Source organism: Euprymna scolopes, chromosome 45 (assembly GCF_053919585.1).
Source record: "Euprymna scolopes isolate OS-2025 chromosome 45, ASM5391958v1, whole genome shotgun sequence".
NCBI classification, from domain to species: Eukaryota; Metazoa; Mollusca; class Cephalopoda; order Sepiida; family Sepiolidae; genus Euprymna; species Euprymna scolopes.
This window is the reverse complement of record NC_136526.1, coordinates 57,800,645-57,872,733: the sequence shown is the minus strand read 5'-3', so window position 1 is coordinate 57,872,733 and position 72,089 is coordinate 57,800,645. Positions and strand designations below refer to the sequence as shown.

General features: G+C 34.4%; 1 protein-coding gene and 1 long non-coding RNA gene across 2 annotated transcripts; both read right to left on the bottom strand.

Annotated features, from left to right (window-relative positions):
• Positions 1-27,647: 27,647 nt before the first annotated feature.
• Positions 27,648-33,687, bottom strand: LOC145269736 (uncharacterized). The gene is made up of 2 exons (XR_013865221.1): positions 33,583-33,687; positions 27,648-28,640 (listed from the first exon to the last, which is right to left on the bottom strand). It is a non-coding gene; the product is annotated as an uncharacterized LOC145269736 (long non-coding RNA).
• A 17,114-nt stretch (positions 33,688-50,801) lies between these two features.
• Positions 50,802-60,276, bottom strand: LOC145269735 (uncharacterized). The gene has a single exon (XM_080125458.1). It carries the CDS (start codon positions 59,092-59,094, stop codon positions 58,066-58,068), a length of 1,029 nt encoding a protein of 342 aa, XP_079981584.1. The 5' UTR covers positions 59,095-60,276; the 3' UTR covers positions 50,802-58,065.
• Between the last annotated feature and the right edge of the window lie 11,813 nt (positions 60,277-72,089).

Sequence of the window (72,089 nt, the reverse complement as noted above, 5' to 3'; positions counted from 1 at the left end):
TTATATCCAAACATCACGAAAATTGATAAGGAAGAAAATTATTTATTAAAGAAAATTAAAAAATAGAATTTGATGAAAACAATCGTAAAACACAGGAGAGTTCAACAGAGAGGTAATTTTCCGTTTGAATTAAACAAAGATGGCGGTAATGTTTCGCCTGCTAACACGATTAAAGTTGTTTTTGTTTTGTTTAATAATTCAGTAATATTCAGGTAATTTCGACTGCATACGAGGGGCGTGCAATAAGTAATGCCCCTGACCGACTTCCAGTCTGATCTAGCTGAAATTTTTCATGTGCAATGATTTATATCACTACGGGTTATGTGGCAAATTACAGCTCTGAACTAATTGTGGTTTCTGTTTTACAGGTGTTTGAACTGAGTCAGGTGTGAAATGGAGCCTGTTGAATGTCGAGCAGTGATCCGGTTTTTGTATTTGAAAGGACGCACAGCACACGAGACTTTTGATGAAATGAAAGAAACTTATGGTGATAATGCCCCATCATATTGTTAGAGAATGGATCGAGAGAGAGAGAGAGAGAGAGAAGGGAGGTGTGTAAATTATATTGAGACACGTTGACCGGAAGTCATAATCAGCTGATCGGATTGCTTGTGAGTCACGTGACCAAGTTAGCTGAATCGTGAAGATTTGGTTTGGGCTTAGAAGGCGACGGACGCCATCAGAGACGTCTCCCCCCCTTCACTGGGGAGGGGCGTTGACGTGTATAGAAACGAGACCAAGAGAAACTACACGAGCCAGAGATTCATTTTCCATCTTCTGCAAGACATCTGGAAAGTGAAATTAAAACTATAAAACAAATTCGTCATGTTGGAGTGAATGAACCTTCGTCCAAAACAGGTACCGTTTCCCCTCCAAGACACGAGATGTTTTCAGATGGATCAACATCCAAGATGCAGAAGGTATGTTGAAAAATACATGTAACACACACACACACACAACGGCATATGAACATATCATTTAATAGAAAAAACAGCTAGACGATCACACGACATTAATTCTGATTAGACGATCACACACGATCCCCTTTATGATACAACAATATGACCTTGTAAAACGCTGGCATCATGAATTCAAACATAGCCAGAAGTCTGTGGAAACAGCTCCCAGACCTGGTCGCCCCCTTCTGAGTACCGATGAGGCATCTGTCCGTCAAGTTGAGGCTGCCATTTTGGAAGATCGGCGCATTACTATTCGCCAAATAGCCCAAGATGTCAAGATTAGTACAGGGTCTGTGGAAACTATCATTCATGACCATTTGCATATGCATAAGGTGTCTGCCAGATGGATTCCCAGGTTGCTTACATCATTCCAGAAGTGAGAATGCATCGAGTGCTCAAGGATGAATTTGGAGATGTGCCAAGAAGATGAATCAAAGTTTTTCGAAAGACTGATTACACAGGATGAAACATGGGTCCATCACTATGATCCAGAGACCAAAACCCAGTCAATGCAGTGGAAGCACTTGGACTCACCACCTCCAAAGAAGGCAAAGGTGCAGCCCTCTGCTGGCAAGGTCATACTCACAGTCTTCTGGAACCAGGACGGATTAATGATGACAGATTTACTGGCAAAGGGTACCACAATTACAGGAGCCTATTATGCTTCACTTTTGAGGAAATTAAGGGAAGCTATCCAAATCAAGAGGCGGAGCAAGATCAGCAAAGGTACTCTCCTCCTGCAGGACAACGCTCTGGTCCACAACTCGCATGTCGCCAGATCAGAAGCACGGGCGTGTGGTTATGAAATCCACGCCCATCCTCCCTACTTTCCTGACCTTGCACCCTCTGACTTTCACCTCTTCCCAGCCATGAAGTTGTTTTTGATAGGAAAGCATTTCCCAGATGATGCAGCCTTGATTTCTGAAGTCACGTCGTGATTGGAGGACCAACCTGAGGTGTTCTACAAAAATAGTCTCCAGAGCTGCATCAAAGGATCGGAGAAATGCATAACTCTGGGTGGTTCCTATGTAGAGAAAGACTAATAACTGTGCCAAGTTTCGTTGCTCTACTGCTATTTGGAAGCTACCATTGTAACTTATTAGCACTGACAAAAAAAATCAGTTGAAACCATTGTTTTTCTTCTTTTTTTTTACCTGAAAACTCTATTTATCGACTACAAAATCTCGTCCCAATAATGTAGAAGCACCGAAAAATTGTATATGATGAAGCGAAAATAACATATTCCAAAAATCAAGTAGATTGATCCAGTAGTCTCATTTGGTGCTTGTCCATTAGGCAGACAGACATTAGACGGATCAATTTTTTTTAAATATGTCGTTTTAAACAAAAGCAATTTTACGCACTTAATTATCATGTCAAAAAATATCCAAAAAATTACGAAAATTCATCGCGTAGAAAGTTATTTAATGTTAAGTTAATGGGAAAATTTGGGTGTTTCTACACTATTGAGATGAAATTTCAGAAATCGTAAAACTGAATTTCACATGAAAACAATGGTATCTACATATTCCTCGTATTTTTAAGATGATTATATCCAAAAATTATGAAAATCGATAACGTAAAAAATTATTTATTAAAGAAAATAAAAAAATAGAATTTGATGGAAACGTTCGTAAAACAGGAGAATTCAAAAATGAGGTAATTTTCCCTTTCGATTTAAACAAAATAGCGACAATTTTTCACTTGCTAACACGATTAAAGTTGTTCTTTTAAATAATTCAGTAATATTCAGGTAATTTCGACTGCATAATTTGGAAACTACCATTCGTAAGAAATTATTCAATCATCATACAGATCCTAACTGCCATTGTGTTGATCGATTTCATAGGTCAAGTCTGACCAGATATGTCATGTGCCTTTAACACGAAATTATGGGGTTTGTGTTACTATATACATAGATTCGAAAAAGTTGTCAAAATACAAATAAATAAGAAATAAATGTTATCAAAGGCAAGATAAGTTACTCTTCTACCTATCTGGAAAAGTTTTAATGTTTTTACTCACTTTAAAAGTGTAATCGGTTCGAAAATCATACAGTGTTTATCGATATATTTGAAAAAGCAAAATGGCGGTGTGCTCGCAGTTGAATACAGTAAGTTTGTGAAAATGAGTTCAAACTAAATAATTACACAAAATACTGTTAGAAACCCACTGAATATATGTCCGCCTATGTCACAGTAGCATATACTGAGTGAGTTTCTAACAGCATTTTGTATAATTATTTAGTTTTAACTCATTTTCACAAACTTACTGTATGCAACAGCGAGTACACCGCCATTTTGCTTTTTCAAATATATTGATAAGCACTGTATGATTTTTCGAACCGATTACACGTTTTAAAGTGAGAATAACCACTAAAAACTTTTCCAGATAGGTAGAAGAGTAACTTATCTTGCCTTTGGTAACATTTTTTTTTTTTACATGGGGGTCACCACTTATCAAGACCCGAAGGCCACTAAGGGATAAGGGTTATTGCGTGTACAGTAATCAATGAGATAGTATTGTAATAATCATTAGTATTGGGGGTTTTGATAGAGTGTCTTACTTAAGGGGGCGGTTTGTCAGGAGTTTGTTTATGTTGGACTTGAAGACGTCCAAGTTGCAGTCAGGTGGGAAACAGGCAAGCGGCAGAGAGTTCCGCTGGCGTGCAGTTCTACGAAAGAAGTTTTGTTCATGGAATCTACGTTTGGATTTAGGCACAGATAAACAGTGGGGAAAATTATTGACAGTAGTTTCAGCCAGACGGGTGTTTCTCGTGAAAGATTGGCGAGGGGGGGAGGACGATGGATTGGAGCTCAGACGAGCACCTGCCATGGAAATAACGATAAAACAAAGACAGGCTTGCCACGTCTCTTCTGTGGGAGAAAGGTTGCAGGGAAGAGAAAAGGGCATCCCCCTCACTAAATCACACTCGAGTATGTAAGAACTATGTCAGATGATAAACAACACAAAATAACGAGTTCAAAAGCATAAACCCGCAAAAGAGATATTTCATATATGTTTCAAATAGAAGTTTGCTTAGAAAAGAAAACATATAGAGTGTTACGGTAAAATTGTCCCTCTAGAAAAGACGACATGATTCCATTTCAGTTTGATGAAAACCGGTTTTTTGTTACAGAACATCTACTAGTTGACCAGTTGTGTACAAATCCCAATTGCAATAGAAGCCTTCTATCATGTCTGAAAGTGACACAATGTTCAACGAGCAAGATCAGAGATGCGCTTGTTTACAACTCATGCTCTCTTACTATCCAAGTTATGACACAACAGGACCATTGCCAGCATCTTCAAAATACATCACTGGATTACCACGAATAACAGGGACGTGCCCAGGGTGATGAAAACAAAGTTTACGGGCATGGTTATGGTCTTTGATGCGATTTCAGGTGATGGCCACATCATACCACCTCACATCTTCAAAATTGGCTTGAAAGTCAACCCCAAAGTGTATCTGGATGAGCTGAAGAGTGTGGTGATCCTCTGGTGCAATCAGCCACTGGCAGACACTGAGTGTGGCATCAGGACTCGGCACCAGCTCACAAGTTCAAAGAGATGCAGGTTTGGCTTCAGAAGGAATGCTACGACTTTGTGCACTTCTTCAACTGCCCTTCCCTTCACCAACTGAAACTCGCTAGGCTACTTCATTTAGCCATTCATCAAGAACATCACCAACATGGCCTTGCACAATGCCAAAGCCAGCCTTATTGCGACCATACACTGAGTATTTGCAGAGCTCCCACGGGTGCTTGTGAAAAAGGCATGCTCCCAGTTCTGAACATGTATTGAGGTGTGATTGATGCTGAAGGCGGTGACATTAAATAGATGTCTGCTCTACTACATAATCAAGTTACCTGAATTGATTTTTTCAATAAAAGTTTTAAAATAATGCTGTAGCGTTGTTTTCTTTAAGGTGAAAATCTTGTCATTCAACCCTGTATATATCATTCCACCCCATATATATATATATATATATATATCATTCCACCCCATATATCTATTATTCCACCCCATATATATATATATATATATATATATAATCATTCTACCCTGTAATCACCTCTGCTAGAATCCCATATCTCTACAAATAATCATTCACCGATGCAAGGGTAAATCGTTATTCTTGTCGTATCTGGACTAGTGCAACAACCACCAGTCTTTCCTCTTTTAGCTAAGATTCAGAAAAGAATCTAATAGGTCTCGCACTGTCTACCAAACTCCAGTACCTGTCTCATCACTTGCAATGTTGTGTCCCTGTGTTGGTTTTACAAGTACTTCAATAGAATGTGCTCCAGTGAACCTACTGCACTGGGAAGCCTCAATATAAATACGTCCAATTGACAATAAAATATGCTTTAATGAAAGTGTTGCAGTTGTGCCCCATTCGATATAAATATCCTGACCAACTTTACATCAACAAATATGAGCCCATAGTCGAGGCTGTTGATGTACCTGAAGTCAATCTTAACTATGTTCATGTACGTCTCATTGGGTGACAGATCGGCAGGAATTGACCCTGAGCCGGAGAACTAACAGCTACAGAGTTCACCTTTATAGTCCAACTCTGATCCTCTGCCAAGTTCTCCTAAGAACTCCATCATTGATAACTCAATTCCTACACTTTCTCACTGCCCCCTGGATGATCGCCAGACTCTTCAGAGGATATTGATGTGATGAATCTTCGACGCTCTACTAGAATTTGACAAAGTGTTGAATAAGAGGGGGCTCATTTTGGGGCATATAATGTGACATGTATAACGGGGTGCATATAATACACGAATGACAACGATAATTCTGATGGGAAGACATTTACGCTGAAAAGGAGTAGGGCTCCGAAACACGCGTGTCCGTAGATTACTGTTTTTAAAAATAAATAAATAAATAATACGTCCAAATAAAAAATGGGCAACTTTCTAAGAAAAACACCGGTTCTCCGAGGTGGAGACATAAACATTACTATCGTTTAAAAAATCAAAACAAAAACCACTTAAACAGATGAACGATAAAAACGAAGCAGTAAATTGTCTATGGGAACATAGCGCAGTGGATTAGGGTGCTGGACTGAAATACATAAGGTCCAAGGTTCGAATCCTACCAACAGTCAAGCTACGCTGATGAAGAGTAGGACTCCAAAACACGTGTGTCCGTAGATTACTGTTTTTAAAAATAAATATATATATATATATATATATATAAAAACAGTAATCTACGGACACACGTATATATATATATATATTTATTTTTAAAAACAGTAATCTACGGACACACGTGTTTTGGAGTCCTACTCTTTGCTAGTATATATATATATATATATATATATATATATATATATATATATATATTAGCAAAGATACCCGTGCTTCGCACGGAGCTTTGTTGCGCACTCGGGTACCAAAATCTGTGGGCACCTTTCCAGTAAGTTGATGTTGTAAGAGCAACGATTGCATAAGGTGATTAACATTTTAACTACCTCTTGTAGTGACTGAAATTCAATCAGGAACTTCACAAAACATTTTCATCAAAAAGGAAGGTTACTTGATGTTACATAGTAAATTTTTCATTGAAGTCATTTTCAACTCTTGCTTAAATTTTATCTTGCACATTCAATACTAAAAACTTACCACAATCAGATCATGTCAGTTTTTCCTCATATCCATTTCTCGAACTTTTCACTAAAGAGCCTCAGGGTAAACTACATTTCTGCTGCTTTGATTTGGAGCCAGAATGTAGAGTTTTTCTGAACTTCCTGTCCGGCTGATGGAGACGTAGAACATACCGTGACTGAAGCAGTCTGATGTCAAGTCTACGCCAATGGTGTTAAATGTCTGACCTTGACTTTTGTTTATGCTCATTGCAAAACACACCTTCACAGGAAATTGGAGTCTCCGGAATTTAAATGGAAGTACTGAGTCCGATGGAACTAAGGGGATCCTTGGCAGTAGAACGGTTTCGCCTTTGTAGGGACCACAGGAAATTGTGGCCTCAAGTACATTGGTGTGCAATCTGGTGATAACACATCTGGTTCCGTTTGTTGTTTTTGGCGGTTCCAAGGATCGAAGAATCATGATTGGCGATCCAATTTTGAGATTTAAAATGTGTGGAGGCATTCCAGATATCTCCAAAGAGTTTAAAAACTCCACAGGGTAGTGAACAGCTTCATATTCATTAGTAGCCGAATCAACTGACTTGTATTGCTTTGTGTCTCCTGGAAATTCATCCATTATTGAATTGTTCAAATGATTCATATTGCTGTTTAATGGCGAAATAATAGCCCTCTCAGCAAGCCAATCCGGTGATTTTCCATTGTTTTGCAGGTCTGGGTACACTTTGTCTTTCAGTTGCTTCTGATTACCGACACATTTACCAAGCGCAGTTGGAATCTTAATTGTGTCAGGTGAAGAAGTGATAGGAAACTGACCATTACCGATTTGGAGAAGCAATTTTGAGAAGTCTGCTGCAGCTGTGTTATCAGAGATATAGGCTCTCATATTAGTAGTCAGTCTCTTCACTATAACGTGCCTCCAGAGATAGGATTGTTTCAAACTTGCATTGACAATGTTAGCCCTTGTGCCATTTTTAACCACTGGGAGGATTTGACGGAAATCACCGCAAAATAAGGTTGGAATGCCACCCATGGGATTCTTGTTTCCTGTGATGTCTTGCAGTGTTCGGTCAATTGCTTCATAAGCACTCTTGTGCGTCATTGGGGCTTCGTCTACAATGATTGCAGAGGTGTCTCTAATTACATTTGCCAAGGCTGAGTTACCAGTAATTTTGCAAACTGGCTGATTCATTCGATGAGTATCCAAGGGTACTTTAAAAGTGCTGTGAAGAGTGCGGCCACCTTGTAGTAGAGTAGCAGCAATGCCACTGAATGCTGTTGCAAGCACAATCTTTCTCATGGATCTAATCTTTGCAAGGATCAAATTGATTACAAAAGTCTTGCCCGTACCACCTGGAGCATCAAGAAACATCATGTTTTTGTTCATTTCACCTTGTGCTTCCAACATTGCCATGAATGAATTGTAAACTTCTCTTTGAGAATCGATCAGTTTTTCTTGCATATTTTCTGCTTGTAGGGAAGTTCTTCAAGATTATAAGTAACTTCACGTTGATACTCTCTCGCGAGTCTTTCATCTCTCCCTTGCATTGGTGCAGGTAATCCATAGCTTGCCAATGGTTGACCGCACATAAGGAGAACTTTTTCTTCAATTAGACAAAGAGTTTTATTGTAGATGTCCTCATTAAAATCTGCTTCTGGATTGTTAACTTCTTGCCTGTATCTGTGAAGAATGTCTTCAGATATTACATCACGAAAAGCCATCCAGATCTCAAGAGGATTTCTTGGCTCACAGGCTGTTAAAATTATCACAAATAGGCTTCGCAAATTTGAAGGTGATTGAGTGGCACTTGCCTCTCCTACTGCTTGATGCAAGTGATGGTCATTTTCTAGAAGGCCTCGAGCAAGGCACGCTGCTCTGTATGTTTCAAACACCTGACCATTGTATGCTCGCAAATTTTGAAATGAAGTTGGACCAGCAACCTCATTGAGCAACAAGCGTAAGAAATAACACTCCCCTGCTTTTGGACTAATCGTGTAGATTCTCCCAATGCATGGTGCCTTCCATACATCATCATTTTCAGTACCTTCAACTTGTACCCCACGCATTCTTCTCATCCATTTCTTTGTCGATTTGTTCCAAGTGTAAAACTCAGGGACTTCTACGTATTTGAGACCCCTTGCAAAGTCATCCTCATGGCAGAGTTGAAAAAATGCTGTCAAAGTTGTGGCAGGCGGTGGACCTTGGGCTCGTTCCAGAGCAGTATCAGCTGAGAACATGACACGCTGCCCATTTTCAAGATGAACAGAAAGTTGTACAATTGCGGGGAAATGTTCATGGATGGGATGTTCCAATATCCTCCAGGCTGCCTCTGAACTGCCGACATACCTTGCATTCTGGAACTGCTGGATCTCATCCACAATGTGACTTTGTACTTGGCCTTGTTGGTTAGCTGCTCCATCAGTTCTTTGTAGTTCAAACACTGCTTGATCACATCCTTTATTCACGTATTTGAGGACATATTTGATGCTTTGGATCGAGCTGCAAATTTCTACGTTAATGTGAGCGTTGAACTGCTGAAGGAGGACCTTGTTGTACGGAACAATCCACTGGTTTGTTATTTCTTGATTAACATACCGACCATTTCTCTTCATCCTTATTGTACCAGTCTGGCCTCCATCTTCTGGTTTTCTTCGCCTGTACTTGGGGTAAGAGTCTTGGCCTTGCTTGGTACACTGAAGAAATTCTTTTGGGTATTTTTTGGAACATTTGTTGTCAATCATACATGGACAATTTGGATTAAATGGTCCACAAGGTCCATGCACCATATGTGCCATCACTTTAGCATGAAGATCAGGATCTTCCTCTTTGTCAGGGATCTCTGCAGATATGCAGAGATCCATTTTTTCTGGTAGAAGTTTGTCCTCTGGGGCCTGCCAGGTGAGGATGTGTGCATGCGGCAGTCCTCTTTTTTGATATTCAATACTGTACAGGAAAGCCCTCAACCTGCCAAATCCTCCCTTTTTAATAAATTCAAGTAACTTTTTTAGCTTCTGCCTGAAAACCCTGGCAACAATATCTGGACGATCCTGAGGGCCTTGCCCTTGAAGACAATTTTCTGTAATTTCTGTCCACTTTGGATTTGTTGTGAACGTGATGAAGAGGTCGGCTTGGCCCATTCGCCGAACATATGCCATGGCATCACTTTGACGCTCAAACATGTATCGAGGGCCTCCTGTATAAGTTGCCGGAAGTACAACTCGTTGACCAAACTGTTCTGGATTCCCATCCTCCCTAAGAATTGAATCTCTCAAGTTGCTATAATTGTCAGCTCTCAGGGTCTGTTGCTCACGCCTCAGGAACTGTAAACGTTCTGTTTCAATCTTGCAGTACACATCCACCAGCCATTGTTGAAATAGCCTTCGGTACCAGAGAAAATAGTTTCCAGGCCGAGTCATTAAATGGTACGAATAAAATTGCTGTTGGGTAACTTTTCGCCCATCGGATGCCTTCATGTAGATGTTGTAAGATGGAGAACCATAGGGGTACATTAACGGGTACATTAAAGTATCGTAGAGGGGATGTAGTTCGGAGATCCATTTTAATGTATCATTTCTAAAACGCAAGACAATATCCCGGTTAGCTGTTGGTTCATTCTCCATTAATATTCCAATCTCATACGTTGTTGTTGGAGCATTGAATCGCCGTGGATGCTCTTCTTGCGGCCTTCGGTCTTCCCTTTAAAACCAACACAAAGTCAAGTATCTGCAGAATGTCTTCTTGGTTCCTCCTCTTCTCTTTTCTCTCTCCCAACAATCGAACACAGCATATAATAACAAAACTCTAAAGCACGTCTGACAGCACTGACTTCTGCCAACAGTCTGCCCCTCCTCTTAACAACACAGGCTTTTTATATCGCAAAATCGTTCACCTCTATTTGCATATTCTTCTAACTCACGTGATCACTACTCTATAAATAAGAGTCTTGACCATTTCTTTTCTTTCTTTTCATTTATTTTTGGTGACCGACCCGCACGTGGTCTATCCAGGTAAGTCACGCATTTCTCCACACTCCCCCCTGATCTCATGATCACAAACAGGACATGCGGGCAATCGTCGTTGTCGGGTACTCCTTCGAAGAAGCACTTCCTCATTGCTGTTTTCTTCATTACCACCATCATTACTACCAGTCTGTTCCATTATCCCGTCTCGTGGTTCCATAGGCGGTGTCTCACAATCAGGGCAGGGGGGCAGTATCCGTCTTTGTCGGGTACTTCTCCGAAGAATCGGAGGCGTCATCTCCTCGGTATGCTCCATCATCCCTTCTCGCTGGGTTTCGCAATCACGGGGGGTGGGCAGTATTCGTCTCTGTCGAGTATTTCGATGAGGCATTACTTCCTTGTGTCCATCGCTCTCCTCACTATTGTCATCAGTATGTCCCATCATTCCCTCATCTGGTTCTGTTGGTGGTGTTTCTATGCTCACCTGAAGGGGCAGTAAGTGATCAGGATCATCTCTGAACGGTGTGTGATCCTCCTCATCGTCCTCAGAATCAGAAGAGGTATAACAAGGGCGGATATCTTTTACGTGACGTGGTATGCCACCAATCAACATGGTCTGAGGACTTATGATTTCATCTATTTTTCCCCGGAAAAATTTCGTAGTGCACCCAGCATTTGGGGGTTTTATCCAAACAAGGTCTCCCACCTGATATGGTGTATTGCATCAATTCCAAGCAACATGTCGTAGCCAAGGGGTTTCTCCTGCATCACCAGAACGTCAACTTTAGCTGTGTCACCCTTCTCAGTGCAGATTGTGACTGTCCCTTCACCACAACATACCCGTGATAAGCCATTGATGGTCATAACGCCAACTGGGTTCCTCCGCCACACCGGACAGCAATGGGCACTAACTATAGACCGGGAACACCCCGTGTCTATAAGTGCTGAACACTGCACATCATCAAGTTTAACGCTAATGACAGGCAATCCTGTGTTTATTGGTTGGCAGGGGGCAAGGGTAGCGATAGTACCTTGCCCCCAACTTCGTTTCCCGAACAGTTGCGAGATATGTGCCCAAACTTATTGCAGCGATAGCATTGCACTGGTCTCTTTGATTGTGGATATACACCTCTCCTATCACTCCGGCACTCTTTAGCAAAATGATTGGCCTCCCCACATTTATAGCACACTGGGGTGGCATGCTTATTACTATCTGGAAGAGAGTCCACATTGCCTCCATGTCGAAAAGCTGCTGCTGCAATTGGTTCCTGTTCCTTACAGATGTTTCGAGCTCGGGCCAATAACTCATCAGTTGACAATTCATCGATTCTTGATGATGCCCGCAACAGTTTACTGACCTCCTCGGGTAGGCCTACCAAAAAAGCACAGCTTAATATTTTATCGTTGACCCCACCAAACGGTACAGATAATTTTCGCAGGTCGGCTAGGTACACGTCGACTGTTTCCTTGGGTTGAAGTGTCCGGCTCGTGAACTGTTGCCACGCAACAAATGGATCTGTACCAAACGCTGTATACAGGCTCTGCTTGATTTCATCCCAGTCTGGTTCATCCCCGAGTTGTTGGTAGACTGCATAGGCCCCTCCGGTTAGCCTCAAAGGGATAACTGTGGCTGGTTCTTTAATTTTGCACAGTTTACAGATTTTCTCTGCCTTTTCAATCCATTCAACGACAGCCGGTCCAGTGGTAGATCCGTCAAACTCGGGTATTAAGCGAATGTCGAATCTGTCCATTGTTAGTAACCGCACACCAAGCGCCGAAATAGCTTAAAACCAACACAAAGTCAAGTATCTGCAGAATGTCTTCTTGGTTCCTCCTCTTCTCTTTTCTCTCTCCCAACAATCGAACACAGCATATAATAACAAAACTCTAAAGCACGTCTGACAGCACTGACTTCTGCCAACAGTCTGCCCCTCCTCTTAACAACACAGGCTTTTTATATCGCAAAATCGTTCACCTCTATTTGCATATTCTTCTAACTCACGTGATCACTACTCTATAAATAAGAGTCTTGACCATTTCTTTTCTTTCTTTTCATTTATTTTTGGTGACCGACCCGCACGTGGTCTATCCAGGTAAGTCACGCATTTCTCCACACCCTTATGACAACTTTATGTTCTACCAAGTGTTCTTCTTCAATCCTCTCCTTTGTTGTTTTCAGCTGACAAATAAAGCTGTTGTTCTCATGTAAAAATTCAGTCAGACTTTGGAGAATGTCTCTATTGAGTCTACTGTCACGTCCCCGATTATGTAGTTCCTCTTCCAGACTATCCAAAAAGTAGACTTGAATAAACTTTGCTGTTTCATCTTCAGGTGGTAAAAGACTCCCAATCTGGTGGCAAACCTGGCCTCGAATTCTAAAAGAAGGATTCCACCCATGTACTGCCGCAATTTTGTGACCAAATGATGTCATTGCAAAATAATTGTTATAACTGCGTAGATTTTGCAGAAAATCTTTAGAGATGGGACCATTGCCGGAGAGCAAATCTTGAAGCAACTGAGGCAGTGGTGGAAAGCTATCAAGCACAACTTTGCCAGAAGAACAACAACAACCAGGGGTTTCTCCTTTAAATTTTACAGCTGAGCAATGTTGACATACTTTGTCCATTTTTCCTATATCAGCTGTAGTGAGAGAGTCATTTTTGTTGTAGAGCAATCCTTTTCTATTGCAGTGTTCTATTTCATGGTGTCTCAAAGCAGTCATTCGTTGTCTAGCTGCCTCGTTTTCTGTCAATTGCTGGGGCAAAGTCATACTCTCTCTCCATGCAGCCTCTCGTTGTTGCCCTTGGTATAGGCGAAAGCTTCGTTGGGTTTCCGATTCATTCTGATGTCGTTGAGCCACTCTCAACTCACCTTGTGTACGTCTACTTACCTCAGATAATTCATTCGATCGTAATATTGCTTCTCTTTCCAGTGCATATCTTTGCCTTTCTTGAATTTCATCTTGTGATGAATTTAACCGCCTTACAGCATGTCTAGTTCTGTCAGCTTCACGTTGGGTTTCTCTTTCCAAATCTGACAGTCTTGCTCTCCTTTCTCTTTGACGTATCCTGTTAAGTTCTAGACGTCTTTCTCTATCTGAATTGTTTTCATTGGAGCGAATTGCAGCAACTCTTAGTCTATTAGCTTCCAATCTTTCCATTCTTTCTTCCTCACTTTCGTTTCTACTTCGTTTGGGTGGCATAATTTCGGTTTTAAACGGAATTGTTTAACGATATTAATGATTGTAAATTAATTAAGCGTAAAGGAAATGTATACTAACTGAAATGGACGAACTATAAATAATATTTCTGAATAGTACAATTATAAACAATTATATTGTACCTATTTACTATGCCTCCCCACGGGACAGAGTTAGACACCAGGGTCGTTTTTTAACGTGGAGAAAAGGTACAAAAATAAAAATTGTCTCAGTCGTGAAGGATTTCTCCTCCACCGAAAGAGAACAAGAAAATGAAGTGCAGCATCTGAAGAACAGATACTACACTTTGATCTTGACCAAAAGGAATGAATAAAAGCGACCTACGTGTGACTCATTACTTCCGGGTGTAAACGTCACAGTCTAAAAGTAATAATTAAAAAAAAAAAAGTAAATGTAAAATAAATGTAATACCAACTTAGGTTAACTAAGTAAACAGTACAATTAAAACAGTTCTATTAAAACAAATAATTACTAAGATCTAGGTAATTGTTAGTCTCATTGTTATGGTTTTAAAGAAAAAAATGTGTAAAAAAAGTTCTGCTTTTGTGAGTACGTGTATTTCTTTTAAATTACATAACCTTTTTATTTTATTATTTATATCTCTTTTAAATTTATATATTTTGTTAGTAAACTGGAAGAAATTCAGTTGAATAAAACCTTGTTCGTGTTCTTTACGTTAAACTCATATTTTTATAAAAGGTTCATCCGGTTTAAAGAAAGCACTAAGTTTAAATAAGACTGGAAATAACTAATTCAATATATAAATAGAAAAATGAAATAAATATAAGCTTTAAGTCTTAAGATAGTAATAATCAAAATGTAATAAATTATTTGTAGTTCAAATCTATGATAAACAGGCTTTCGAAATAGGCTCGACCAGAAAGATTAAATTGGAACGAAATTATAATCTCCGTGCCATTTTCAAAACAACCCCACAAAAGTAACGATATCCTGCAGTTGGTTAAATGACAATGGTTGTAAGAAAAATGTAAAAGAAAATGCGCTTATCTGTTTATTTTGACCTGTTTTATTTAATTAAAAAAAAATTGGCTATAACTGGAAGAGAGCGTTATGTTTTGGGGGTTGTTTAAAAAATAGAATGGAAATAAAGTTAGTTCCGTTTTAATTGTCTTTAATTGCGGCAAGCGCTAACAAAATCGAAAAATCACTGTTTACATTCGAAATGTTAACTTTTATAGGTTTACAGGTTTGCTGACAAGGCTGGGGGTGTTTAATACAATTATTTTACTAAATTGATTTTTTTCATTTAAAAATAAAATTATTTATTTTTTAATAAAGTTTTATTTTAAAATATTTGTTTTTGTTTATTTATATAAAATTACGATAGTTGAATTGTATTCTTTCAATTATATTGGCAAGTAAAATATAAAAGATTAAAACGGAACGAAATTGAAATTTCCATTACATTTTCAATACAATCCCAAAACATAAAGCTTTGCTCGCCAATGAATTGTTTTGATAATATACGTAAAGTGAAATAAATCGAATATAAAATTAAATGAAAATATATTAAATAATTAAATGTTAAATAGATTTTGTAAATAGTACAGTTGAAATGATTAGAATATTTCCAATATGTAATAAGGTGGAGGTAATTAGTTAAAGAGATTTAATATAATGTGATATGCAAATGAGCATAAGTCATTCGATATGGGGGTGGTTTGTAGACTAGTATATAAAGAAATTAGGCATAGATTCTTATGTCTCCTATAACAGAAACATCCTAAAATGGGTTCTAATGTTTCTCTACCAGGAGAGATCTACCCTCTTACCTCCTTTATATTTCGTTGATGATGGAGAGCTGTACACACAGACAGAAACACACGAACCCTATTACTTTACCGACGACTGTGACAATTCTTGGGGGTTTCATATTAATACGGACTGGGGGATATGATGCAACAGTTCTTATACACATATAGAGAGGAGGAGGAGATACTTCACTTATGATGATGGTGGGGAGGACACATGGACACAAAGTTCGTTACAAGATAATAAAACACATTTACTTTTTTGGTTGCGATGAATGACGACACAATACAAACAGTTACAAATCATTAATGGTGATGGCTTTATTCATCTGATCGGCCGGCCGATGAAGTCGGGAATTCAAATTTGTATCTACATGGTCTAATCTTCTACTCTTCGCCTCTAAGGGGCTCCCTCTCCAACTATCTCTCACCAACTGTCGACTCTCAGCTCTCGACTGAAAAACTGACAACTCTCAGATTCCTATATTGAGAAATTCCCTTTGTTTATGACGTCAGAAGTGTGTTTTCCAAACGTGACTAATTTTCACGTGACTTTACATATGTTTGTCCAACACACTTTTGACAAACAAAAGAATCCTCAATTCTAATCTAACCTATTTTTAAACAATATAATTTAACTCGCATTGTCATTCATTTAACTGACATATTTAATATCTAGATTTCTAAAGATTAGACAATCGACTCTTTTTCCGATATAAACAATATTTAATTATTTCTAATAGAATCAACAATACTGAATTTCTAACATTCCATTTTCCATTATTATCTTTAACACTTGCCTACAGGGTTCGATTCTAACCATTAGCGTGGTGGCAAGGGGAGTCGGGGGTGCCAGGCCCCCCCCCCTAGCCAAGGTTTCTGGGGGGCGCCAAAATGGGGTTTTAGGGGGCGCACCCTTTGTAGGAGACCCAAGAAAATTTAAAATAAAGACCTTAATAAACACAACTTTGTTCCATTTCTGAGGCTGCTTGGAGGGCAAATTTAGCATTTCTATGCATTTGGAGTGTATGTGTATCATCATTTGGAGTGTATGTGTATCATCATTTGGAGTGTAGTGTATGTGTATCAATCTTTCCCTCAATACTGGAGTTTTTCCTGATATGCTTAAGCTGGCCCATATACAAGAAGGGCTCAAAACTAGAGGTAGGTAACTACAGGCCTATTCTCTATTATCAAATATTAATAAACTTCTTGAAAAAGTTGTACACGAACGAGTCTACAAGTTTTTAGAGAAACACAAGTGCCTCTATAAATACCAATTTGGCTTCAGAAGGAAACATTCTACTGAACATGCTCTTTTAGAAATAACTGAACGAATCGTTAATGCATTAGACAAAAAGGGGGTGGCCTGTGGTAGTTTTGTAGACTTTGAAAAGGCATTTGATACAGTCAACCACAAAATTCTTCTTGCGAAATTAGAATACTACGGCATAAGAGGAACTTCTCATAAATGGTTTCAATCTTATCTTGCAGGAAGAAAGCAGACTGTCTCTGTTCTGCCTCCCGAGAGAAAGGCAATTCTTTAACATAAAGTAATGCATTTTAGTGCTAAATATGCATCAACGGGGGCATCTGGAGGCCTTAAAAAGGAAAAATTTTCCGGGGCTATGCCCCGTACCCTGCTGGGGGACTTACAACGCCCCCTAGCTGTATTTTTTTGTGACTTCGGCACTAATATCCGGCTTCGCTCGGCTGTTGGGGGGGGGGCACCAAATCAGTGATTGGCTCCTGCAGCCATCGACCTCCCACCACACGTTTGATTCTAACCTTATCCTAATATCATTTTCACTTATCTAGTATCCTAATATCATTTTCACTTATCTAGTATCCTAATATCATTTTCACTTATCTAGTAACCTAATATCATTTTCACTTATCTAGTATCCTAATATCATTTTCACTTATCTAGTAACCTAATATCATTTTCACTTATCTAGTATCCTAATATCATTTTCACTTATCTAGTAACCTAATATCATTTTCACTTATCTAGTATCCTAATATCATTTTCACTTATCTAGTATCCTAATATCATTTTCACTTATCTAGTATCCTAATATCATTTTCACTGATCTAGTATCCTAATATCATTTTCACTTATCTAGTATCCTAATATCATTTTCACTTATCTAGTATCCTAATATCATTTTCACTTATCTAGTATCCTAATATCATTTTCACTTATCTAGTAACCTAATATCATTTTCACTTATCTAGTAACCTTATATCATTTTCACTTATCTAGTAACCTAATATCATTTTCACTTATCTAGTATCCTAATATCATTTTCACTTATCTAGTATCCTAATATCATTTTCACTTATCTAGTAACCTAATATCATTTTCACTTATCTAGTATCCTTATATCATTTTCACTTATCTAGTATCCTAATATCATTTTCACTTATCTAGTAACCTAATATCATTTTCACTTATCTAGTAACCTTATATCATTTTCACTTATCTAGTATCCTAATATCATTTTCACTTATCTAGTATCCTAATATCATTTTCACTTATCTAGTATCCTAATATCATTTTACCAGCTTTGAACTTTTGTTTTGTTGTTTTTCCAAGTCAAGCAAAAACCTCCTAAGATTACATTTAACCCTTTTGCACTTCACAATCATATGACCTTGGATTTTTCTTGAGTGACGGAAAATGTACTAAAAAAGAAAACTCTTCTTAATCCAGTGGAATGGGGTCGCAAATGGATGGTAACATTTAATGCTAGTAAGCTGTTCTCCTTTAACAATTAAAAAACGCTTCCCCAACCACCGATATTCATGACAACACTCTACCTTAGAATTCTTCCTTTAAACTCTTCGGTTTAACATTCACAAGCAATATTAACTGGAACAAATACATTGAAGACATTGCAAAGGCTGCTGCAAAGAAGGTGGGCTACTCTATCGTGCTAAAAAAGTACTCATACCTGAGAGTATGTTGTACCTCTACAAGGCCACCATTCGCTCATGCATGGAGTATTGTTGCCAAATCGTGGCTGGTTCATCTACCTCTACTCTCTCACTCTTGGATAGGGTCCAAAAATGTCTTCAATCTAATAGGTCTCATTTTGTCAACTAAGCTCCAACTCCTGACACATCGCCGCAATATTGCATCCCTGTGCCTGTTTTACAAATATCTTAATGGAATGTGTTCTGATAAACTAGTTGAACTTGCGCCCACCTGACGTACATATCCCTGAAAAGCCAGCTTAACAACAAAATCCCACCTCTTCATTGTTGATGTCCCTAAATGTCAGAAACTTTTCTACTCTAATAATTTCTTTCCTCGAACAGCTAGACTTTTGAATACACTTCCTACTACCTGCTTCCCTGACTGCACTGATATGGAGAAGTTTAAATGTAATGTAAACCAACATCTTGTTAATCTTTCCTAGGCATAGTCCCAAATAGTAGCCCCTTACGTCCATGTAGTGATATGTCTTATTATGAGTGAATGTAAAAAAAAATTTCTTTAATAATAAAACAGATTTAAACAATTGTAAAAAAAAATTGTATTCTATTAAAAACCAAACATATTTATTATTTCATGTAAAATTTAATCAAATATTAATTACTTTTGTAAAATATTCGTAAAAGAAATAAAATTGTGTACAAAAGTTTCACATCTTCTTTTAATTTGTTCTTCCTCTCGAGGTTTTCCACCAGACACCAATACAGCCGGATCTAGGGTTGCCCATTCCCTCCATTACACCACTTCATTTTTGGAGAGTTATCTAAGGGGAGTTAATGGTGGCATACTATCATACACCCTTTCTTTCAAACTAGCATGGGTGCCTGGCGTTGCCCAGGTGTTTGGCAGTGTGTGTTCAGCAAAAGAAAAAGTAGTAGTAGGCAGGCAACGACGCGAAGGCAGAAAAAAAAGTGAAAGAAAATCTGATGTCTAACCCCTACCCCATGACGCGACCGAAAGTGTAAAGCATTCAAATTAAATCTAGTCAATCAAAAAGATGACTTGCAGAAATAGCGTTGATTTTAAACCTCCCACAAAGGTTGTTTTTAATGTTCGGGAAAACCAGCTACCCGCAAAAAGGGGGCACTCTGGCAGTATCCTAATAAATAGTAATTGTCTCGGTATGAATGGTTTCTCCTACATTGACCAAGGACGAATAACAGAAAAGATACTACCTGGCTGGAAGACCAAGGACCAGGCCTTCTCGTTCGATTAGTTTTGCTTTAAGATTTTGTTCCTTAGAAGCACTGGTTGAATTTGAATTAAATAAGATATGTATTATATACGTTTGAAGCCAAAACAACGCATTATTACAAAATATAGATATTTATTTTGTTTGAAATTTATGTTTAAGTTTATAAATATATTTTGAAGGAAACCTTCATCTTCAGTATGTAATTTTTGTCATGTTGTTGTTGGGGCAGAGAATTAGCCGTTTGTTGCTTCTACAGTAGTTCTTAAAGTCTCGGAATGGTGCGTTTGGTCACGTGAGATTCACTTAGGTTCCTTAGAAGCGCTGGTTGAATTTGAATTAAATAAGATAAGTATTATATACGTTTGTAGTCAATACAAAAAAGACAAACAAAAATTGAAATGACGGCACAGGGGAATTTTTTAAAACTTGATCAAAGAAAGGAAAGAAGCCGTGTCTGTTTGCGAATGTGAGATATTACAATCTAGGAAGTACAAGGAAACTTCTCCCGGAATCTTACCGACACAAGATCCCACACCCAAAAAGCTTTTCGTTGACATACAAAAACATGCGCACCTATTTTGCCCTTTATATAATAGTCTAGTCTGAGTGGCCAGTGTTTGGAGACATGTATTGAGCAAAAAAAAAAAAAAAAAAAGTGGTAGTACCTATTTATAATGCCTCCCCACGGGACAGAGTTAGACACCAGGGTCGTTTTTTAAAAAGTGGTAGTAGGCAGGCTGGCTCGAACCTTTACCACAAAGGAGGAAAAGAAAGTGAAAGAAAAAAAAATGTAACGTCTTTGCTGTTTCGCCCAGTGCCAAAACGGAAGTGATAGAGGTTTAAATTAAGGCTAGTCAATCGAAAAGAGGGAATGGCTTCCGAAAATATCGGCAAAAAAAGCGACTCCTCTCTTTAGAAAAGTGCGTAGATGAAGGAATTAATGTCTTTGGCCAATTTTTCGATAGTTGTCGTCCGAAAGGGTTGAGCTTCAAAATGATACCGATTTCATGAAAATCCGCCACCTCTGTCGAAAGTTTTAGGCAGACAAATATCCATCCATACATGATGATTGCAACGTCTTGTCAGACGAGTGCAACTCCCTCAGATACTTAAAGTCCATGAGCTCATAAATGACTTCCATTACCACAGGACCATTTTTATAGAAAAATGCCTGAGGGAGTATCTATACACAGATGATGTGACAGAGTCTTAGCTTTGTATGACAGTTAAGTCTCTCTCTCGGTTCAAAATGTTGAGATCCAGCAACAAGCAAGAGCAAGATAGCCAGCAACAAGTTAAACTACAGACCAGCTTAATGTGGGTACTGGTCTCCCGCTTTATGGTTTTTTAAATCAGAGATTTGCTTCTCCTAGAAAGGTTGCCTTCATCACGGCTTACGGGAGCCCTCTCCATCCCAATACACATATACACACACACAAACACACACGGTGTTAGTTAGCCATTGACTCCAAAAAAGGGTTCATTCGCCCTTTGGAAGGTCTTGTTTTTAATCCTTCAGGGAGACTAGCTACCCTCCTCACCAAACAAGTCTGGTGGGGGAACTAGTTTAGTCGCCAGTGACACGACCATGAGGCATACATACATACATACATACATACATACATACATGCATACATGCATACATACACACATTTAAACAGACAGGTTAGATTTATATAATAAACTAGCCTGGGTGCCTGGCATTACCCGGGTGTTTGGAGGTGTGTGTTCAGCAAAAAAAAAAAAGAAAGTGGTAGTAGGCATGCAGGCTCGAATCCGTATCACGAAGGAGGAAAAGAAAATGAAAAAAAAAAACGTGATGTCTTTGATGTTCTGTCCATTGCCAAACTGGAAGTAGCGAAGGTTTAAACTAAGGCTAGTCAATCAAAAAGAGGGGATGACTTTCAAAAATATCGGCGAAAAAAGCGACCCCCTCCTTGTATAAAAGTGCTCAGTTTAGGATGAAGGAATTAATGTTTTTAACCAATTTTTCGATATTTGTCGTCCGAAGGGTCGAGCATGAAGACTATACCAATCTCGTGAAAATCTGTCTCACATCTGTCGAAAGTTTTAGGCATACATACATACATATATTTAAACAGACAGGTGAGACTTATATAATAGACTAGCATGGGTGCCCAGTGTTGCCCAGATATTTGGAGGTGTGTGTTGAGCAAAAAAAAAAAAAACGTGCTAGTAGGCAGGAAGGTTCAAACTCGATGCGAAGGCGGAAAAGAAAGTGGAAGAAAATCTGACATCTTACCGCTACGCCATGACGGGAGCAGAAATGTAAAGCATTCAAATTAAGTGAAGTCAACCGTAACGCCACAGCGGATAAGAATCATGCACTCAACCCTGGCTTTAGGCCAGTTAAGCTTTCAGCTTTCTCTGCCGTGTTTGTTTCCCCACGATGTTGGGGAAAACCAGCTCCCCCCAAAAGGGGGAACTCTGGCAGTATCCAAATGAACAGCAATTGTCTGATATAAAAGTTTTCCCCACATCAAAACTAATTCTGGACGTCCGAGCCAGGAAGGCCGAGAAGCTGTTACCTTTGCTTCAATCAGTTTCCCTTTTATACGAAAAAGACAAACAAACAACGACGGGGGCAATTTTTTAAAAGTCAATCAAAATAAAGATAGAGACAACGTCTGTTCGCAAATCAAATATATTATCATCGCACACCCATTTTGCTTTTTATATAATAGACTAGTGGGGGTACCTGGCATTACCCGGCTGTTTAGAATATGTGTGTATGTGTGATTGGGGGGGGGCAAATCAAAACAAAAGAATAAGTGAAGCAATAACCCTGTTTAAAATTATATAAAAAAAATGTTAAAACTTTTTTTTAAAAATCTGAAAAAAAAATTAAAAAAACAAACGTGATGCAAACAAACAATGTCAAAATTTCTCCAAATCGGAAAAAAAAAAAAAAAAAAAACGCAAACATGATGGGAGAAAAAAAAAGCAAACATGATGGGAAAAAGCAAAAAAAAAAAAAATGAACGATATTAAAACATCTTGAAAAAATCCGAAAAATAAAATTAAAAAAAAACAGCGAACACGGAAAATGGCATTAAATAACTCTGTTTCCATATTAAAACTTTAAAAATCGAAAAAAAGGACATCTCACATCACGATTCGAACTTACATCTCACCGCTATGCTATGATGCGACAGGAAGTGTAAAGCGTTTAAATATAGTGATGTCAACCATAACGCCATAGCAGATAAGAATCACACACTAAACTCTGGCTGTAGGCCAGTAAAGCTTTCAGCTTTCTCTATTGTATTTGTTTCCCACGATGTTGGGGAAAACCAGCCCCCCCCCTCCAAAAGGGGAAACGCTGGCAGTGACCAAATGAATAACAATTGTCTAATATGAAGGTTTCCCTCACATTGATGAAAGCTAATTGCCTTTCTGGACGTCCCAGCCAGGAAGCCAGGACAACACCTTTGCTTTGATTAGACAAACACTGAAAAAAACGGGAAGGAGGGATTTTTTTAAAAGTCGATCAAAATAAAGATAGAGACAATGTCTGTTCACAAATCTAAGATATTATCATCTAGGAAGGATAAGGAAAGTTCTCCATAATAGTAACCTTGTTGAGAAGCCCCACGAAAAAAGCCTTTCTTGGACATACACAAATGCTTGTGGACATTTTGCCTTTTATATATATAGACTAATGGGGGGTACCCGGCATTGCCAAGGTGTTTGGAGGTGTGTGTGTTTTGGGTAAATGAAAACAAAAATCGTTGACCCGGTGTTTGTTTTTAAAAAAAAACGAAGCCTTGATGTGCAGTTAGAAAATAATAAAGTATGAAAAAATGACGAGTTAACTTTGAGTGCGGGACGGTGTTTTATTTACCGCGAGTCTGTTTGCTTCTTTTTTTATACGAAAAAGCTTAATGCACATGCGGCAATTGAAAAATCTTGAATATTTATCTTTTGAAAGTGGGGCAAATAAAATAGACAGGCGACCCCGGTTGTTAACTTGTAGATATTATCATTTAAGTATGATATAAAAAGTTTTAAGAAGAAGTGATTCGACCGATCACTTCTCGGATAAAAAGCCTTTCTTGGACATACACAAAAAGCAAGCATACATACATACACACATTTTTGCTTTTATATTTATAGATTAGCAGAGGTGCCCAGCATTGCCTGGGTGTTTGTCGGCGTGTGTGTAGGAAAAAAAATTTGGGAGGAGGAAAAAACAAGTGTTAGTAGGCAGGTAGGCTCGAACTCAAAGCCTTGAGGCGAAGGCGGAAAAGAATTGAAAGAAAAAGTGATATCTTATCGCAACGCTAAGAGGACAGAGGAAGTGAGAATCGTTGAAATTAAACGATTAAAAAATTAAGTGAATGAGTTCACACAGGTGCATCGAAATCAAGCACTTAACTTTGGCAGCAATCCAGTTAAGCTTGAAGCTTTTTATTTCCCCAAGATATTTGGGAAAACCAGCTCCCCATAAAAAGGGGAGTGTCCAAATGAATAAATGAATAGTAATTGTCTGATATAATGGGTTTTCCCCACATTGATCAAAACTGATCAAAACTGCTTTTTGGACGTCTTGGCATGAAAGACTGAAAACACGCCTTCGCTTTCAATTTAGTTTTGCTTTTATACGAAAAAAACGAACAAACACATGAGAATACAGAATAGCAGGAATTTTATAAAATAAAAGCCGCTCAAATAAGAGATAGACATGACGTCCCTTCGCAAATCGTAGATATTATAATCTTGGAAGTATATAAAAAGTTCTAAGAAACAGTAAAACAAAACAAGAAAATAGTCAATTTGTGATTGTCCCATATCTAAACTTTTTGGGTTGTCTGATGATGCGTCCATATTTGGTTGTTTGAACTGTTTTATTGTTGTTTTAAGTGTTTGCGTCCTGTAATAATCAGTAAAGTCATTAAATCTAGTATTTGAATTGAAAAAAATATATAATTGTTTTAAAAAGATCGTAATTTAAACGATTGGATAGAGCAAAAAATACTCTTTAAAACGAAATATAAAGTAAAAGGTAGGTATTGTAACAGATATCATTTAGAAATACATCATTAAAATTCAAAATTAAGAATTCAGCAAGAACTTTCTTCTCAACCTAATATTTATATTAATAAAATTGTCGTCTTGTAGTCCCTTCATATCAAAAACAAAAAACGAAATGAATAATGAAGCATAAAGAAATTTCTCATTGCATTTCCCTGTTTCGCCTGAGGCCATTTCATCTTATTGGTTGAGAAGATCAAGTCTGTTGGGGTTGATATGAAGCATCTAGAAGACGACCAGGTTGGTTGCATATTTAAAGCATGCATTTCTCAGTAGACATTTACGTTCTTTCCCCTAGGCATTCAAGTTTACTTTAGTAGGTGTTCACATTCTCTTTAGTAGGAATATAGAGCATAACCGTGTTGACGCAACAGTCCTCATTAGATCCTGAAGTTAATCAATGTTAAAACACTTTGGCTTTCAAAACTTGTATTTGGCCATTTTAAAAATTTGGCTTCAAATCTGGCTTCTTTTTTTTTTTTCGTAATTTTTAATCAAAATATATATTTGATTGGCCTTCAGGCCAAGATCGATATGTAGTATCTGTTCTGATGCTACACTTCACCTGGGAGATCATTTGGGAATTCTAGGAACTGTATGTGCTCTCCGCTTATCTTGGTATTGCTTTCAGTTGTTTTGAACCTTCGCTTGCCACTGGTATTCAACAACACTGACTCAGAAGAGGTATTGCACAACATCTTGCCACAAAAATTCCGCATGCAGGCATCCTTACAATGGGTATTCATAGTCTGTCAAGACTGAAGGAAGCTACCAGTAGGCATTCAAGTTCTTTCTTCCAGGCATTCAAATTCAATATGTTTTACAGAGTTTTTTTAAATTCAGAATTGGTTAGAAATGTCTTATGACAAACTTCATAAGAATATGGGGTTTCTCTTTTTTATTATCTCCTTTTGGGTTATAAGTTGGGTGAATGTTGGCAGCTAAATAAGCTGCCAACATTCACCCAATATTTATTGACTCCAACTGAGAGTTCTTTTCAAGATCCCCATCGTCTCTTTAAATGCAATTTTCTGGATTTCTCTGGACCCTGGAATACACTTTCAAGCGAAGTAATAAATGCAATAATAATGCAGCAATTCAAGGTGAATTTGGTTCTGCGTAAATGTCTACCATCCTTTCCTTTCTTGATAAATGAAGCACAAATACTGGTTAGATAAGCTTTAAAGTTAGTAAAGAAATTGAGAACATAATTTTCCTCTCTCCAATTAACCATTTTCATATGTTGCTGTATATCTTTCGTTTTGGTTTCTTGATCTTACTGGATTCCAGGACAAGAATTTATATAGTTTGGTGGATTATCCAGCTTCGAGCTATTACTTGAGGTAACATCACTTCTTGTAAAAGCTAATGTGAGTTAGCCATAGAAAGGAGATCTAATTTGGGCTGTGAATACTATGTGATTTTGGATCTTTGGTAAGGGGTTACTTCTAGGAAAAAAGTATCCTCATGCCAGGTTGTTCTGGCAAACCCCTGTAAGGAGAGACTTTAATTTCTCGAGTGACTAGTAGGCATTTAAGTTCTCTCCCTCTGTGTTTTAATTTTCAAATCCTTTAAGTGCAATTGTCTGCCTTTCTCCTGATATATTCGAAAGGGAGTTTTTCAAATTCTTCTTCATGAGTCCAGTTGCTCCTATGATTACTGAAATGGTGTACATTTTCTGTAGATTCCAGTTTCTTTTCATATTGTACATAAGGTTTTGGTATTTTGCTATCATTCCCCTCTCAGTTCTGTTAAGCCTGCCATTATTCGAGACATTAACTTCAACTATGGTTGTTACTTTTTTCATCTTGTCCCATATCAGTATATCAGGCTTAACAGCTCCGTTTTCGAGATACATTACTGAAGGAAAAATAGAGGAAAGGATTCTAATACCGGCTTGTCATAAAAAGCCGCAGAGAGAGACATTAGACACTCAAGAACAGTGTCTAGTAGGAATTAAATGTGTTCTACTGTTTTGCTGATTCAGAATTGGTTGGTACTTGGAAGTGGAGGTACTTACACCATCATGTCTTGCTATGTAGTAGCAGTCCCACAAAAGAACCCTGCAACTTGACACCAAGGAGTTCACACTTTTTTCTAGACTGGGTATTCAATGTGTTTTACTGTGTTTTCTTAATTCAGAATTGGTTGAAAATGCCCTATGACAAACGTCACAAGAATATGGTTTTTCTCCAGTGTGTGTTCGCATATGTCTTTTGATATCAAAACTGCTTAAAAATTCTCGACCACAAACTTCACATGGATAAGGTTTCTCTCCAGAATGTTTTAAAATGTGTCTACTAAACTCAGAATGGCGCGAAAATGCTGTGCAACACATGTCACAAGAATAAGGCGTCTCCCCAGTGTGTGTTCTCAGATGACTTTTTAAATTAGAATTTGTCGAACATGATACACCACAGAATTGACAAGAATAAGGTTTCTCTCCAGTGTGTGTTCGCATATGTGATTTTAGATTAGAATTGGACGGAAATGTAGTGCCACATACCTGACAAGAATATGGTTTATACCCAGTGTGTGTTCTCATGTGCGTCACTAAAGAATATTTCCTTGGAAATGATTTACCACACACTTTACAAGAATGAGGTTTCTCTCCGGTGTGTGTCCGAACGTGGATTTTAAATGCAGAATTTGTGGACGATGTTTTGCCACAAACATCACAAGAATATGGCTTCTCACCAGTGTGGGTTCGCATATGTTTGATTGAAGCGGAACTTGTTGAAGACATCTTGCCGCACACCTCACAAGAAAAAGGTTTCTCTCCAGTGTGTGTTCTTACATGATTGGTTAACTCAAAATTTCTTTGAAATGATTTGCCACACATCAAGCATAAATAAGGTTTCTCACTTTTCTTTTTTTCAGTTTTCGTATTATTTAGTTCTAGCTGGGGATGGGGCAAATATTCACTTGCCATCTCACACATTCCAACTGAGAAATCTTTTTTTTAGATTCTAACCATCAAATTGTTTGAATCTCTCTTGCACGTGGTTCACTGGGTATATTTGCCACATATCACAAGGTTTATCACTCCTTTTTTTCACTTTTCGTATTACTTAGTTTAAGTTGGGGATGGGAAGACATTTACTATCCCATACATTCCAACCAGGAAATATTTTTTTAAGATTCTGTCTAATTGTTTGAATTTCTCTTGCACTTGATTCACCGGGTATATTTGCCACACTTCACTAGATTGTGGTCGTCTATTCTATGTACATTCTTAAAGCAGAAATAACTGAAGTGATTATTCACAAGGACCGGTGGTATAGTGGATACGGTACTTGATAAAATTCAGATTAGAGGTTGAAGGTTTAATCACAAATAAGTGTGAATTGGTTGACAATCAGGTAATGCTCTCCTCGTGCCTTTGAAATAAAGGGTCACATTCGAAGTCCTGTGCAGATACCAAAAAATTCAATAGTTCAACAAGATACGCCTGGAGAAGGTTGGAAGTTCAACAGAAATATTTCTGCGTTTGACAAGAAGATTGGAGATTACATTGGCTGCAACATTGTGAAAATAAAAATCGAAACATAATGAATGACTCAGTTAAGAAGAACAAAATATATTGCTTTGAATGAGAATCCTTGACTCTACAAAGTACATGGGATTCTTTTTCACATATAAACGATATTTTCTGGGTTCAGTGCTTTTGGGATCTTGTGAGTACAATGTATTTACATCTTTTGTTGAAATAAGAAATCCTTGAAAAAGTTTGCTTTTCTGTCCTAAGCTTCATATTTTTCATGTTTAAATGGAAATGCTCTATCAAAAGTGCTTTTTCTCCAGTTCATCAAGAGAAAACGATTAAAAATTCATTCCATTTCCCACTGTAACTGCAATCTGTGGACAAAAAATATATAAATTTTACAAAACCAACTTATTTATGGAATTTTATTTTAACTAATTATTATAACTGTTATCTGTGAACAAAACTGAAATAAGATTATACAAATTTTACGTTTGAAAATTAATAATGAAATGCCAATCTCCCTCTTGTTGAGTCCTTAAAAATCAATACATTCAAATTATTTTCTGATTAGTTAGTGAGGAAATTTAAATAATAATAATTTTCTTTAGCAAATGATTTTAAAATAAAAAAAATATTAATTCGAAAAAGGAGGGAAAATTTCCATATGTGTACATCTATTTGCCTCAAATTCAGTGCAGTTGTAAAAGTCTTCATATTAACTGTGTGTGATGCCTGTTATTAATAATATGGTGCACACAATGAATGTCTCTTCGATAAATTTTCAATGGCAACTAAAAGAAGGAGTTAACTTATCTTCATTTACAATATAATTAATATTAATATCATTTATAACAAAAAATGGCTGATAAATTGGCATTCAAAAACCTATTAACTGTCCGATTAATTGGTAATTGTCTGATTACCAATATTTATCATTAAACATTTTCTTTGCTCACATGTTTTATATCGCCTATCCACGTTCAACCTATATTTTGCAAAGCCTTAAACTTGAATGCTTACTTTTGATGACAGACGAATTTTTATAGTAAACTCGGGAGTCAATACGAAATTCTGAACAGAAATTGTTGGGATCCATCTCAGGAGACACTGTGCTTCAAATTTCTCCATCGGCAAATTGCAGCATCTGTTATGATTATGCCAGTTTATTCTTGAATAACAGACTGTCTAATTGCCAAGAGCTCTGTTGCAGCTGATTTTTTTTCTTCTTCTTTCCCTCCTCGGCTGGTCTCTCATCACTTCACCCCTTCTTCTTTACAGCGTTACAACTCTTCTTCAGTCCTGACTGCCAGCCTCTTGGGTTGATGTCACCTTTCTTCATGCAATGTTTTTGATATAATAGGGTATGATCAGTGAAAGTTGGAAGGTTCTATGAATAAACACTGCCGATAGGAACTGACTAATCAAATTGAGTCACATTCTTCTCGCAACCAATTAAAAACCAGAATTGCTCCATAAAAATATTGAACCCTCTAGCATTCCAGCACATAGTTTTTTGTGTTCACACAAGAAAAATCTTTTGCTTTTTGCCTGCAAAAATATAATGTGTAGGACTTATACAGAACAGCTACCACCAGTAAGTCTTCATTTCCAGAACTTGTACAGAATAGCAAATCCATCGTTAACTTTTCAGAAATTAAACATGGCTTTCAATTCAAGATCTCACTTGAAAACATCCTTGTAGTGTATTAGGTTCGTGCAAAGATAATGTCATTTTTTGAACTTGAAGTTGAACGTCTAAAAGCAACATTATTTTTGTATCAACCTAATAATACAGATTTTCCTACTGGTGTTGAGCCAGGTGCAAGCTTGTTATAAAGATAATCCTTTGGGATCCTTCCATTATCCATTCCTCTGGCATGGCCAAGCAACCAGAGTTGTCATTTTGTGGACAGAGCAAACATCCGTGGTATGCCAAGATTACTTATGACGTTTTTTTAACTTATGTTCACCCTGAACATAGAAGGTGTCTTCAATAAGTTTTCAGACTTTTTCACATGGGCACTTTTGTTGATCATCATCATCATCATCATCATCATCATGCAGTCCATCAGTCTTGGCGATGACTAGTTGGGGCCTCAGTGCTTTATCCCTCGGTGTTGGCGTAGTCTCACTCCATCACCACAGGATTTTCCACCTTGGCTCCAAACTTGCTTGCGCAGATTAGGTGCAGTATCTGCTGCACATCAGATAGACACCGTGTCAACCTCCAATGCATATACATGTTTAGTAAATAGGTTTGAAAAGGTTTAATTTATTTATTGCGGACTATTATTCTCATCTTTATTAGTTGTTGTTTCACGACTAACTATTCCTCCGACCTTCATCAGGTGGTAACTGCGACGGATAGGAACTTCAAATCTCCTAACTGCATTCTCAGCAATTACTGTCACAATCACTATCAATTGTGATTACCACCTGATGAAAGCCAGAGGAATAATTGGCCGAAACGTTGTGAAACAACAACTAATAAAGACGAGAATAATAGTCTGCAATAAATAAATATAAATAATACTCATCTCAATAATGAATTCCAATTAATAGTCAGTGGAGCGAACCCACGACGACTGGCAGCAGAGAAGGCTGCAGCTAATGGCCAAAAGTAATCTCAGTGAGGTAAACAGTCACCCAATCGTGTCCGCCTTTTTCTATTGTTGATAATGCGCATATAAAACTCTAGTTCCTTTTGAATTAATCTCCTCCAGTTGCAATGCACTTGTTATACCGCTCCAACAACTTCTGGAAGGTTTCATGAAAGTTCTCTTGTGTGAACGCGTCAATGACCCTTGTCACAGCCTACTTTCATCTCCTCAATTACTAATATGCATCATAGTCCAAAGATGACTACTTTGGCAAGATCTGATATTTAGGGAACTTAAAATGCTCATAAGTTCTATTAAATATTAATTTATTATATTTGGACAAAGGATTATAATGTGCTAGCAAGGAGACCTGATGGTACTCCGGATTGGATGAGGATCAATGAATATTCCACATTTCCAATACTTTGTCATTGACATCGGTAAAATAGCCCAAATGTTTTACTCAAATCGATTATTTGCCTGCTTTAGCCAGGAACCCACAATGGTGCATCAGGAGGCAGCTTCCTCCCAATCCATTATTGTGGGTCCCTTACTAGATTTAGTCCACAATACACTGTAGAGAACCTACTGCTGACTTTATAAAATTATTTTCATACTAGCATTTAAGCCCGGCGTTGCCCGGGTGTTTGGAGGTGTATGTTGAGCAAAAAAAAAAAAGCGGTCAATTGTTTTAACTTTGACCCCTATTATGACTCCTTAAAATTTATTATTTTAGGCTCAAATCAAGTTATTAAGTTAGATCCATGTCCAAGGAACTTATATCTAAAATTTCAAGTGTTTAGACCCAAAATTGTCAGAGGAGTTTGGTAGGGTTCTCAAAGGTCAAAATCATTGAACTTTGACCCCTTAACAGCAAAATTTCTAGCCAAAAACCGATCACAAAGATTTTCCCAAATCTCAGTACCCTGTGTATCAAATTTCCAGTCTGTAGACTTAAAATTGACAGAGTTATTGCATAGGGAAATGTACACACACACACACAGACACGTTCACTTTTATAGATATATAGATAATAAATTAATGTTTTAAAAGTCAAAAGTCAAGTATCATGGTTCCATTGTGGTCAAAACAGAAACATCCATTTTGAACACCTTTCTGCTTTAACTGTTGATTTTATGCCAGCGATGAAATTTCTCAAATCCACTTTTGATGTTAGGCTATATAAGGATATTAACTTTGGCTAAAATCGTACTGTTCTTTATTTAATAAGAAATCTTTGATTATAGATACTTATCAGAAGTATTTCGATATAAAACCTATTTAAGAACACTCCCAGACACATGAAGTACATTTCTGTGAAGTTTTTAAAAAATTGGCCTAGCCATTTCTTAATCTATAGGGAACGAACTCACAAAGTGTCTGTTATATATAAGTAGAGATATAAAAGAAGAGATTAAAACTAAATGCAACAAGGTGTAAAAAAAAGGTAATGTCACTAAATAGGGATTGTGGCTGATCTAATAAAATAAAGCATTACAATGTGTAAACATTCAATTTATAAAAAAAAAATCAACATGGCTGCCACTCACAATTTGGTACAGCAAGTAGCAGCCTTGACCTTGCGATCCAAAACTAAAATCAAGTGAAATGGAACAAACAGACAGAACTTTGGTGAATCTGTTTAAGATTGTATGTTTATGAATTTATGTGGAGAGCACGATTGGCACAAATAAATTCAGCAAAATCCTTTGCTGCATCTATTTTGCATTTATTTTGCATCTATTTTGCATTTATTTTGCATTTATTTTGCATTTATTTTGCATCTATTTTGCAAAATTACAATTTTTTTGCATTTATTTTGCATCTATTTTGCATCTATTTTGCAAAATTACAATTTTTTGCATTTATTTTGCATCTATTCGTAAAATTCAATTGATTTCATTACGTAAAAAAAAAATGGCTGCATGGAAGCGCGCCAGCACTTTGTAAACACTTTTTTTTTTAAAATAAAAAAATAATATTTCCATTATTTTTATACAACGTTAATAGTTTATTTTGGAAGTGTATCTCATAGAGAAAATAAACAACCCACTTTTAAAAGAGAAATTACGAGTTTTTTTTAATATTTTATTTGCAGTTTCGTGTTAGGGGTGTCAAAAATTCCCCCCAAATTCTGATACACCTAATGGAGAGCTAATCAGTGTTTTATTTTTTTTTTTTGTAATTTTGTTTGTTTGTTTTATTTATAAAATATATATTTGCGCTTGCTTGCGTGTACAACAATGGTCACCACATGTAACATAAAATATTGCATTTAAATTTTCCACAAATAAGTAGTTTTTCCGATATTAAACAATGTAATTGTTTGTTATAAATGATGGGCATCAGTGATGGCCACCATCACATATAACATAAAGAATTACATTGCTAAATGTCTGTAGTACTACTTTTTTGCGGAAAATCTAAATGCGATATTCGTTTTCAGCATATCCGAAAACCTTTAAAAGTCGTCATTTTAAAGTAAAATGTCAGGTGGAAACCAAGTAAAATTTTACAACTATGAGCTCTCCGCATTACATTAAAATATGAAACAAACATGGAGAAAAGTATCTTTTCAGTATCGTGAAAACTAGTTGCCTGAAAGTAGATATTTGTTTTCAGCACACCCGAAAACCCCTACACAGACCAAATTTTTAACGTAGCTTCTGTGTTGGTCTACCAGGCCACAATTACCAAACAAAGTAATACTTACTTTTTTATAATCTGTTTTTAAATGTTTTATCAGCTTCGGAGAAAATAAGCAACGTTAGGATGTGTAAATCAAAAATATTACGACAGAGTGGAAGTCAAAATTCAAGATGGCGACCACAAAGTCCATAGAAAATTAAAGACGAGAAAATTTTAAAGAGAAATATTTTGCACCATTGCCCAACTCTTTAATTATTACAGACAAAATTATTATTATTTTATTTATACTAATATTCATGTAATAGCTACGATTAGGTACTAAATTCAACTTCCGGTTGTTGTTTCGTACACAGGTAGACGGTGACGAGATGATAAGAGTTCCTTGTGATTGTTGTCACCTCAAATAACGTTAAAACGTGGAGAAACGCGCGAAATATTTAGGCGGTTTTGCAGTTTATACAACAAAACGAAATAGTGGTAAAGAAACAAATAAATGTTACTAAAAGCAAGATAAGTTACTCAATATTTACCTAGCTGGATAAGTTTTGTGTAGTTTAACATATTTTAAAGCGTCTATTTAATTAAAAATAAAAACTAGTAGGGGCTTGTATTACACATAGATTCGAAAAAGTTGTCAAAAAACAAATATATAACTAATAAATGTTATCAAAGGCAAGGAGAGTTACTTTTATACCAAACTGGATATATTTTTTTTGTTGTTTTTATTCAATGTAACATGTTTATTCAGCTCGAAAAACATGCAGTGTTTACCGATGTATTGGAAAATTCAAAATGGCGCCCGACACTCTCTTTAACATGGTAAGTTTGGGAAAAGGTGTTATAAATAATAAACTAGACAAAATACTATTAAAAAAACACCGAATATATGTCAACCTATGTCACGGTAACATATAATGAGCGAATTTCTAACAGTATTTTGTCTAGTTTTTCGAGCCTGAATAAGCATGTTACATTGAATAAAAACACGAAAAATATATCCAGTTAGGTAGAAAAGTAACTTATCTTGCCTTTTATAATATTTATTTGTTATACATTTGTTTTTTGACAACTTTTTCGAATCTATGTGTACAGTAATACAAACCCGTGAAAAATATTGAATAATTCGACACCTTGTCTTTCCAAGCTTATAACTACTCGAAAAAATGTAATTCAAACCCTATTTTTTTTTTCAATTGAAGGAGCAAGGACCAAGGTTTCATTTTAAAAAGAAAAATAAAAAAAAGTTTTAAACTTTGGACTTTACAGGTAAATTTCTAAAAAAAAAAAAAAAAAAAAAAAAAAAAACACTACTTTTTTTGTTTTAAATTTGAATATATTATTTATTGATCTTTTATCTTCAATTTGTGATATATAAAACTTTGGTGAGTAAATCAATTATTTACTTTTTAATAGACACTTGAAAATGGGGGGGGGCGTGAATTAAAAAAACAAAACAAAATATTGTAAAAAAAAGAATCAATAGAAAAATTTTGATAGATTTTTAAATTTTAAAAATTGAAAAATACTGAATACGTAAAATTCAATTAATTTCATTACCGGTTTTTAAAAAATTATATTTCTATTACTTTTTATACAATTTTAATAGTTTATTTTGTAAGTAATAATCCATAAAGAAAATAAATAACCCACTTTTAAAAGAGAAATTACGAGATTTTTTTTATATTTTATTCGCAGTTTCATGTTAGGGTGTCAAAAATTCCTACAAAAATTCTGATACACCTACCAACAACATCGAAAGTTCCTTTAAGAAATATGGATAATCGCTTAAATCATGAAAACAAAACAAAATACCGGTAGAAATTAACTCAATAACTGTCACGGTGAGACTTATTCGATCAGTATGACACTTGTACAGTTTTATCAAGACATTTAAAAAAATTAAAAAATCGAAATAAAAAAAAAAGTTTAAATTGTACGTATCCGTTATGGAATGAAGTTCTCCCCCAAAAAATTTCAAGTAGTTTTTTTTTTGTTTTTTTTTTACAGTTAAAAAAGAAAAGCTAGTAATAAAGATGGGGAGGGAGTGTCGGCGCTTTACATGGAGTTATATCTAGTGGTGGGACGATTAATCGGAATCGGAATCGTTAATCGTAAGAATCGTGTATTTTGGGAGGTATCGGAATCGGAATCGCATCGTTAAAAAATACCTTAATTTTCCGATTCCTTCATTACGATTCTTTCAGTCTGATGGTGAAAAAAAGAAAAAAAAAATCCTGATATTTCTAACCGCAAGAGAGAAATGTAGCATGTTATAAAAAGAAACCAAAGAAATTCATTATTAACAGGGCAATGCTTAGTGCCTCTCCCTTACAAGGTTCATTCATTCAGATCTATTGTAATCAAAACTACAAAAGAGTTAACTTGAAAAGGGCTCTACATAGCGAGTAAAAATAAAAAACTGCTTATCTTTTTGGCGATTGTTTTTTTTTTACTGACAAATCTTCTAATACTGAATGAAGATGCTTTTTCAACTTATATTTTCTTAAAATAAAACGAGCAAAGTCAAATTATTTAAACAGTAAAAGGTTTAATAGAACAATATACTTTTTTTTTTCTTTTTTTAAAAGAAGGGTTTTGAAAGAAATATCTCTAAAATGAAATTGATCACGTTGTATTATTTCGCAAAATTTTGACAGTAGTCGGCTTCTTTTGAAGTTTCAAAAAAATCGACCCCATACCTATCTCTTCCAAACCTAAAGTTATTAAATAACCTCTTCGTTAATTTAAAGGTAATTAATTCAATTCAGTCAAGTTGTTTTTTTTTAAATTTCATTGAAATAAAATCCATTATTTTTTTTATTTTTTTCTCCAGAAAGATAAACCCCTAAATTTGATTATATTAAAAGCAGAATAATATAATCTTTTTTCTAGAATTTTAAATTGAAAATTAAAAAAAAGTGTTTGGCGCAGTTTTTTGCCGAACGAAAAAGAAATTAATATATATTTTTTAAAAGGTTTTGTAGTCAATTAATTTTTATGTCTAAATAATATTTACGATTAATTAAATAATTTCATTTGAAAAAGTATTTATAAATAGAATTTTACTTAAGACTTATAGTTTTGCAATATTGAACCGCATCAACCATGTGTGAATTGAACACAGTCAATCAAAAAAAAAAAAATCAAAAGAAAATGCATATTTGCATTTCATTATGTAAACTTTTATACATTGGTTTCAAAAATTAAATTCTGTAAGTTTTTTTTGTTAACTACTGAACAACGTGGAAAGGTGTGGGGGGAGGAAAAAAGGAAATTAAATGATGATAATAAATTATGATAACCGTCTTTGAAAGGCACTAAACTCCTAAAATTTATTTCTTAAAAATTTTAAGCGGCATTCCCCGGCGATTTTAAAGCACTCTCTCTCCAAAAAAAAAAAAAAAAAAAAAAGATTTGATTTTTAAGTTTGGGAAAGATATATTTATTATAACCGAATTCCTGTATGAAGACTGGATCTACTTTATTGGACGTTGATTTGAGAGATAAGTAATTTTTCGATGTTTAATATGTTTTTAAAGTTTCAATTATCATTTAAATTTTTTCATTGCGTGTTTTTATTTTCAATTTTTAAAAAAAACAGGGTTTAAAATGTATTTTTCAAGGTAACAAGCTTCGAAATAATTCTAATAAAAAAAATCACTTAATTTTTAATTTCGACAACCCTGAGAATTTAATTATTAAAAAAATATTGAAATGTGACATTTTTTTTATTTAACATTTCTATTAGTTCAATTAATTTTCTTTCAATAATTCATTTCACTCAACAAACTTCACCATTTTTTTTCATTTTTTTTTAAAATCTTTTTCTGTAATTTTGGTAATTATGTTTGCTCAATTTTATCTAGTATTTCATTTGTTTTTTATAGTGGTATCATTTTTATATGTGTTCCTTTGATATACCCTATTTCAAAATTAGTTTGGCTAAACTTATTCTTCACGTTAGAAACAACGTGTAAAAGCAATGAAAAAGTTAGAAAAAACAATAGGTGTTAACTACTCTTTGTGAATTATGGAGGTCTGAAGAACTGCCGTCACAAATACAACTATCAATAGCCAAACAAAAAATCGTTTTTGAAATTCCTTTAATTGTAACTTTTCGCTATACCTACCTTTTGGTATAAAACACAAAAACTTTCGATTAATGGTATTTCTCATATATGGTCGTTAACTTTGGAAGGGTTATTTTGTATCTACAGCGCCATGTCACGTGGTATATTGTTTTTCTCATTACGCACGTTCATTTATAAATTATTAGATTAAATATTTATCTTTTTTATATTTAATTAGTATATATTTTCTTTCTCTTCCGCTATATTTTTTTTTATTTAATTCATTAAATCTGTTAATTATGAGGACCAAAATAATGAATCGTGTTAATTTATTCTCTAATTTTCTTGTTTTTTTTCTGTTATATAAATTCTATTTGTTTTTGCTCTGAAGGATAAATTCTATTTCCTTTGGGGGGGGGGGTTCTGTATTCCAATTAAGTAAAATAAATTTCCTCTAAAATAAATTTTGCTAATTTTTCCGTTTAGTTTACTATATAATAATTTTATTTAAACCAAAACACGACGGTGTAGACATAAAATATCTCTTCCAAAGTTAGTGACCATATTTGGGAACTACCGACCATAAGTATAAAACTACCCGGTATATTTCAAAACAATAATTCCCTAGGAATCGGAATCGTACTTGGTATCGGAATCGTATAAAAATTAGGAATCGTCCCAACACTAGTTATATCCCCGTGGTGTTTCTAAAAATCCAAACAAAAATTCAAAGATGTACCTTCAACGTGCTGTCATAAAAACGTGTTTTTTCCGCAGTAAAAAATAAAAAAATTTAAAAAAAAAAAATTTTTTTTTTAAAAACCCCAAAAACTACTCGATCAAATTAAGTGAATTTTTTTTTCTGGGATCTTCAGTTCAAAATGGATACGTACAATATAACCCCCTTTTTTTTTTTTTCGATATTTTCATTTTTTAATGTCTTGATTAAACTATACAAGTACCATCAGTATTTTAGGGTTTCTTTTTTGTTTTCTTTTCTTTTTTTCCAGTTGTGAGCCATTTCTGTCACTCCAAAGACAGCATGTTCGTATTGTCGGTTTAACTTACCAACTTGGCATTTCATTTTTCCTAAGCTTTAAAATATGTTAAAACCAAAAAATTATTCAGCTCGGTAAAAGAGTAACTTATCTTGCCTTTGATAACATTTGTTATGGGTACCATTTCTTGTTTTATTGTATATACTGCTGAATCCCCGATATTTAAATGTAATTAATCATAATCTGGCATTGTAAGATTTAAAAAATTATGAGTAATGAAAAAATTAAAAATAAAAATAAAAAACCGCTGAGTTTTAGGATATATTTTTGTTGGAATTGTTAGATAAAAGCACAGAGTAGTTTTTTTTTTTCAAAATGGTCTCTCTCCCTATGTTAGGTATGGCTTCTTGGGTCTGCTTCCACTGAGGCACGAAAAAGTTGTAAAAAAAAAAAACCAAAAACAAAAAAAAAACCCAAATATCTATAACAAATAAATGTACCTATTTACTATGCCTCCCCACGGGACATAGTTAGACACCAGGGTCGTTTTTGAACGTAGAGAAAAGGTACAAAAAAAAATTGTCTCAGTCGTGAAGGATTTCTCCTCCACCGAAAGAGAACAAGAAAATGAAGTGCAGCATCAGAAGAACAGATATTACACTTTGATCTTGACCAAGTAGTTCTTCTTTCTTCTTCTTCTTCTTTTTTTACAGCGAAAAAAAAATAAAATTTGTTATGGTACCGAGCAAAAGGTTCACTGTTTAGGAAGAAAAGCTAGAATTAAATTAAATTTAGGTACGGGCAAAATGAATGCCGATGCTCAAAATGTATAAACATTTAGCTCCCTCCCTTTGCTTAATAAATCACCAAAAATTGGGAAATTAACCAATTTTAATGAAAATTTCAGTATTTATTAAATAATGATCGCGGAATATAATGAACTAATTATTTTTATTTAAATCTTAGTGGAAATTTATTATTTTGTTTAAACAAAAAATACCTTTACTAAAGTTATGGTTTTCAGTAGTAAATAAAAAACGCAAGAATTTATTTTTGCTTTTTTATATAAATAAAGCATTGTAATTTGTAACAATAAAAATAAAATAAAATAATTTTTATAGGAACATTACGAAAAAAGCCCCTAAATCCGTATTAATGAATTCTATATAATTCGAAGAAAAATGAATTTCTCAAACTACCGATATTACCATTGAATTAAGCATTGTTTATTTAATATTTTCACACACAAAAAAATATAATTGCAAAAAATATTTCTACTTTTTTTGTTTGTATTACGGGTTTCGCATAATTTTTATATGCAAGATTTTAATAATTTCCTTGCTCGCAAGAATGTTAAACTTTTAGCGTAACATAATTTTTTTTATATAATATTGAACAATAATTAAAAAAAAATTAATTTAAAAATAGGAACATAGAAAAATAATTAAATTAAAAAATGCAAAAATTAATACAAACGTTCAAAAAAGGAATGTACGGATGCGCGACTGGGGGGGGGAAGAACTTCCTCCCTTTTAATTACATGACGTCATTTTTACAGTCTTTCGACTCCCTGAAATTTTGGGCCTTCGTAATTTTCGTGTTTACAAAATTTTAGTTTGTTGCGTTTTGCGAACGCCAGAATTACTCGGTTTTGGGCAAATTAATTTATGTTTTGTACAAACAAGGTGTTTTTTTTTTATTTATTTAATTCAATATCTTAGGACTTTACTAATTATCTTTGAAATAGACCCAGAAAACTAATATTTATCTTTTAAAGGATTTTTTACAATGAATTTATTTAACTTCAAAATTTAGCTGAATTGGGTAGCTCGCCATGAAAACATTTTCATAATTTTTTTTTTTTTTTTTCACGTGTACAAATATTTTTTTCCCGTTTGGAAATTAACTTTAGTCTTTAATCTTTCAAATACAATCAAAAAGTAGTCGGAAACCTAAAAAAAAAAATTATGATAAATCGGCTTTCAAAACTAGGCCGCCCATTTTTGTGCGTCCATTTTTGCTCGTACCGGCGCTTTAACTGGAGTTATCTCCCCTGGCGTATTCAATAAATTTTATAATAGCTGACTTCAACGCGCTGTCATAAAAACGTGTTTTTTCCGCTGTAAAAAAACAAACTACTCGATCAAATCAAGTGAAATTTTTTTCGGAGATCTTCAGTCCAAAACAGATACGTACAATATAACATTTTTTTTTCGATATTTTCATGTTTTAATGTCTTGATTAAACTGTACAAGTACATTTTTTCTTGTTCTTGGATAGAACTCAATACTACTTGTTTTTCGAATCGAATAAGCCTTTGGAAATAAAAACACTAAAAAAATTATCCAGTGAGGTAGAAAAGTAACTCATCTTGCCTTTGATAACATTTAGTTGTTATATATTTGTTTTTTGTTTTTTTGACAACTTTTTCGTCTTTGGATTGTAAAACAAACCCAGCAGCTCTTCTTATATTGTTGATGCTTATTAAGCCTTGTACTTATTTAGGAAAACAAAAATAAAGGAAAAAAAACTTTGTTATACCTACTTGTCACGGTATAAACATGTCATATTCCAAAAATCGCAAAAATTGATCACACAGATTATTTTTTATTGAAGAAAATTAGACTTTACGTATTTTTACAAGAAGAAAAAAAATAGCCGAGTTGAGTTATCTCCCCTTGTGAATTGTCTACCCTTAATTCAATCGAACATGGCTGATGTATGCTAATAGAGCATGTCATAAAACTTAAAAAATTACAAAGAAAAACTACCTGAAGAAATTACGTAATTTTTTAAACATGACATCTACGTTTCGTGAGAGTATGTACACCATAAAAAGTTTTCTGTATTTTCTTTAGATAAAATTTTTGGTAAAACTTGCGGAGTATGTGCTGTTTTATGGTTGTTGTAAAAATACCACAGAAATTTAAATTTCGTTCCGTTTTAAATTCGGTGCATTTTTACATTAAGTCCAACTCTAGCTGTGTCAGAAATTTCGTGAAAAATATTGAATAATTCCACCCCGTCTTTCACAGCTTATAACTTCTCGAAAAATGTAATTCAAGCCCTAATTTTTTTCAATTAAAGGAGCAAGGGCCAAGGTTTCATTAAATTAAAAAAAAACAAACAAAAAAACAAAAAAAAAAAACAAACGTGTTTAAAAAAAAAAAAGGTTTTAAACTTCGGATTTAACAGGTAAATTTCTAAAAAAAAAAAACACTACTTTTTTTGTTTTAAATTTGAATATATTATTTATTGATCTTTTATCTTCAATTTGTGATATATAAATCTTTGGTGAGTAAATTAATCATTTACTTTTTAATAGACACTTGAAAATGGGGGGGGGGGGTAAATTAAAAAAAAAAAAACGTTTGTCTAAAATATTATATTCGGTTTATTGGAAAGAGCATAAAATTTCACATTGGCCCTGAAAATATCCTAAAAATTGAATCAATAGAAAAATGTTGATAGATTTTTAAATTTTAAAAATTGAAAAATACTGAGTTCGTAAAATTCAATTAATTTCATTACTGTTTTTTAAAAAATAAAAAAAAATTTCTATTACTTTTAAAATAACTTTAATAGTTTATTTTGGAAGTATAATCCATAAAGAAAATAAACAACCCACTTTTAAGAGAAATTAGTATGATTGTTGAATGTTATTTTTTCGACTACTTTCGTTTTTTTTTTTGGGGGGGGGGGGCGCAATTAAAAAAAAAAGATCAAAACGGAACGAAATTTAAATTTCTGTTTCATTTTTACAACAACCATAAACCAGTGCATACATCACAAGTTTTACCGAATTTTCTAAATGAGTAACTCTTTGTTAAATATAATACGTTATTCAAAAAAGTTGCTCTTAACATGGGAAGGGGTACTTCTTTTTCTATACCACTAGGTGGACAAGAAAGTTCTTGCAGAGTTTTTAATTTTGATTTCAAGTCATGATTTTCAAATAAGTTTTTAATTTTAATACCATTTTTCTTATTGCATTTTCACCCCAAACAAGGCTCAGTCAGGTTTGTCGGGGATATTTACATCGAGGGCGTACAAGGACTTCTAGTTCGTCGGAGCACCTACTATTGTAAAACAGGCAGGGGAATGCAACATTTCATCGATGAGACAGAGGTTGAAGCGTAGCTAACAGTTCGGGACTTACTAGGTTGACGACTCTTCTGAACCCTGTCCAGGAGTGGTAGACTAGCAGCAGATGCACCAGCCCAAATGTGACAACAATACTCCATACATGGGCAAATGGTGGCCTTGTAGAGGTACAGGATACTTTCAGGCGTAAGTAACTTTCTAGCACGATAGAGAGAATCCACCTTCTTTGCAGCAGACTTGGTAATGCCTTTGATATATTTGCTCCAACTCATGATCCCTGTGAACGTTAAGCCAAGGAGTTTGAATAAAGTACTTTCAGGCAGTGTATCATTAGCCATAGCTATTGATGCTTGAGAAGGTTTCTTGTAATGATTAAAGAAAACAAGCTTAGTCTAGGCAGAATTGAATGTGATCATCCATTTTTGTCTCCATTCAACTACATACTGGAAGTCTTTCTCTTGAATGTGTCTTTACTTTACGTCCCGTTACTTTATGTATCATTTTTAAGGACGCTTTTTGCTCTACTAAGTCGTCTAAATTAGAATTGTTTAAAAACAATTATCTCTTCTTTTCAGAATGTTAAATACAAGATGGAAAAAAAGCAAATTCGCATGATTTGTTTTATTTCAATTCAAGCTAGGCCGAAAAGCTGCTGAAACAGCTTGCGATATCAACAAAACGTTTGGCTCAGGAACCACTTGCTGAACACATAGGAAAATGGTGGTTTACGAAATTTCATGGTGGCGCTGAGGGTCTTGAAGATGATGGGCGTAGTGGTCAGATATTGGATGTTGACAATGATGGACAGGGAACCTTAGTCGAAACGAATCCATGCACAACTGTTCAAGAACTTCTGAATTAGACAGAACATATATACAATGATTTTCAATGACTTCAGAGAGATTGGAAAAACAAAAAACTTGATAAACAGGTGCTTCACGAACTGAACAACAAACAAAAGGAGCACCCTTATGAAGTGTCATCTTCTCTTCTTTTATACAACAAGAACGACCCGTTTCTCAACCGGATTGTGAGCTGTGATGAAAAGTAGGTTCATTACAACAACTGGTTACCCTCATCTCAGCGGTTAGATGCTGATGAAGTTCCATGACTAGTTGCAAAGCTAAAGTTGCACCAAATGAATGTCATGCTGTTAAAAAGGAATGTCATCCTGACTGTCTGCGACCAGTCTCATCCATTATAAATTTTGCAATGAAGGCAAAACTATTATGGCGAATAAGTACTGTGAACAAACTTCGACAACAACACCCAACATCTGTCAAGATAAAAGGCCCAATTTGCCTCCATGACAACGGTAACGGTAATTTCATAAGGAATTTGAATTGCGATTGCTCAATAAAATTGGTCTAATAAACCATCTTCTGACTGATTTTATAATTGCCCATAAACACAAGTAAACACACGCACACATGTTGTTACAAGTATCAGTGATCGAGTTGAGTTGATTCGATACAAATCCATAAATAATAAAAATCCAATAACGACACAACTGTAACTTGCGATACAAAATTACTCGGCAGCAAAGATGATTTGTATTCAATTCATATGAAGACAAAAACGCTTTTCAAATACAGTTTACAAATCGATTAACATTTCAATATCTTCGAGACTCTCATTGTATAAATGACGTTTCTGATTCGTATGTTAAGTTTTCGTGTTAGTGTTTTAAAGAAATTTCCAAAATGTCATTATTTTTGGTTGCAAATATTTATATGTGAATGGATATGGATTAATATGGATGAATCCTTTTCAATTTTCTGTTGCTAAACCGACCTTGCAGAAGATGAATGAATTGGACTACAAAACTTTTCCTCATCCGCCATACTCTCCAGACCTCTCACCTCTTTTTCAAGCATCTTGACAACTTTCTGTGTGGGAAATGCTCCAAAAACCTAAGTGACATCATAAACACCTTGACTGACTTCATCGCGACGAGAATCCAGGATTTTTATGCTAGTAAAATAAATACACTTGTTTGCTTTAGCAAAAGTGTGTTGATTCGGATGGCGCTTATTTTGATCGATACATTTTTGTTTAAGCCGCGATATATTCACCTGAATTTAAAATTTATAACTGAAAGAACTTTCTTGAATTCAAAGATATTGTAAAACTGTATTTAATATTTGTTCTTTTACATAGGCATCACGACTTATCAAGGCCCAGATGCCACTCGAGGATAAGGGTTAAAGAGTGTACAGTGGTCAGTGGGCCAATATAGTAATCGTTAGTTATGGAAATTCGGTAAATTTGTTAACTTAAGTGGAATGGCTCATCAAGAACTTGTTTATGTTGGAGTTGAAGACAATCATATTGTAGTCAGCTCGAAAGCAGGCAAATGCGTGTGTTCTGATAAAAGAATGTTCATTAGGGTAAAGCACATGGAAATAAATAGTAATTAGAAGAGAGCCATTGTTAGCTTGTAGTACTCACGTTCTGCCTGGGGGGGGGAACTTATAACTTAAAATATTGCAGCATTAAGAATTGATTATACAAGTTAGAAAAGCATTTCATCCAAGGCATGAAAATTGTTAAACAAAATGTTTTTTACTATAGGCTTTAAAAATAAAGGTACAAGATTCAATTTGAAATTTATTTATCTTCAAAGTGCACTTTTATAAATTTTACAAAGTAAGGCATAAAAATTTAATTTAAATTGAATCAAAAAAATTACCTTGGATTTATTTTATGTAATGTACATTTTGTTGCACTTTTGCAAAGTCTGATCCCAGGTTGAAAGAGGGTTGAGAGTTTTCAGATTTTGCTTTTTATATACTCTGTCACGTGATTGAGAGCTGGTTTGTGATGGGACAAGCCAAGGAGAAAATGGATTTCAAATCTCGAGTCAAGAAAATTAGCTTCAGCCTGTGATTGTAGCGAGTGTTGGCTGCTAGTTTTCAATATTTCATTTTATTTATAGAATGACGCCAATTTTACTATTGTAGGAATTATTTTATGTCACGATGAGAATTTAAACTAACATGTTTGGTGCTCTCTGTTGAAGGCAAGAAATGGGACAATCACAAAACAACAAATTCTACTTGTAAAGTTCAAGACACACTTTATTGCTACACAGGATATTATTGCAAAATAGTGCGCCCAACAAATGAAGCTGGTAGGTTGCTTCAATGAAGCAGTAATTTTGGTCCTTTTGCAATCTGCATGTTGTCATAGTTTGTTGCAGGGAAGGATTAATTTAGTCGTGTTTAATTGGACCTCATGGCCCTAAAAAATTAAGGTTAGTTAAATTTCCATTCGCACAAGTAAAATCATTTTTTATTTTAACATGTTTTATTAACTATTTTCTCTTATATATATATATATATATATATATATATATATTTAAGTATTAATATTATATATATTATAATAATATATTAACTATCTGTTCTTATATATATATATATATATATATATATATATATATTTAAGTATTAATATTATATATATTATAATAATATATTAACTATCTGTTCTTATATATATATATATATATATATATATTTAAGTATTAATATTATATATATTATAATAATATATTAACTATCTGTTCTTATATATATATATATATATATATATATATATTTAAGTATTAATATTATATATATTATAATAATATATTAACTATCTGTTCTTATATATATATATATATATATATATATATATATATATATATATATATATATATATATATGTGTGTGTGTTTTATTTTTTTATTACCGTTTTATCTGTTTAGTTACACTTGTTTTGGTTACCGAATCGTATTAACTATCAAGTAGCTTCATCAGACTTTACAAGGTTTCTGTAAAGTCTGGCGAAGTTATTAGCTCGTTAATACGATTCGGTAACAGAAACATGTGTAAGTAAACAGATAAAACAGTAATAAAAAAGAAACATATTTGCCCTGCAATAGTATTGATCACTTTCTTCAGTTTTTTACTAATTACCATTTTTACTATATATATATATATATATATATATATATATATATATATATATATATATATATATGTATGTATATATATGTGTGTATGTATATATACGCACACACACACTCAAAGCGCACGTGAGGGGTGGGAGATCCATCTTGTGTTGTCATATATGAGTGTGAATTATTTTTTAAACAACAAACATGTGCTTCTGATCAGCTACTTTTAGAGCTTCCGGTGAAACTTATCCATTCTATAATTTTGACAACTTTTCTCAAAACATAGCTTCACATCTTTTGTTTACGTCGCCAGTTAGATAGATAGATAGATAGATAGATAGATAGATAATTTTTTGTGTTCCACAACTATATAACACTAGTAGGGAGATCCGACGTTGCCCGGGATTGAATGATGATCAATGAATGTTTCACACTCCCATATTTTATTGTCATGGAAATCTGTGCAATCGCCTATTTTTCAATCAAATAGATTGATTGCCTACTTTAGTTGATGAACCATTGCAGTACATCGGGGGTGGGGAAGCTTCACATGCCTCCCTGCAGTGACTTATTTCACAATACATTGTAATCTACATATACTGTTGATTTTAGAAAATAATTTTCTATATATAATGGTTTTAATTAAAGTTTAAAATGAAAAAGTCAAGTATCATGGTTCAATTGCTGAATACCGGAGATGAAAATTTCACAATGATAAGAAAGGTCTGTAATGCAGTTGTAGATATTGTCTTATAAGTAAAACTAATTCGTAGGCTTTTACAAATATGTTCTATACTTCATCCATGGCTGAGATCTGAAGTATAGAAGCCACTAATGTTAGCGCATGTCTCCTTTTTAGAAGACATAATAAAAACGAGGCCTTCCTCTTTTGCTGATCTGGAATGAACTGAAGAAAACTGAAAAGGAAATACAAGTTGCCGCCAAAGGCATGTGACATGTCTGGTTAGATTCGACCAATCAAATTGATCGATACAATGGCAGTTAGGGCTGGTATTATGACTGTATAATTTCTTACACTATCTAATCAAGTGGCATTCTTACTACCGGTGTAACATGACTTATGTTCCATTTTCTTCCTCATATTTTTATTTCCTTAAACTTCAAGAGAGCCCAAAACTAAACGCTCCACCCATTCATTTGGTTTTTGAATAATTTGTGTTCCGAAAACCTTAAAACACGTTTTCTGAGTTTCCTTTTTGTTCATTACTGAGCTGCGCCTTTTTAAAAACATCTTGACCTTTTCGACTGTGCTTATTAAAATATAAGCTGCTTGTTAGGGTGGAGTCAATAGATCGATTTTTAAATGTGTCGTTTTAAGCAAAAACAATATTACTTACTTAACTGTCATTTCAAAAATAATTAAAATGTATAACGGGCTTCTTCAGTCTTTGACAGACTATGGATACCCACGAAGGAGTGCCTGCGCATGAAATTTTTGTGGCTGGAGGTGCTCAATCTGCAACCACACCTCTCCTGAGTCAACATTGTTAAATACCAGTGGCAAATGAAGTGTATGTACAGGATGACTGGAAACAAATGCCGATATAGGCCGAGAGCACATACAATGTCTAGAATTCCCAAATGGTCACCCATCTGGTACTAACAAGGCTCAAGGTTGCTTAACTTCGGTGATCTGATGAGAATGGTGTGTCAACGCGATTACGCCAATTATTTCGAAAATAATATACCAAAAATTACGAAAATTCATCAAGTTAAACAACTGCTATTATGTTTTTAGTAAAAAAAAAAATAGTCTATATTTTAGCTGCCATTAAAATGTAATCTAAAATTTACCTTCCGACAAAGGTCGTGGTTATGTCCACTTGTCACCATCTACTTTATAACATCTAAGAAAGATACAATTTTACCCATTTTTCTGTAAAAATTACTTTTAACTATAAATAACTTTGTACTTGATTATTTTGGGTTATTCCCTCAGCTGACGCTTCTACACTATTAGGACGAAATTTCAGAAACCGTAAACCTGAATTTCACATGAAAACAATGGTATCTACGTATTCCTTGTATTTTTAAGATTATATAAAAAAAATTACGAAAATCGATAAGGTAGAAAATTATTTATTAAAGAAAATAAAATAGAATTTGATAAAAACGATCGTAAAACACAGGAGAGTTCAACAAGGGGGTCATTTTACGCCTCGATTTAAACAAGATGGCAGCAATTTTTCACCTGCTAACATGATTAAAGTTTTTTTTAAAGAATTCAGTAATATTCAGATAATTCCACCTGCATAATTTGTAAGCTACCATTGTAACTTATTAGAATTGACAAAAAATCAGTTGAAACGATTGTTTTTATCTGAAAACTCCATTTATCGACTACAAAATCTCGTCCCAATAGTGTAGAAGCGCCAAAATTTGCGTTCTGATGAAAGTCGTGGTTATGTCTACTCGTCACTGTCTACGGTTATGGTTAACTTTCGTCACCCGTTGTTTACAAAGCCATTTGCCGGAAGTGACGTTTTATCTACGGATGATCAAAACCGTATAGAATGAACCTTTTTTTTTATATAAGTTTTATTCAAACAGGCTTTATGGACTTTTTTTTGTAATTATTAACTGTTTTATTCTTTTTATCAAACAAAAATAGAATTTTTATATTGACATATTATGGACTGTTTTTCAAACATCGAAATTTTAAAATTAGTTTTATTTAAAAAAAAAAAAAAGAAAGACGGTGTTTTTTTTTTAAAGTAAATTCTAAACTTTATTTGAATTTTTCAACAAACTTTTACAGAGATAAAAAATAGACTTTATAGATATTAACGAAAAGTCTTTGTTTATTTTAACTCTTTAACAAATTTTTACAGACATAAAAAATAGACTTTATAGATATTTTATAATTTATTTTAAATATTATTAAAATTTCGATGTTTGAAAAACAGTCCATTATGTCTGTAAAAGTTTGTTGAAAAATTAAAATAAAGTTTAGAATTTAATTTAAAAAAAAACACCGTCTTTCTTTTTTTTTTTTAAAATAAAACTAATTTTAAAATTTCGATGTTCGAAAAACAGTCCATAATATGTCAATATAAAAATTCTATTTTTGTTTGATAAAAAGAATAAAACAGTTAATAAATACAAAAAAAGTCCATTAAGTTAAAATAAAGCCTGTTTGAATAAAACTTATATAAAAAAAAAGGTTCATTCTATACGGTTTTGATCATCCGTAGATAAAACGTCACTTCCGGCAAATGGCTTTGTAAACAACGGGTGACGAAAGTTAACCATAACCCTGTCTACTTTATGACATCTAAGAAAAATGCAATTTTACCCAATTTTCTGTAAAAATTTTTTATTATAAATAACTTTCTACTTGATTATTTTTGGTTATTCCCTAAGCTTAAGGGAAACTTTAGAGCTTGTAGATATTCTTGGCTCTTATCCTCAAAGTGGCCCACAGTAAAGGTAGGCTCAGTGTTTGGCCACAATCGCTTCTCCACAAGAAGCATTTCATTAAAGGATTATTTCTCTCTATGCAGTGTTATTCCAAATGACACAACTATAAACTTAAAATATATAGTTAAAAATAATTTTATATCCTGAAATAAGAAAATGATTTATTTTATATCGTATGGTTTTTTTTCCCACTGTAAACATTTATATGTCTTAGCAAGTTTGTTTGCAATATTTTTTATATAAACTGAGATTGTGATTTAAAAAAATTGGAAGGTTCTCCGCCACTTCTGCATATCAGTGAAATGAGACGAATGTGTATATTGTAGTTTCAAGAACCGCCGACAGATGTTGCTCATCAGCCAAAGAACAGGGGTTGATAACTCTTCTTTTTCTAAAAGTGCGTGCAAATTAAAATCATACTTTGTTTTCAGTTAGGAATCACTCGTTGAAAACAAATTATATTAACGCATTAAAATTATATTTTGACACATTTTTTTATACAATAAATGTTTCGATTTTTCATATTTTTGTGTTTGTTTGTTATATATTTTTGGGTTATCGTAAACACTTGTTTATATGAGGTTCACATTATGGCTGCTTGACGTCAGTTCTCTTTCAAAGAACAGGTGTTGATAACTCGTTTCTGTTGCTAATATGTCACTGTCATGCAGAAGTGCCAGTTTTTCCTTATAGACACTGGCAATAGGAACCGAAAACTAAAATATGTAGTTAAAAATAATTTTATATCGTGAAGAAAAATATTTATGACATATCGTAGAAGAATACGTTTTTTCTTCTTTGTGCAAGTTTATATACGTTAGCAAAGTTGTTGCAATATTTTTTTTAATATAAACTGAAGGTTTGATTAAAGAAAATATGTATATACCCAGGCAAGAGAAACTGAAAACTAAAATATGTAATTAAAAATAATTTTATATGACATATTTTGAATATAATTTTTCTTCTCTGTGCAAGTCTATATACCTTTGCAAGGTTATTTTGTTTGCAAAGGAATATGTTGTTCGAAATTATTTTAGTTTTCAATTCAATTATACAAAAACACATAATTTTTACAATATTAGCAATTTATGGCAAATCGTTTGTCGTATGAAATTGTATTTTTCATAAACGTTGTTAAATATAATCGGAATGATATTGACTACTCTTTCGTTCTGAGAACCTGGAATGAAAGAGTAGGCAACATTATTACAATAATCGAACATCAAAAGTAAAAAATAAAAAGAGCCCGCCCCACTAGTATGTTTCGATCTTCTTCCCAACTTTACTGAAGCAATTAACACATTTGTCCAAAGCAGACTTAATTCCAATTCCAATAACTCAGTAGAAATTATGTACGACCTGTAAGAATCCATTTAAGTTGGCATACAACTTGAAGTCGTCCACAAAGAGTAAATAATTGATGCTTTTGCTTGAATCTTGTTAGTGGCTGTAATGTCTTTACCAAATAAAGGGAGACCACCGCAGGTGTCACAGGAGTTACGGCCCCTGGCGACATCCGGGGTGGTAGTCAGTCCGATATCCACCGAGCACGATCTTCCTCGTTCGTTTTCTCTCTCTCGTCAATCTCCGTCCATCCTACAACCTCACTATGGTAATAACCGATATCTAGCAAGTATCGGTTACTTACCATAAGGATTATCACATTGGCGACAAGGATAGAGTAATTTACAAAAATAGACATAAGAAAACACGAAAAAAAAAAAACAACAACAAACAGTCACACGTGTTGCAAAACAAACATGGCTGCCCTACCTCACTACCCGGAATTCGACTGCGAGTCAGAAGCCAAAGCAGCAAGATGGACGAAATACATTAGCAGATTGAGGAACTATTTTATCGCCCAAGACATAGAGAGCGATAAAAGACAAAAAGCAATTTTGATAATGTTTGTTGGTGAGGCGATGAACGACCTCATTGACGAATTATCAGCCGAACAGACCACACCAGGAGAAAACGAAACCCACTTCGACAAACTCGTCTTGGCTGTACAGGCTCATTTCAACCCCCAAAATAACACGGAATACAACCGATTTGTATTCCGTAACATCAAACAAACCACGCCGAATGTAGAGGACTTCTACCGGAAATTGAAAGAAGCAGCAGCTACATGTCACTTTGCAGACGCAAACGCTGAGATAAAGTCTCAATTGATAACAGGCTGTTCATCAGAAAAAGTCCGGCAAAAGGGTTTAATAAATTCTAACATGTCACTACACGACTTGATAAATTATGCCAGGACGACGGAAACAATAACAGCGCACCTACAACAAATGCGCTTAGAGGACACGACAATACAAACTACTACTGCAGTAGTAAACAAAGTCACGTACGGACAGCGACAGACATGTGACTGTCCCCGGCAAATTCAGTGCAGGAATTGCAACGGAAAATATCCACATGAACGAGGACCAACGTCTTGCCCAGCATTCCAGAGCCAATGCACTTATTGCCGGAGATGGGGGCACTTCGCCTCTGTCTGTTTTAGAAAAATGAACGACGAGGACAGACAACGTAGAACAAATCGTCCTCCACGTCCACAAGTCCAAACCAGCCGCCGACCAGTGAACTGCATCGAGGACAACCAGCAGGACTCAACCAGCGGCAGTGACACAGAATATGTGTTTCATACAGGTAAGATGAAAAACCTTCCCTGTTTTGATATATCTTTTGGCAATAGCCACCAAACGTTCAATGTGTTAGCCGACTCAGGAGCCACTATCAACATTTTGTCTGAAGCAGATTTCAAATGTTTAAAACCGACACCATGTCTCCGACCGACAAAAACTGTGATATCTGGATTTGGTGTCAAGCAAACTACTCCAGTTCTAGGCCAATTTAGGACCCTCCTAGAGTTTGGGGGCATCTCCTGCCAAGCTAACATACATGTAATAAAAAGCCCAGAAAAACCTATCATTGACTGGGAAACATGTGAAAAGCTTAAACTTTTATCAGCAAAAAAGCTCCCAGTTAACCACATCAGCAACTCTGACACACAAATCCCGCAGACAACTCTTAAGCTTTTGGAGGACTATGCAGACCTATTCAATGGCTTAGGTAAACTTAAAGAGAAAAAAGTCCATCTGCACATAGATGAAAATATACCACACATCGCTCAGAGATACCGCAGAGTCCCCTTTCATGTAAGGAAGGACATAGAAGAGCTAATACAGAAAGACGAGAAACTGGGGGTGATTGAAAAAGCGGAAGGACCAACCCCGTGGGTATTCCCTATTGTGGTGGTACCTAAGAAAGACCAAAGTAAAATCAGAGTTTGCATTGATATGAGAGCGGCAAACAAAGCTATCAAAAGGGAACGTCACCCTACCCCCACAATTGATGAGCTGAAGGCCATTCTATCGGGAGCCAGTGTCTTTAGCAAGTTAGACCTCAATCAGGGCTACAACCAGTTGGAACTAGCTGAAGAATCCCGATACATTACCACGTTCGCAACACACCTGGGCCTATATAGATACAAAAGACTATTTTTCAGTGTCAACTCCGCCAGCGAAATATTTCAGGAAGAGATTAGCCAGGCACTCGCAGGGATTGAGGGAGCCATCAACATCAGTGATGACATTCTTTGCTTTGGATTGGACCAGCAAGACCACGACGGAAATCTCCAGAAAGTATTTCAACGACTACGCGAAAAAGGCCTAACACTGAATAGCAGCAAATGTGAATACAACAAGAGGTCATTGGAATTCCTCGGACACACATTCGGTAATGAAGGCATCAGCCTAAGTAACCCTAAAATAAAAACAATCCTCGAATTACCAGACCCCCAAAACGCATCAGAAGTCAGAAGTTTGTTGGGGATGACCAACTTTTGCGGTGCACAATTCATTCCAGACTACGCAACCCTGACTCATGAACTGCGTCAGTTAACAAAAAAAACAAAAACACTCAGTGGTCCTGGACTGAGCACCACACTGAATGTTTAAAAAACCTCAAGGAGGCCTTGAGCAAAGCATGCTCACTTGCCTACTTCGACCCTAATAAACATACTGAGATATATACCGATGCCAGTATTGTAGGCATATCTGCTGTACTATCACAAGACAGGCGGGTAGTACAATTTGCAAGCTGAGCACTACCCACAGTCGAACAAAGATACTCTCAAACAGAGCGGGAGGCCCTCGCCATCACGTGGGCATGTGAACACTTTCACAAATATATCTTTGGGGCCCCATTCACTGTTCATACAGATCATAAGCCCTTAACATCGATCTTTAATAACACCCGCTCCCAACTATCTGCGCACATTGAACGTTGGGTTTTGAGAACACAGCCATACAATATGACTGTCACATACCGACCAGGTCATGACAACCCAGCCGACTATCTCAGCCGCCATCCAGTACATCTACCACCAAGCAACAGGGAGCAGAAAATAGCGGAGGAGTATATAAACTATATTCTCTCAACGTCGACCCCCAAAGCAATGACAATTGATGAAGTTGCAATGGAAACTGCGAAAGACAAGACGCTCACTGCAGTCATTCAAGCCATCCTCACCAACAAATGGCAAGGTGCCAATGACGGCATAAACAAAGCCACTTTTCTCACCCTACATGCCAACCGTGATGAACTATCACTAGCACATGAGGAGAGTATCATTCTGAAAGGGCGCCGGATAGTGCTACCTGAGACCCTACAAAACAGAGCTGCCAAAATAGCCCATGCCGGCCATCAAGGCGTCGTGAAATCCCCGGCCCTCCTCCGGGAAAAAGTCTGGTTTAAAAACATGCAGCCTTTAGTAGAAGAAAACATCAGGAACTGTCACACCTGTCAGATCAGCACTCACAAAACGGCAAGGGAGCCGCAGAAAATGTCCCCACTACCAGCAGCCCCATGGACAGAGGTTAGTGCTGACTTTGGACATCTCCAGAATGGGAAATATCTTCTTGTTGTCACAGACGAGTACTCACGCTACGTTGTTGTCGATATCCTGGACTATCTCAACAAACTCGGTCATACTCCGTTTAGACAAGATATTTGCCGAATTCGGGGTACCAGTATCCCTCAAAACAGACAATGGCCCACCATTCAACAGCCATGATTTCAAAACCTACGCCTCCATCACCGGTTTCAGACACAGGAAGATAACACCTATATGGCCCCAGGCCAATGCTGAAATAGAACGCTTCATGCGCACTGTAAAAAAATCCATCAAAGCCGCCTTAATCAAAGGCCAAAGCTGGAAGCAGGAGCTATTCAAATTCCTGTTAGATTACCGAACGACACCGCACTGCACCACCGGTGTTTCCCCAGCCTCAATTCTATTTGGCCGGACCATAAAAAACCGCCTGCCACACCTAGTTGCACCTATAGCTGGAGACCATAGCATTAGGGTACGTGACACTCAAGCCAAGAAAACAATAAAGAAATATGCTGACAGAAAAGTATACGTAAAGCCCAATAATCTGAGTGTGGGTGACACCGTCGTTGTAAAAAGCGACCACACTTCAAAGGCACACACCCCCTATCAACCTAACCCATTAACCATAACAAAAAAAAGGGATCCATGATTACTGCCACACACAAGGACAACCAAATTACAAGAAATGCCAGCTTCTTCAAAAAAATCCCTAAGCCACTAAGAAACCTCACACATGACCCACCTGAATACTCTTCATCTGAAGATAAGGGACACATGCATGTGACAGCATCACCAAAATCTAAAGAAAACCAGGGACAACACTCTTCAAACCTCAGACGCTCAGGCCGCACAAGACGGTCACCCAAAAGATTTGATTGCTAAATGCTACAAATACCCCTGTACATAATAATGCATAATTATCATTTTCTTTCCCTTAGGTTGACAGATGCTCCCCTCCGACCCAGCAACGCAAACACTCCAGTCACACCACGCATGAACAAACTCCTTGATGAATATAAAAAATAATAATAATAAAAAAAACTCTTTAAAAAAAAAAAAAAAAAAAAGAGAGCATTGTAATGTCTTTACCAAATAAAGGGAGATCTTCCTCGTTCGTTTTCTTTCTCTCGTCAATCTCCGTCCATCCTACAACCTCACTATGGTAATAACTGATATCTAGCAAGTATCGGTTACTTACCATAAGGATTATCACAGTGGCCTTGGCTCAGATTGTGAGTACTCCAGTTTTTATTTAGTAACTTGCTTAACGGATCTATCATCAGGCAGAAGAGTAAAGGAAATAGGCAATCCCCTTTGAAGATTCCTCTTCTGATTTTGATGTTAAGTTTAGTTCTGTTAGTATGGCTTAATGTCACAGTAGTTTTTATGCCACATCTTGTAGCGGAACTGAACAACACTCCGTTGGTTCTACTGACGTTGCAAAACAGGATTTGCACAAGAACAAACGTCATTTAAACCAACGGAGTGTTGTTCACTTCCCCTACAAAATGTGGCATGAAAATAACCATGACATTTAAGCCATACTAACAGAACTAAAAATCTCTGACATCAAGATCAGAAGAGAAACATTTAGCTCGATTCGGACTCTAGAAGCAGGTACAACATTTTCATCAACAAAGATATTGATGTAAGCCAACGTTGCGCAGTCCACAGCTTCCTCCTGTGATAGCACCCTGATAATGATAGCCTTCATTATGAAGGGCGCCACGTTCAACCCAAACCCTAAACGTGTCAGACAGTATCTATTTCTATTGACCTCTATTATCTGGTATGGCTACAGTGTCTCATGGACTTGTACTTGGAGATATGCTCTTCTGAGGTCAAGAAGTGATACATTCGTGCTGTGAATGCATCTATATGATTGTTCACTGGTCGCACTTTTGCCTTATTCCACTGCATCACAGCCATCAATGGAATTAATCTCTAGTCACGTCCAAGTCTATATTCTGGATATGGCACAAGCCACACTTGTCCATCCATGCCCGGAATTCTTGTTCATATTCTAGTTGAAACTCTGCAGCCACTCAATTACGCAGTTATTCAGATGGGCAGTTACCTGCCCATTTCCATGCCATGCAATGAAAGTTCTTTGTGTATTTTTGCGACTCATTTTCTGTAGCAGACTTGTTTTCTGATTCTGTCTCATTTGTAAGGCAATATTCTGCTAAATGTTTGGCCAATTCCATGATGGATGTAGTTCTACTGCCTCTTGTTTCGTTTTTAAGTTTGGATTTTGGAATCTCATGATATCTGGTGCTCACAATAGTTGCATGACGCTCTTGAGAGACCTATGCCTCCTGTTCCTCTGGCCAGATACAGCCTAGGCAGACACTGGTTTCTATACGCTATTCTGTACAGTGTCAGCATTTTCCACGTCCAATCTGTTTATGTTCTTTTGTGGCCAATAGACAATACCAAAGCTGTCTGTTTTCACAGGAATCAGTATTTTATCTTTTTTATAAGCCTTGTAACTGGAATGATGGAGATCTTCGTAAAATTCCAGTTTCTTTACATGTCATATATAAGAGCACGTGGCTCACATACGCTACTTCTGTATGGCAGAACCTGCACTTGTTTTCATTGCTTAAACCACTTATAAGAAAATATTATCATTTGGTTTTTCTATTTGAAGATTGTAATGCTGGGTAATGGCCAGCCAAACCAGTTACCAACATTGCCCTGTTTTTTTTATTGAAACCAACCGAGAGCTCTTTTAAGTATCCTCGCTGTTCCCTTAAGTGCAATTATCTGGATCTCTTTTGCACTTAGTTCACCAGGAAGTTAGGTAGGACTTCAGGTTCTTCTTCATAAGTCATGTGGCACCTATAATAACTGGTATGATTGATATCTCCCTAAGATTCCAGTTTCTCTTCATATCATACATGAGACCTTGATAATTGGTCTGTTTTTTCCTTTCATCTCTGTTCATACCTCTATCATTAGAGATGCTCACTTTAATCAAGGTTGCTACTATGACTTATTCCATATAACTATATCAGGCTTCACAGCAGCATTTTCAAGGTAGGTGGCTGTAAGGATTACATGGTCATAATATATAAGTCAGTTATTATCCTGTGTGTGCCTTGATATGCTGTGCTAAGTTGCTTTTGCTTGAAAATGATTTATTGCAAATTGCACAAGAATTTGGTGTTCCATCAGCGTGGGATATTTTCATATGACTTTGCAAGTGCGACTTTCTTGCAAAAGAATTTTTGCATATTTCACAACAGAAGGGTCTTTCCCCAGTGTGTTTTCGAACATGCAACTTTAACGTATTGTCGTCTGCAAAACACTGATTGCAGATTAGACACGAATATGGTTTTGCGCCAGTGTGCATTTGAATATGTCGTTTCAAGTGACTTTTGTTTGAAAACGATTTGCTGCATAAATCACATGAATATGGCTTTTCACCACTATGGATTTTCATATGTCGTGTCAAAACAAAATTCCTTGCAAAAGATGCGCCACAAACACCACAACAATATGGTTTCTCTCCTGTATGAGTTCGGACATGTTGTTTTAAATTATTTTCGTCTGAAAAACATTGATCGCAAATTTCACAAGAATATGGTTTCTCTCCAGTGTGAGTCCTGATATGTCGATTTAAATGAATTTTATAAGAAAACGATTTATTACATATCGTACAAGAATATGGTTTTTCTCCTCTGTGAACATTCATATGTCTTAACAAGGTTGATCTGATAGCAAAGGTATTACCACAATCGTCACACTTATATGGTTTCTCTCCGGTGTGTGTTCGAATATGTTGTTCAAGGTTGCTTTTTTTTGAAAACGAAGTATGACAAATTTCACAAGAATATGGTTTTTCTCCAGTGTGTGTTAACATATGTTGTTTTAAATTACTGTTGTTAGCAAACGATTGCTCACATACGTCACAGAAAACTATCTTCCTTCGATTGTTTGTTCGAGTTGATTGTTTTAAGTCGTTCTCTTGAGGAAATAAGGAACCCCAAACCTCATCGAGAAATGGTTTCTTGTTATCATGACTTTCACATACTTCATCAGAAAATGACTTCTGTTCGTCACTTTCTATTATAGGATCATTCAAATCAAACATTTCCTTTGAAGAAGACATATTTCATTCGAAAATGGAAAGTGTGTTCAAATATGCTAATTTAATTTTTCTATATAATCCATATTTGGTGTTCTGTATTTTCCCAATTTATTTCATGTCTTGCTCCAACAGGACGTTTATTTGTAATTTCATTTCATGGAAAATGACAGAGACAAGGCATGAAGCCACTTAATGTAATGAACCAGCAGGAACGAAAGCTGATTATTGCAAAGAGAGTAGATGCCTATTGACTTTAGTCTTGAAAAGGCCAAGACTACATCAGGAGGAAAACAGTCAGCAGAAGGAGAGTTCTGCAAGTCTACAGTCCTGATGTGAAGACGTGTGATAAATAAAATAGTTTATTTAATCAAAATAAATCAAAAGTCATGATTGGAAAATGAGATCGAGGGCAGAACAGTTTCTTTGGTAATATGATACAATTACAGATAAAATTAGTTTTGTTAAAATTTTTCTCCAAAATGTTACCTTGGTGAAAAAGAATATTCGAACATGAACAAAATAGGTGGCGATTTGTGTCGCTGGTCACGTGGAGTTAATGACACAATGAGATCAATTGGTAATACACAGAATTAGTTACAGTTTAGAGTTTGGGGAGAGACTGAAAAAGTCAAACAAGATGACACAAAAGATATCGTCTCTGTGTTATGGAAGCTGAGAGAAACGTGACTTTAGAATAATGTAGAAAGAGAAGTCATGAAGAAAGCTATATCAATTATTTCGAAAAAAATTCAAAATTGTTATTGGTAATTTTGATACGTGTATATTACTGTTATTTTGAAAAAAAAATGTTGTTTTCATTTTTTAAACCACTTGATATAAGGAGCGAACAAGAACGAAAGCTGATTTCTATTTACCTAAGTATTTACAGATCAGACAATTCTGAGAAACACATGTGATAATAGTATCTGTAGAAAAAACTGAGACAAGCAACATCACGTCTGTGAGGTTACAGTAAAGAAGAAAGTGTGGGCCCACTTAAATATAACATTGACTTTAACATCAACAGATTTCTTATAAAGTTGGTTAACATCACACATAATAGCTTCTCTTCCACGGAAGTATCTGTAAAATAAAGTAATCAGAATTAATATCAGATATTAAATAGTTATCCATTTCTACACATATACATATATGCAACACTTCATATAATAGTACAAAAATATTATAATGTTGTTTATCATTCAAGAGAAAGTATGCACAGATTACACACATTTGCAGCAGGTGTCAATTTGTTCTCATCTAAAATTCTATAGAAAAAAAAACTTATATTTTTAATTTTATTCTTTTTGACTGAGTAGAGCCTTTTTTATACTGATAAATTTTTTATACTGATAAATTTTTTATACTGATAAATTTTTTATACTGATAAATTTTTTATACTGATAAATTTTTTATACTGATAAATTTTCTATGCTGATAAATTTTCTATGCTGGTAAATTTTCTATGCTGATAAATTTTCTATACTGGTAAATTTTTTATACTGATAAATTTTCTATACTGATAAATTTTCTATACTGATAAATTTTTTATACTGATAAATTTTTTATATTGATAAATTTTTTATACTGATAAATTTTCTATACTGATAAATTTTTTATACTGATAAATTTTTTATACTGATAAATTTTTTATACTGATAAATTTTTTATATTGATAAATTTTTTATACTGATAAATTTTTTATATTGATAAATTTTTTATACTGATAAATTTTTTATACTGATAAATTTTTTATACTGATAAATTTTCTATACTGGTAAATTTTCTATACTGATAAATTTTCTATACTGATAAATTTTCTATACTAGTATATTTTCTATACTGGTAAATTTTTTATACTGATAAACTTTTTATACTGATAAACTTTTTATACTGATAAATTTTTTATACTGATAGGTTTGTCTTAATACTGAAAATTTATTATTTTCAGGCTAATTTATTACTATATACAGGTTGTCCAAAAAGTCACTGAAGAATTCTGAGCTTAAATAGATTCTTTATTTATTGGCAAAAATTTTACATATGATATTCGTTTCCAGAATACCGGAAAACCTTCAAGTGTCGTCAAAAACAATTTTTGTCAACTGATATTAATTTCAACAGAACACATAAGTACTTAATAATGTTTTCACCTAAAATGCATTGTTTAAAATATCACTAATCTATACAAACACAATGAAAAATGTGTGTATATTTATGCACACACTCTTTGTTATTTTAAAAAATGTTCAATTTGGGTTTTTTGTGTGAAAATTTGGCTAAGTTATCAATTTTGGCCTTTTTTGTTAAAGATTTGACTTCAAATTTTTTATGATCTGACAACCCTGAATACGACACACTATTGTAAAGAAGCACCAAAAATTTCCTTGTATTTTTTTTTAAAAATTAGGTTGAATTGTGGAAATCTGACATTTTACTGATTTTTCACATGAATTTTATAAATTTGAGAACAGGTGCGCCTCAAAATTTATTACTATATACAGGTTGTCCAAAAAGTAACTGAAGGATTTTGAACTTAAATAGATTCTTTATTTTTGATGATATTCTTCTGTAGTTTTAACACAATTAAAGGCATTGCAAAATTTAAACAATCTTCATTTATTTATGAAAAATAATGTCTTTTAAATGTTGCTCTTTTCAGCTTCGTATATTTGTGCTTTTTTCAAAATATTATTCATGACAGATTGCATAATCTTGGTTCGGAGTTTGTTAAACCTTGCAAGAATTGGAGGAAAGAATCAGGAACGAATTAAGGGAGGTAAATCAAACCCAAAGATTCTGCAATCTGTCATAATGTTTTGGAAAAAGCACAAATATATGCCTCTAAAAAATGGATAAAATTTTAAAGACATTATTTTTCATGAATAAAAATTGTTTGATTTTTGCATTTGTTAAAAAATTCCCAATGTATTAGTCAGATTGTGTTAAAATTAGAGAAAGATAATCTAAAATAAAGAATCTACTAAAGTTCAAAATACTTCAATTACTTTTTGAACACCCTGTATATACAAATCACGGTAAATGGACGTTTTTAAAGAAAATAAAAACAAACTAAATGGCATCTTAAGCAGGTTTAAAAACTACCTTCCTCACTCCCTATCCCTTACCGAAAGATAGCAAGGAGCATTCTAAAAACATCTGTTTCCCGTGAAACACACACACACATATATATATATATATATATATATATATATATATAATATAATATTCATTTCAATATGTTGATATATGTCTGTATGCTTTATTCTTCAATCCAAGCAAAGATTTTATTTGTTATAAACCATCCTTGGTGTATAATTACTATTTCCTGTTAATTTCAGTGTTATGTGACCAGTGGTTTAAGAGTTTATCGATTACATATTTTCACACACATACACTACTGTTTTATATATACATATATATATATATATATATATATATATATATATATATATATATATATATATATACATTTCTACAGCTGAACCAATGTCGCAGCTTAAAAAAAAAAAAAACAAGAAAGTCAACAAACTGGAAGTCCAAGACTCGAGTTTCGCCCTTATTTGGGCTCATCAGCTAGACACATCCGGATTCAGGATTTGCAACCTCTTGCATGCTAGGCGAGCACTCTACCAACTGAGCAAACATGCCACACACACACAAGAATGTCTATTAACTTACACAGATTGGGTTGTTTGATCTGTGTAAGTTAATAGACATTCTTGTGTTTGCTCAGTTGGTAGAGCGAAACTCGAGTCTCGGACTTCCGGTTTGTTGGCTTTGTTGGCTCTTGTAGGCTGCAACGTTGGTTCAGCTGTAGAAATATATATATATATATATATATATATATATATATATATATATAACAGTAATGTAAGTGTGCGAAAATATGTAATCGATAAACTCTTAAACCACTGGTCACATAACACTGAAATTAATAGGAAATAGTAATTATACACCAAGGATGGTTTATAACAAATAAAATATTTGCTTGGATTGATGAATAAAGCATACAGACATATATCAACATATTGAAATGCGAAATGTTCATTTAAATTGGGCGACATGTGTATACTTCTTTCTGCGCATACCCACATAAAATTAATTTCTTCAAGTGTGTTAATATTTTAACATTATTATTTTTGTTTCGATACCAGCATCAGCGGATAACATGGCTGGAACACAAAATGTTTTGGTTTCGATTCTAGCTGATGGCAGGAAGTCATTCTTTTTAAACTTTTGCCATCATGTCTATGTATTAATAAATGTGAATATCTGCATGACTTTAAATATTTTACCACAAGCGGAATCAAAATATTTATTTACAGGCTTAGAAAATGGAACTTTTCTGTTTTCATTTCTTACGAATATTTTTGGGCAATTATTTTTTTGTCAGAAATCAGATCATTATATATGAGGAGGGAATATTCAAATATATCAAATACAACCTGGCAATGCAAGGTACTCCAGCTAAACAATTATATATAACCCACTAATCCAGGGTACTTCAGCTAGTATATATAAACAATTATATATAACTACCCACTAATCCAAAATAATCTTACACCATACAATGAGAAATTCTAAAAAAAAAAAAAAAAAAACAATTCTTGTAAATCCCTATCATCCACCTGCTTTCTTTGTCTGCATCAAAAAAAATTATTACTAACTTTAAAGATAGTCCTAGTGACATATGGCCCGGTGGTCCTAGACGTTGTATCAAAGTTTACAGTTACCCAAAGGTGTTGAGTTCAATCCTGAATGAAGGCAGTGAAAAGTAACATTCAAAACAGAGAATCAGCAACTATGTCCCAGAGCCTAGCTGGAGTCCAAACACGGTACCTCCGTAATAATAATCACGGGTTGGGTTCGAGACTCCTAACAAACCGTTCCCCAGTTCGATACAAAACATCTGATGAAGGCTGGAGGGCAAAACGGCCGAAACGTTGTGACTATAACAACCACGATGAGGAAATCAGTCTGACAATCTCAATAAATGAAAATCAACATAGTTTAAAAAAAAAGTTTTAAACTTTGAACTTTACAGGTAAATTTCCAAAAACACTTCTTTTTTTGTGTTTTAAATTTGAATATATTATTTATTGATCTTTTATCTTCAATTTGTGATATATAAAACTTTGGTGAGTAAATTAATTATTTAAATTTTAAAAGACATTTCAAAATGGGGGGGGGTGAATTTAAAAACAACGTTTGTCTAAAATATTATGTTCAGTTTATTGGAAAGAGCATAAAATTTCACATTGACCCTGAAAATATCGTAAAAATTGAACCAATAGAAAATTTTTGATAGATTTTTAAAGTTTAAAAATTGAAAAATACTGAGCTCATAAAATTCAATTGATTTTATTACGTAAAAAAAAAAAATGGCTGGTTGAACGCACACCGGCACTTTGTAAACACTGTTTTTTTTTTTAAATAAAAAAATAATATTTCTATTATTTTTAAACAACTTTAATAGTTTATTTTGGAAGTATATTCCATACAGAAAATAAACAACCCTCTTTAAAAAGAGAAATTACGATTTTTAAAATATTTTATTCGCAGTTTTCTGTTAGAGTGTAAAAAATTTCCCAAAATTTTGATACACCTACCGTAGCTTTATTTATATTTAGCTTTTTTATTTTATTATTAAAAACACAATAGCAGTTATTCTACTTGATGCATTTTCGTAATTTTTTAATATATTACTATTTTCGACGCAACAATTAAATAACTACTGTTATTTTTGCTTAAAAAACACTTTTTTGGTACTGCTTAAAGAAGTAGGTCCCGCAGACAAGCCTTGTTCTGAAAAATTTAAACAGGACATGTGATACCGGTGCTTCTACCATTATTGAGCCTTTGAATGATGGATATAGAAAGCATGAGAACTTTTTTTTTCTTTTTTTAATTCTTTGAATTGTTTTTTATTTTGTTTTTTTTTACTTTTTGCTTAACTTGCTTTTATATTTCACCATTTCGTTTTTAGTAATAAATGCTTCTCTACATTAAAAACCAACCTAGTGTCTAACTCTGCCCTCGTGGGGAGGCAAGTAAATAGGAAGTAATATGGCGGCTGAAAAACGTTTTTCGACCCCAATAAAAGCATTACAATACATTTAAACCCTGAATAATTTCCGCGATGCGTCCTTGTTGTCCTAAGTTAACTAGCCACTACTTGTGTTTCAAACTTTAAAAAAAAGCACTTTAAAATAGTAAAAACACTTAAGCTTTTTCCGTTTGTTATCTTTATTTAGAAGGTGGTTGGGTGGGTGGGGGGTGAGGCGGCCCTATTATCCTAAAGAACCAGCTATGTAAACACTTGCAATATATTTCAATAATTATTTACAAAACAACTTCTTTACAATCAATTTTTATTTAAACTTAAGAAATTATTTTCTAAAATATTTTGTTTATATATGTTTACATTTTGTTTTTAAATAAAATTAAGAAATTAATTTAAAAAATATTGTTTATATCCCGTTTCATTCAAAAGGGTTACTTTTTGGTAGCTTCACCGGTTGTTAACCTAAATTTTCCGAATTTCATAACGTGGCTCTTCTGCGGGACCTATTTCTTAAAATTGCACTGATAAATCAATCTGTCGACTATCTTAATAAGCACCGCCGCTTTCAAAAATTATTATTTAAGTTCATCAGTGAAAAAAAAAAAATCATTTTTATGACTGCACCGAATTTTAGGTAACTTGCAAAAAATGCTGTTTTACGGTTTTTGTAAAAATGGAACAGGAATTTTAATTTCGTTCCATTTTAATCTTTTTTTTTTTGCTGAAACGAAAGTAATTTAAAGAATAAAATTCAACAACCATACTTATATAATATATATATATATATATATATATATATATATATACTGTATTAACAAAAACCAAGACTTCAAAAAAAAGAATTGATAGCGACAAAAAGTGTATTTCATTGTTAGTTACAATTGTTTCAAGACTAATTGGACAAATTCAAACATTATGGCGTTTGAAAATTTTCACATAAATAGCCTTTCTTCAGACTTATTGAATAAAAAAACACTTTAATAATAGAACATTATGTAAAGACATTACCCTTAAAGGAAATAAAGCATGTATAAACATTTATTCCAGACACAGTCAGGAGATATATAAATATTTAAATAAGCTCCTGACAAAGATGCGTCCGGGATAAATGTTTTCACATGCTTTATTTCCTTTAAGGGAAATGTCTTTACATAATGTTCTATTATTAAAGTGTTTTTTCATTCAATAAGTCTGAAGAAAGGCTATTTATGTGAAAATTTTCAAACGCCATAATGTTTGAATTTGTCCAATTAGTTTTGAAACAATTGTAACTAACAATGAAATACACTTTTGGTTGCTATCAATTCTTTTTTTGAAGTCTTTGTTTTGTTAAAACAATATATGAATGCTCAATTATGAAATATGATAATTTTGTAGCTTACAATTTAAGTCATCTCTCTTTTTAGCTTAAAATTCATTGGTATATGAAAATTTACTGAATTATACAAACCCAGTAAAATTCGGAATATTACAAACAAGTCTAATATATATATATATATATATATATATATGATGATTGCAACGTCTTGTCAGACGAGTGCCACTCCCTCAGACATGAGCCCAAAAATAATTTTCATCGACACAGGACCATTTTAATAGACAAATATCCTGAGGGAGTATCTATATATAGATGATGTTACAGAGTCTTAGCTTTGTACGACAGCTAAGTCTCTCTATCGGTTCAAAATATTGAGATCCAGCAACAAGCAAGAGCAAGATAGTCAGCAACAAGTTAAATTGCAGACCAGCTTAATGCGGGTACTGGTCTCCTACTTTATGGTTTTTTAAATCAGAGATTTGCATCTCCTAGAAATTTTGCCGTCACCAGGGCTTACGGGCGTCCTCTCCACTCCAACACATACATACATACACACTAACACACGTGGCGCTAGTTGGCCGTTGACCCTGAAAAAGGGTTCATTCGCCCTTTGGAAGGTCTTGTTTTTAATCCTTCAGGAAGACTAGCCACCCTCCTCACCAAACAAGTCTGGTGGGGGAACCAGTTTAGTCGCCGGTGACCCGACTATGAGGCAGGTAGTACTGGGTTACATGGTACCACTAGCATATGACATGACCTGACATAATACATGTACGTAATACATTATATATATATATATATATATATATATATATATAAACGAAAGATTTTTTGTTATTTTATTTGCATAAGTCCAACTCGCCATTCACATTCGAAATGTCGACTTTTACAGGTTCATGCTAACAACAAATAAACACTCTACCCTTTACATGTTAAGAACGGCTTTCGAAATAGTCACCCTCAACCTCTACATGTTAAGAATGGCTTTCAGAACAGACATCCCCAACCTCTCCATGTTATAAGTACGTGCAAAATGAATGCCGATGCTCAAAATGTATAAACATTTTGACTCTTTCCTTTACTTAAAAAATAAAAATCACCAAAAATCAGGAAATTAATCAATTTAAATGAAATTTTCAGTATTTATCAAATAATAATCGCGGAATATAATGAACTAATTATTTTTATTTAAATCTTAGTGGAAATGTATTATTTTGTTTGGTACTCATGCAGAGAGTGATCCATACTGAAATAATAACGTTATTATTTAAAAAAGCCATTCTAACATGGGGAGGGGAGGGTGTTTTGTACCTATTCTGTACTTTAACCTTACAATTGAATAAAAAAACATATCATAAAACTTTAATTAAATTTGGAAATACGATTTTAAAAAATAGCGCGGATTAGCACCTTTTGTTTAAACAAAAAATATCTTTACTAAAGTTATGGTTTTCAATAGTAAATAAAAACGCAAGACTTTATTTTTGCTTTTTTATATATAAATAAAGCATCGTAATTTGTAACAATAAAAATGAAATAAAATAATTTTTATAGGAACATCACGAAAAAAGCCCCTAAATCCGTATTAATGAATTCTATATAACTCGAAGAAAAAATGAATTTCTCAAACTACCGACATTACCACTGAAGTAAGCATTGCTTATTTAATATTTTCACACAAAAAAATTATAATTGCAAAAAATATTTCTACTTTTTTTTTTTAATTACGGGTTTCGCATAATTTTTATATGCAAGATTTTAATAAGTTCCTTGCTCGCAAGAATGTGAAACTTTTGGCGTAACATATTTTTTATATAATATTGAACAATAATCAAAAAAATTAATTTAAAAATAGGAACATAGAAAAATAATTAAATTAAAAAATGCAAAAATTAATACAAACGTTCAAAAAAGGAATGTATAGATGCGCGACTGGAAAAAAAAAAAGAACTTCCTCCCTTTTCATTACATGACGTCATTTTCACAGTCTTTCGACTTCCTGAAAATTTGGGCCTTCGTAATGTTCGTGTTTACAAAATTTTAGGTTGTTGCGTTTTGCGAACGCCAGAATCACTCGGTTTTGGGCAAATTTATTTATGTTTTGTACAAACAAGGTGGTTTTTTTTTTGTTTTTTTATTTAATTCAATATCTTAGGACTTTACCAATTATCTTTGAAACAGACCCAGAAAACTAATATTCGTCTTTTTAAAGGATTTTTTACAATGAATTTGTTTAACTTCAAAATTTAGCTGAATTGGGTAGCTCGCCATGAAAACATTTTCATAACTTTTTTTTTTTTTTTCACGTGTACAAATATTTTTTTCCTTTTGGAAATTAACTTTAGTCTTTAATCTTTCAAATTAACTTTAGTCTTTAATCTTTCAAATTAAATTTAGTCTTTAATCTTTCAAATTAAATTTAGTCTTTAATCTTTCAAATTAAATTTAGTCCTTAATCTTTCAAATACAATCAAAAAGTAGTCGGAAACCTACAAAAAATTATGATAAATCGACTTTCAAAACTAGATCCCCCATTTTTGTCCGTCCATTTTTGCCCGTACGTACATGTTAAAAACGGCTTTCGGAATAGACATCCGCAATCTCCCCATGTTAAGAACGGCTTTCGGAATAGACTCCCCCCCTCAACCTTGTTAGCAACCCCTATAAAGGTTGACATTTTGACTGTGGACGATGAGTTGGACGTTATGTAAAAATTTTAATTTCCGTTCCATCTTTACAATAACCGTAAAACAGAGCATTCTCGGCAAGTTTTACCGGATTTTGTTTTCTCGCAATAAAATCACGCCGTGATTTATTGACTTTGCTAAACTATTTTTAATTGTTACAAATAAGTTTGATATACATGTGTTTATTTAATGTTTTTTGTTTTTTCGATGATTCAAACATGATTACGATAATGTCCAGGTTTAATTATGTTAAATATGGGGTGGTGGACGTCTTTTACGCATTCAATTTTTAACAATAACGCAGTTTACATTGTAAAAATAAAATGAAAAAAAAAAAAAAACGAAATATCATGGCGTACTTACGTGTTTTTTTTTTTTGTTTTTGTTTTTTTCTATTTCTTTCGAAGCTTTACTTTTAAAGCAGGAATAATAATAATCAAAAAAAAAGAAAAGATTAAATTTTTAAAAAATATTTCTGCTTCAAAACTTCGCACAAAACATCTCGACCATTTCTAACTCAGCATTTGAAAAACAAAAAACAAAAATCAAGGCAGGTACTTTTTGAACTGTCGCATGAATTATCTCCCCTGATAAATTTGACAAACTTTTGGAATATTGTTTGGCACAAGGCCAAAATAAGAGGGTTAAAGGGGTGACCTTAACTTGCCTTCCCACAAGGACAAAATTAGACACAAAGTAGTTTAGGGTTTGTTTTACAATTCACAGACGTGCAAAAAAGTGGCCAAAATATCAAATATATAACAAATAAATGTTAATGCTCTCTTCTGCCTATCTGAAAAGTGTTCAGTGGTTTTATTCACTTTAAAATGTTTATTCGGTTTGAAAAACATATAGTAACGAGCGTTAGGTGAGAACAAGAAAAATTGGCCGCGAATTGACACCTAAATAGGTAAAGTTTTGATAATGAGCTAAAAAGAAAAATGTATACAAAATAATGCTAGAAACCTACTCAATAAATGTTGCCGTGGCATTTATTGTTAGGTTTCTAACAGTATTTTGTTTTATTTTTATTTTTAAGTCATTATTTTTAATTTAGACTAACTGACATGCTGTCCCCCCCCCCCCACACACATCCTTAGAATTTTTTTTTTTTTTAAGACTTACTGGTCAAGATTTGAGAGATTTAAACAACGTTGCTATATTTTACTTATACGTGTGGGGAGGAATGAAGGAAAATTTTCAAATTAGGTCCACCTCCACAATTTTCTTTTAGACGACTTTTCAGGTTTTCGACCATGCTGAATACGAAAATCGCTTTGAAATTTTGCAGAAATAATTAGTTATCGAGATATAAAATGTTGTATTATGCATTGTATTCTTTGGCGGCCATCTTTGTTACGCGCGTAGATTTGTTTATGGCTCGCGCACGCGCGTAAAAACGATGGCCGCCAAAGAATACAATGCATAAAACAATCTTTTATATCTCGATAACTACTTATTTCTGCAAAATTTCAATGCGATTTCCGTATTCAGCATAGTTAAAAAAACTTTTAAAGTCGTTATTTAAAAGAAAATTTGTGAAGGTGGATCTAATCTAAAAAAAAAAAATACCTAATATAAATATAAAACGCTTTTAAATAAAATCCGATTTTAAACAAATTAAATATTTTTTTTTTATTCCTTTTAACTTAAGGTAGGTAACATTTTTTATGTTTCACTTTTTTTTTGTTTTTTTTTTAAGACATTTGTAGCCTGAAAATAATAACGTGTTCATTTTTTTTGCAACGATTTTAGCAAAAAAAAAAAAAAAAAAGAACCAAAACAAAAAAAAAGCAGATAACAAAAACTTATAGTCAGCTAATGCACTTCCTAATTTTCTGCGGGGCGCTACCGGAAGCGGTGATAAATCAAATCAGTTCCTTCACTGTTATTATTCTTCAGTATTTCTATTGTGAAGAAGCGATTTATTGAAATAAAATGTACCTATTTACTATGCCTCCCCACGGGACAGAGTTAGACACCAGGGTCGTTTTTTAACGTGGAGAAAAGGTACAAAAATAAAAATTGTCTCAGTCGTGAAGGATTTCTCCTCCACCGAAAGAGAACAAGAAATAGAAGTGCAGCAATCTGAAGAACAGATGGTATTTATTTGCTCCCCCACCGAGCAAATTAGGCACAAGGCCAATTTTTAATGTGAGGAGTGAAGGGAGGGGGAAGGGAAAAGGGGACCAGCTCCCGAGAGGTGGGAAATGGGAGCTGGTTAAAGGTCAGACATGTGGGGTTGCCCCCACATCTGGTCTTTGCTAGTCATAGCTAGTCATAGCTTGCAGTATCTGCCGGAACAGATACTACACTTTGATCTTGTCCCGAAGGCCAAGTACAATATTGAAATAAAATGTAATAGATAAATGAAAAATATACAATACTATTATTATTTTTTTGAATTATAAAGATAAAAATAATACAATTAGTCTTTATTTTCACGTTTAATAACAAAATTAAAAAAAAAAAAAGGTGGGTTTGTATTACTATACGAAAAAGTTGTCAAAAAAAACAAATATATAACAAATAAATATTATCAAAGGCAAGATAAATTACTTTTCTACGTAACTGAATAAGTTTTTTGTGTTTTTATTCAATGGAACATGTTTATTCAGGTCGAAAAAACAGTGTTTAACGATGTATTGGAAAATTTAAAATGGCGCTGGTTGACTCTGATGAACACTGATAGTTTGGGAAAATGACTTAAAAATAAAAACTATACAAAATACTGTTAAAAACCCACCGAATATATATCACAGTAACATATATTGAGCGAATGTCTAACAGTATTTTGCATATTTTTTTATTTTTAACTCATTTTCCCAAACTTACTGTGTTATATATTTGTTTTTTGACAACTTTTTTTAATCTGTGTACAGTAATACAAACCTGAAAGTCATTCTTAACATAGGGAGAGGAGGATGTTTTTTAACTATTCTGT

Bases quoted from the DNA above. Each gene is read 5' to 3' on its own strand.
- LOC145269735 (XM_080125458.1), bottom strand. From the start codon at position 59,094: ATGTCTTCTTCAAAGGAAATGTTTGATTTGAATGATCCTATAATAGAA.